This window comes from Oreochromis aureus, linkage group 9 (genome assembly GCF_013358895.1).
Source record: "Oreochromis aureus strain Israel breed Guangdong linkage group 9, ZZ_aureus, whole genome shotgun sequence".
Classification (NCBI taxonomy): domain Eukaryota; kingdom Metazoa; phylum Chordata; class Actinopteri; order Cichliformes; family Cichlidae; genus Oreochromis; species Oreochromis aureus.
The window spans coordinates 21340449-21412537 of record NC_052950.1 but is presented as its reverse complement, the minus strand read 5'-3'; the positions used below and the strand labels follow the sequence as shown (position 1 = coordinate 21412537).

The 72089-nt window shown below is 39.5% G+C and overlaps 2 protein-coding genes across 2 annotated transcripts in view; one reads left to right on the top strand and one right to left on the bottom strand.

Annotated features, from left to right (window-relative positions):
* Nucleotides 1–36799: 36799 nt before the first annotated feature.
* adcyap1a (adenylate cyclase activating polypeptide 1a) lies at nt 36800–42304 on the bottom strand. The gene is made up of 7 exons (XM_031751267.2): nt 42013–42304; nt 41688–41792; nt 40997–41131; nt 40173–40277; nt 39219–39353; nt 38530–38650; nt 36800–37112 (listed from the first exon to the last, which is right to left on the bottom strand). Exons 2-7 carry the CDS (start codon nt 41783–41785, stop codon nt 37104–37106), a joined length of 603 nt encoding a protein of 200 aa, XP_031607127.1. The 5' UTR covers nt 41786–41792; nt 42013–42304; the 3' UTR covers nt 36800–37103.
* A 6748-nt stretch (nt 42305–49052) lies between these two features.
* LOC116329239 (tyrosine-protein kinase yes-like) overlaps nt 49053–72089 on the top strand; it is a 23513-nt gene continuing 476 nt past the window's right edge. The window contains exons 1-12 of the mRNA XM_031751234.2: nt 49053–50076; nt 59862–60165; nt 61905–62004; nt 62550–62648; nt 62902–63005; nt 64863–65012; nt 65531–65686; nt 66107–66286; nt 66864–66940; nt 67249–67402; nt 68868–68999; nt 71266–72089. The exon at nt 71266–72089 is cut by the window's right edge and continues 476 nt beyond it. Coding sequence (XP_031607094.2) covers nt 59871–60165; nt 61905–62004; nt 62550–62648; nt 62902–63005; nt 64863–65012; nt 65531–65686; nt 66107–66286; nt 66864–66940; nt 67249–67402; nt 68868–68999; nt 71266–71474 — 1656 coding nt within the window. The 5' untranslated portion in view covers nt 49053–50076; nt 59862–59870 and the 3' untranslated portion in view covers nt 71475–72089. The remainder of the gene's footprint in view (nt 50077–59861; nt 60166–61904; nt 62005–62549; nt 62649–62901; nt 63006–64862; nt 65013–65530; nt 65687–66106; nt 66287–66863; nt 66941–67248; nt 67403–68867; nt 69000–71265) is intronic.

Here is a 72089-nt window from a genome sequence, read left to right as displayed (position 1 = left end):
TCATATCATCACTGCATAATAATACCATAGATAATTCACAAAGAAACAACACAGATATTTGTTTTTTGTATGGTTTTCCAACCCCACCCAAGTGAGCTGTGAAACTGCAGTCACTTTTGATATGGAAATTGAACAGCTAATTTGGTCGTATATTTTAGTCCTGCGAGATTTTACCCCACTATTCAGTGGTCACGTCGAAAAGATGAAATATTTAGTAAACACTGACATTTCTGCCATGCAGCTCTTTGATCTGCGCTGAAATGCCAGAGGCAACATTGATAGGGTACTCTTTATTATTACTGAGTACTTGTATAAACTATATTTGGATGTGAATGACGGATGCAGAGTTTTGGACTCATCTTGCACTTGGAAAGTGTCTGATTTCACAAAGAGTAGATGTGATGACGAGTTTTTTGTCGAACAGAGACATCCGACAAAGCCCGACCATCAAGAGAAAAAAAAAACTCTCCAACCCTGACAATTTTATACACAAACCTTCAACAGCCTCATTGTGACACTAATAGCAGCAATTAAATTTATATTACTGGAGTTAGCCACATTATGTTTGCTATTCAGGCCAACGGAAAATAAAGGGATTATGGGGACACTTTCAAATTTCCTGTTGTGCTTTGTGTGGTTTATTTGAGCCACTGAAAACTCAATAAACTTTGGTGATATGATTGCTTATTTGATCCCCAGGATTAGCACACATCTTTATCAGTGATGGAAAGTAAATACATTTACTCCTGTGCTGTGGATGAGGTCATTATGAGGAACACTGAATTTCCAGTTCCCCTCAGCTCTGAAGAGCTTTTTAGTACCTCCCAGCTAATACTGTGGCTATATCCAAGTGTCTGAAAAATGAAGCCAATGTAGAAATTATAAAAGCTACAATTCTTTGAATGGCCACCACATAAGACTGAGCTCTGTGAGGGCCAGAGACAAAGTAAATTGCACAACTTTACGGTAGAAATAAGCATGCCTACAATTACTTAAACATAGTTTGGTATCTATAGCTGATTTTTTTTTCAAATATATTTATATAATATTTTTCTGATAACAAAACAATTTAAATGTTATTTAGGTCAAAAGTTAGAAGTATGTAAGCTTTGACTGAAGGTTGATGCAGGTACAGGTGGTGCAGCTACCTGCTACCTGTAGATTGCCAGAGTGGATGCAGCTTGCTACACTCAGCTGCTATCCTTGACTAATAACTTAACAGTTTACCCTCATTCCAATATGATCACTTGTGCCTCCATGAAAATAAAACGGTGCCAGCCAAAATGCAGTAAAGTTTCCTCAGTCCAAACACGATTGCCCTTCTTCCCCAGGCCAGGGTACCCATCAGCTCCTCTTTGCGTTGCATTCCCTTTCACACATGTTCGTAATAAGTACCCTTGTAGAGCACAAAAAATTCAGTTTTATCCATTCTGTGGCTTAACTTGGCAAACAGCGACATACTGTCCTCTAAGACAGTGTTTTCCAACCATACTTCACTTTAGAAAAATCATACAGCACACCACCAAACAAAAATGTCACAAAAAGCATACTGATCATTTTTCCCCACGCACCAGAATTGGTTCAGTTTGTCCCTAGTATACCTTTTTTGCTTTCTTCTGATCACTACTCATGCTAGGGCCTTCATCTGGTTCAGAATTTTCTCCAGGACCCAGGTCAGGTTGACTACTTTTTTCCCCCAAATATTTGTTGTCTCACTCACAGTATGACCTTTATGTAATTTCCTTCTTCGTCTTCTTCTGTTTTACTCGCAGTTGGCAACCCATTTAATTAGAGCAGGTAGTTGTACTGCCCTCTAGTGGAAGAGAATGTAATTGTTCTGCCCGTTACTCACGCCAGTCGCTTAGAGTACTAATCAGGTGGAACCAGATAATCTTCCATGGCACACCTGATCATGTGCCATCACAGTGGTTGGGAAACACTGCTCTAAGATATTTATTCATTTTTAGAAATCATACTCAAACTAACTGAATGTTGGTGGCCCAGTGCACTTGGGTAGAATGTGGATTGCTATAGCGTAACATTTCAAATTTCATAGACAGTTCGCATAAAGATTAAGAAAAAAAGATATGATAATCTTACATCTCATGATATGTAAGATTACAACAGTAACCCAATCAGCATGAATGTACCAGTAAATGTGACAAATATACTACTTCATATCACTATATCATAGCACTTCTCCTTGTCAAAAATAACATGAATAATATGCTGTTGTGTTTGGAACTTCACTTGTATTGATCATTTTGGGGTGAAAATGGGCAATTTATTTTCTTCTGTGCAGTTTTTTTCTAATAACATCTGTGGTCTGACAGTGACCACTGCATCAAGCTGCTGATGGACTTGTGAATGTCATTAGCTGAGTGAGTGCTCCCTCGCTGCACAGAGAGTGCCTCAGTGGCGAGGGAGTTCTTAACCTTTGGGGTCATTATGGGCAAATAAAAGCTCATTTTGATCCTATAAGTAATGTCTCATATGAAATATTCAAGGATCCAAGCCTTTGCTAATTAGTCAGACTGTAGGTGGTCGATAATGCTGGTATGACTGCATTCATTGTGGATAAATGTGACCATCATCCTGTCAAGTACAAGGCTGCTGTCTGTGTTTGTGACAGGGTAGGAGGGAGCCTTTAGTGTAAAAAGTACATCTTGCAAATGGGCCAATGAGTCAGTCACTGATGCAAAAGTACCATTTCATTCTGTGCAATTTAAGGTTTTTAGAGTCACATATGAACATATTTAATAGTTTTGAATTTTCATTTCAAAGTGACACATTGCTAAAAAAAACAACAAAACTAAACAAATAAAAGAGCAGCTGAAAAACATTCCTGAACTTTGTAGCAATTACCGGACTAAAGTGTTAAGTCAAATGTCCCATGTTGATGGATTGGATATTAAGTCTTTAACTTCCCAGGTCTCTAGTACAAAGTCCAGTTGATGTGCTACTGTGAACACAGAAAAGGTTAATTGTTGGGTAGTTGCACTGCTAATGAGTGCTTGTCCTGGGTTTTCAGGGAGCTCCTCATCTATAACAAGTGGCTTATTCCCAGTAGTGAGAACTCCACTGCTCTGCTGGAAAACTTTTAACAATGTCCTCCCAACATTTTCTGGAGTTTGTGTCTGAAAAAGGCTTCAGTTATCATCCATTTGGAATCTTTTCTGTCCATTTCACACCCTTTCACGTTCCACTCACACAGGCTCAGTAACTTATTGGCAACCACTGGTTGCCTAAAACCTCCTTGCAATTGCTTTGGTTGCTAGCAGATTGCCACCGTAATTTGTGTGGAAGACACTGGCCCTCATGCAAACACTGGCCAGCTACTTCCAAGTGGTAGTAAAACTGTAACCATAAACTGACTGTTTTCCTTTAAGGTAAAAGGTGCTCTTTTGAAAACATATTGGCTGTAGCAGTAAGGGAACTTTTACTTTAAAGGCAGATGTTCTTCAGTCCCAGTATGCAATGCGCTTTATTGACTTTCGCTACTGCTTGGGGAGTAGTTAGCCAGTGTTTAACAACACAACAACATTTAGAAAAATCTGCATCAACTGGTTGGGGAATACAAATTTTTCTCAGTAGAAGTTTTCAGTAGTTACCAGCAGTGTTTGGCTGCTGCTTCACAGATCATGCATTAAAATGTACATCTTCAACAGTGCCTGGTGCACCTAAAACCCTCAGAGATGTGCAGTTACCTAAAAACTCTTAAAAATACCATAAAGTCAAAAGGAGCTGTAAATGATGGTTTAAAACATGATTTATAGCTTTTTGTTAAATGAACAGTTTAGAATTATAGTATTTGTATGATAACGTTATAACAATTTAGATATTAAAGGTTAGTGGGATCAGTGTAAGTGGCTTCTAACACCAGGTATACAACTGCACAGTTTTGCACGTTTTCCTAGAAATGTAATGCTTTTGCATGCTTTATTCTACATTACACTAAGTCAAACTTTTCTCTCCCCTCCCAAAACTGTTGGTGCTTATTACTTCATAAACTGAAATAGAAGTAATACATTAAATTTTTTTTTAGATTAGTTTAAAGCACACTGATCAAGTAACAATGCCCTTCACAGACTAATCCTGTAATACACTTTGCTCAAGTTCTTCCGGCTGTGAAAGTCGCACTTGCTATTGTTAAGTGTCTAATCTTCCCACCGTATCCCTGAAGTCACCTCAGTTGGTGCAGGGTGGAGCAGGTAATACTGTGTGACAGCTGAAGCCGAGGGATTGGTGACGGTGACTTTGACGTGGGAAAATATCGTGCCACTGCTGAGATTAAACAGCAGCTGAATCAATGGGGAGTTTGCCTTATGAATATTGCATGAGGGGCGTGCTCCCGACAACTCTCTTCAAAGCCCTCAAAGAGGAAGCACAAACAAGGTATATTCAGCTGGAGGTCAGCTTGTTGGCCTTTGGACATGAGCATAAAGAAGGAATCAGACGAGGGATGGATGCAAGGACACAAGGAGTTACAAACTTGCGATCAACGTGACGTGGGTATGCATTATAAAAGTTGAAATAAATCATTTACTTCCCTTTTCTCTATTGAAGACAACATTTCAAAACTCTCATTTTCAACACTTGTAATATCTAAACTGAATTCAGCATCTGTGGACCTTTCGAGGTGATGGTTAAATAAAAGAAACAAAAGGAAAAACCTCAAAAGTGACAAAGAAAACTTTTGTTCAGATAGAGGCAGTTTTCATGACAGATTTATGGCACTACCGGTCTAATAATCAATTATCTATCCACAGTGTGGTCTCTGCAAAAAGTTTTCATCTCTGCCCACAACTATCCATTATAATCACAGTGTACCAACACAGACTGAAGTTTATGAAATACATCACAGCAGGAATGTGAGAAGGCAAACCAGTCAAGGTCAGCAAAAACAAGATTCTCCCATGCAGTTTATTTTCGTTTAAACCACAAAACATGCAACAAATATTTGATAAAAATTAACTTTGATAAGTTATTCAAACTGTAACGGGACCACGTGGTAAGTTGTGAATGGTAAATTGTGACTGAACAGGCAATAAAACTTTTGCATGCTAGAGATGGATATCTGCAGTGTGGGCATCAAACAAAATCTCTGTCAGAGCCGGGCTTTCATCACAATCCATAATATACGTCATGGATAGTATTTTTTCTGGTCGAATGAGGACAGATTTTTGGACATTTTTCACCTTTAAAAAAAAAAGTCACTGTAAATGTAAATGTCACTGTCTGATGTATGAGTTAGGCTGCCTACAATATGCTTTAAGCAGAGTCCCCCAGAACAAAGAAACAAATGTAAAAAAATATGGGTTATGCTGTTGCCTCTGGGGAAAGTGATTTTTGGGCTGAGCCCAGACCTGCCTTGTGCCTCGACACACTCGTCATGGCGAGGAACAGAGAGGTAACTGACCCTAGGCTTGTGGCTTTGAGTTTTTTGTATTAATTTTGGGGTTTGGGACAATTTTAATTGTTTTGCTTTATATTTAGCAGATATTTTCTGGATGGTTTCTTTGTTTATGATTAGAGACTCAGTTTGGTCTTTAGCAGTGTTGGGACTAACGCGTTATTAAGTAACGCGTTACAGTAACTACGTTATTATTGTGGTAACGAGCACGGTAACTAGTTATTATGCCAAAACCAGGAACGCGTTACTCGTTACTGGGATTTAGATAGGCTCGTTACTCGTTACTTCGTGTGGTGGATATCGCGGAGCTTCCACAGATTCAATAACATTAGCAAGTGGTGGAGGCCAGCAGGTGGATGGAGGAAAAGGGAGGCAAGAGGAGAGACCAGAAGCGGCCGCCGGTCCGCGTGTCAGGTGAACTGAACTTCAGGTAAGAAGTTATGACCTGCAGTCTATCGGAGTCAGATATAAACCAAGTTTAGGTGGAGTTTATTTTCGGTATGCTGACTTTTTCGTACTGCGTGCTAGCTAGCATGACGGAGTTTCTATACAGCTGTGTGGGTGCTATGTTACTGATGTTGAACTTTATTTTGTTCATACGGTTAATTATTAGAGTTGCCAACCGTCCCGTAAAAACAGAATCGCCTGGTATTCAGAGAAAATATTACGCGTTTCGTACTGAGGTGAAAAGGAACACAGTTTGTCCCGGACTTCAGCTACAATGAAAAGACACAAAGCTGAAGCTGCACAGCTGCCTCTTCTTCTCTCATTCTCTCCCGTTTCTACTTCAATCACGAAACTGATCAATGATCAGCTGATCGGCTTTTCTCTCTTGTTTATTTATCGCCCACTTTGCGCCAGAAAGAGGAAACCAGCGGATGTCGCGCTAAACAACAGCAGCACGTTTAAGCTTGATCAGCTGTTGTTAGAATTTATTTAATATTACTTTCTAGTATCAGCTGATGTTTGCTGGAGCCACAGCTGTAAAGCTGCTGGTCATGATATCGGTTTGGTTATCTGGTGAGAGGGAAACATGCAGATGAAACCAGGAGATGTCCTTACTGAATCATCAGAGCTGAACAGGTGATGGAGAAACAGGTTTACCTTTTAGGTGACATGAATGAGTTGAAGGGAAGTTATGAACTGTTTCTGAGAGACAAATAACACCAGGATCCTTTTCTAAGTAGCTGACAGCTGGTAACTGTGCAGGGGCGGGTCTAGGAAATTTTTGCCAGGGGGGCAGGTAGGGCATTAACAGGGAAAGGGGGGCACAAAGAAATACTTTATTATTCTCATTTAAAATGTCTCGCTTTAAAAAAAAAAAATTATCTGAGTCTTACAACAAACAATTGATAGATTGATACATATATACCATCAGAACAGTGTACACCACTGTCACAACAGTGTTTATTTTCATTCAAAGGCTTTATGATTTTTCCTATAATGGTGGGCCGGTCTCTAGTCAAAATGCCCGGGATGATTTTTTTTGTCCCAGTCCAGCCCTGTATGTAGCTCATCTGCAGTCTGGTGTTACCTACATCTTCCTATTCAGAAGGCAGAATTTCCAAGTTCTGAGTACAATCAAAAGCACCACGACTGCAGTTTTTGTGTTGGATGTAAAAAGCAGGCTAGAATCATGGCGGCGGTCAACGACGGTCCAGGCGTGGGATTTCTCTCGTGGAAATGTGCACATTATTTTTTCCTTTCTATTGGTAGGTGGCACAGTGCACTTGTGGCAAGTAAGCAAGCTAGAAGACTGGCACTCTGGCTGGGTATCCAGTTACGGAAGCAACACATTAACAAGAGAAGTCTGAGTAAAACCAAAGTTACTTTCCCTAGTAACTAGTTACTCTGAAAGTAACGAGTAACTTGAAGTAACTGAGTTACTTTTTTAGAGAAGTAACTAGTAATGTAACTAAGTTACTAATTTAAAGTAACTTACCCAACACTGGTCTTTAGGTTTCATATTTTTTGTTTTTGCTACCTTTCACAGTCTAGTTTCCATTTGTGGTAGTTGTAGTTTATATTTAATTTTTTGATTTTCAGTTTATCCTGACTTCCCTGTGTTTTTCTGCATCTTGTATTTAAGTCCCTGTCTCTGTTTTAGTCTTTATGTCTCTGTTATGTTACTTCCTGTTTTATTTCAGTTTTTGTCTAAGTGTTATCATGTTATCATCTAAGTTCATATCCAAATATCCTTGGACAAAATATTGATACCCAAGTTGCTCTCCAATGCATCTGTTGCAGTGTGAATGTAAGATATGATGCACACAACACAGTGTTTGTATGAATAGGTGTGAATGGATGAATGAGGCATGTTATATAAAATATTTTGAGTTCTCAGGCAGTGTAGAAAAGCTCTATAGAAGAACCAGTCCATTTACCATTTTTATGCTTGATTAGTTTCAGCTGTGTCTAGTTAACCTTATGTTTCCAATCTTCTTGATTGCCTCTAGAGAGTTGGATTCGGTGGCTTTGCTTTTTCATAAAGACTTGGATTTGGATTTTATAACTCTCTGGACAATCGGCATTAAATGTTTACTTTGTATTTGACTTCTTATCTCTTAGGTCTGCAAAAGTAATCACCAGTCTACATTTTTGAAGCGTGACAATCTGCTGGCAGTGCAGTACGGCAAAAGTCTGTGGCTCAGAATCCCTGATTATTATTTTGTGTGTGTGTTTAAACATTTGCTTTCACATATTGGTTAAGTTTGGACACCAAAACCTACAAGTTAAATAAAAGACTGTGGTTTATGTTAAAATATACTGTTACAGCTACAGTTATAATTTATCCTTTTGGCACCACCTGAAATGACTAGTGGTATCATTCTTCTTAAAAACACAGAATAAAACTCAAATTAAGGTTAAAATGAGAAGGCCAATATTCTAATATAGTCATTAATTAAAAAATAGTTAATCAATGCAGTCTTCTGAGCAACTGGCCAACACTGCAAACTTAACCCATTCAATTTTTCCACACTCACCTTTTGAGTAGATTTTTTTTCCTCCTAGGATAACACTGCAAATCAACGGCTGATTTACTGTTTTACGTTTTACTAGAGCAGGTAGAGCCTGTCACCCCTGGGTGGCCGTTTTCATGGTCAGAGGTTGCTAGCAGTTTTCTGGCATGATTGTTCAAAAGCTACAGTACTGATGGGACGGATCTTAAAAAAAAATTCCAGCATGCACCCCATTATTCTTTTCTTTTAACTATTGGCTTCACCAAGTTCAGCTTAATAGATTTTGTCTAATTCTGTCAATAGACTAACATCATTTGATAATGTGTTAACCTTAAACAGCTTCAGTTAAAACACAAGTACGCAAAGAATTTAATGAGAGAAGAAAAAGAAGAGTCCCTAAACTTGAACCCTGTATAACATCCTTAAGGATTTATTAATGTTATGTGTTTTTCCTCAGAAATGTTTTTATCTTAGCTGAAAGTAGTTTCTATGGCAACGTGTAAATACTTCCAATGAAAGCTGAGGGAGGTTGTGTGTTTCTTGGAGACATCCCTCTCAGCACATAACAACAGGCTCACTATGTCATTGTGAAAACCACTAACAAGCAGCCTGTTCATTAACACCTAATTCCAGTTTAAGAGCTCTGATACCAAATGCAAATGCCTCCTATTTAATAAGAGGACAAATATTTATGAGGCCAGAGTTACTGAGTAGGTATAAAATAAAACACGTCACTGGTGTAACATGTTGACCTATGTTTGCATCAGCCAAAGATAATACAACTGGTTCTTTTCCAGGATCCAGAAATCTTTGGTTTTTCCAAAGTAAATCTGGCATTAATTTTATTGATTCAGCTGAGCAAAGTGCATTTAATGAGGCTACATGTCTTTCTCTTTTTTTAACTGATGTGTTTTGGGGTTTTTTTTCCTGGATAAAGCTACACATTAGCATACTTTGTTTTCAAACTTCAAGCCCCTCGAGGTCCATTAAGTAATAATAGTTTCTTGCAATTGGTTTCAAATTCAGAAGAAGTCTCTGATGTGGGAAACTTTAGTCATAGGTAAGTGGCAATGATAGCAAGTGCTGAGGAAAAAAGCCACCACAATTTATGAATTAAAAAGTGGGAAAGCACTGAATCTCTACCTTCCCTTAGCTCTACAGACGTTTTAAGGCCTTTACACAAGAGCAGCTTTTTCCTGAAGCGGGCGAGTGTTACAGTATTTGAGTTCTCAACACTGGAGTTATATTATTTTGGTGAAGCACCACAGATACTGAGAAAACACACACACACACACACACACACACACACACACACACACACACACACACACACACACACACACACACACTCTGTGGGATTGTTTTATACAGGCACAGTTTCACAATTACATGCATGATAGAGGAGCTCATTGAATGTAAATACTCATTGACAGGAGCAACTTGCTCTAAGGTAGTCCAGCACTTAATGGGTGTTCTGATTTCCTCCTTTTTTTAAAATTTAAAGGGTTAAAAGTTTAGTCCTTAGTTGACAAACAGACTAACCACAAAACCCAGTGAAAGCTTTCAGTGGCAGTTCCAGTTCCACGGCATGCAATTAAAATGTCTCAGACTGCTTAGTCATATTTATTATTTAGGCTCATCTTCTCCCACAAGTGCTCAATTCATACATGTAGTTTTTGCCATCATAAAATGCTAAAGTGTCCGTGATGTTCACAAACCACATCGTGTTTATGCTGCATTACAGCACAGCCTTTGTTCTCACGCACATTTTTGTAACTGAAGCCAGGCGTGTTACAGGACACATCAAAAGACCCTCGGTGCAGCAGTAGTTTAGCAAGTTTACCGTCTGGCTAAGGTTGTTTCCTGTCCACGTAGAGCTGGAACACCTGCTTAGTTGGACCTGGTGATATAATTCCGTCCTCCAGTCAAATCTGTTGGGAGCTTGATTTCTGAATACCATGGCATATGCACACAGTTATTTTTCATTCAGGACACCAACAAAGGGCTGACCCTGAGCTTCTATTGATTTCAGCTGAATCATGTTCAGCCAGTTTTATATAATTTCTATTCAGCTTTGTTTGGTGCTTTCTTTCAATGTTGACTGCTGGTATTTAAACCCACTGTTTCACAATCAATGTTTTATTATCAGGAGGATGAATATTTCTGGCCACAAAAACCTGAAGTTGAGACCTTTATAAATAAGCCTAGTTTGTCCTATTGACAGCCCTGTGTGATTTTTACATGCGTGTGTTTCTTTCCCCCCATTTAATCATTAATAACCCTCCCTTGGATGTTCTCATTTGGTAGGCAGATCCATTCTCTGCTGATTAGATTCCACTTGCCTTCAACTTAAAAGAACAGGGAAGCATGGGAATTTATTGCAGCTCTGGCCTCGATCAGGGAGCTCAGCTGTTGCTTGTTAATAATCACTGAGCACACCTGAGCTCCATCTCAGTGATCACCCAACTTAATTTAAAGACTCTAAATGCGACCAGTTTGTTTTTAATTATGTCCCTTCTGCTCAAATTAATTAAATCTTCATGTGCCTCCACAATATTTTCTCAGACTGAATGTTTGCCTGCGTGGTTCTGCAAGTGTATAATCAACTGAAGATGAAGGGAGTATTAAACACAACCCCACCCACACACACACACACACACACACACACACACACACACACACACACACACACACACACACACACACACCATTTTATTGAGCTTGTTCCCATTTGTTCTGTTAATTTATGAGGCAGTATTATGATGTAGGAACAAAGCTAACATGGTGATACAGTATCATACCCAAATACAGCCATTCCAACTAATCTGTGCCCCTTAACTAGCAAACATGTTAACATGGTCAATACTGTTATACAGTTGGCCAGCTTGGGTGGAACTGTGGTGCCATGCCCTCTGGCTTCCTCTTGTAGTCCAAAGACATAAATATCAGGTTAACTGGTGATTCTAAATTGGCTGTAGGAGTGAAGTGGAACCAGACTTGTCCGGGGTGTATCCCAGCTTTCGCCCTTTGACAGGTCAGGTGGGTCTTCATCCCTCCCATGACCCTGAATTTGATAAGTTCTTAAGAAAATGGATGGATGCAAGGAGTAGATGAGTTTAAATACCTGATTTGAACCATGAAGAAGGATAGCAGCAAGGTTTGCAAGATGGTAGTGAAACCTGCTGCGATGTTTAGTTTGGTACTAGCAAATGCATAGAAGGCTAAGCCTGAGTTCGCAGGGTGGTAGATTTACGTTGGGAGTGATTATGGTCTGGACATGTGCTGAGGAGGCATACTGGATATACTGGAGAATAGATGTTGAAGGTGGAACTGCTGGGCAGGAGGAAAAAGACGACCACAGAAAAGGTTTATGGATGTAGTGAAAGAGGACATGCAGAGGGTTGGCGTGACACTAGAGCGGGGGTAGGCAACTCCAGGCCTCGAGTGCCAGTGTCCTGCTGGTTTTAGATGGGTCCTTGATCCACTACAGCTGATTCAAATTACTAAATGATCTCCTCAACATGTCTTGAAGTTCTCCAGAGGCCTGCTAATGAACTAATCATTTGGTTCAGGTGTGTTGACCAAGGGTGAGATCTAAAATCTGCAGAACACCAGCACTGGAGGCCTGGAGTTCCCAACCGCTGCACTAGAGAATGACAGGGAAAAGGTAAGATAGATGCAGATGATCTGCTGTGGTGACCCCTAAAAGGAGCGCCTGAAAGAACAATGATAAATTTAGCCACCTTACAAAGGTGGCTATAATGATTGGTCAGTTGCGATGTTAGCCTTGAAGCAACAATATGATGTTACTAGAATGTTAAGATCATATGAGATGAACCATGTGGCTAGCTCAGTTATGTCCTCATTTAGCTTTATCTATATACCAAACTGAGGCAATTTTATACACCACACTAAGCAAGTACAGAGTTTGTTTGGACATTTTGGGGTGTGCACCATTGCTGCTTCTTGTAATAGCCACCACCCCGAAGTGATACACCTGCATAGAGACAGCTATACCCGAGCAACACCTCCTACGTGCACCTATTTACGTTATTTCTCCCACAGTGTTTTACTTTTTTTTGTTTGTTTGTTTTTTGCTGTATCACATCCTTTCAGTGACGATGAATAATAGTGAGCTCAGAGCCGTATAACGCACAACATTCTTTACCGGTCTGATCAATACAGAGCGGTACGTCTCGGTTGAATGGATGAGTGTGTGTGGGTTCAGTGGGATGATGCTGTCATTACATCACAGAATGCATGTTAATCGACTGTGCTGCATCTCCTTTTCTTCTCAGGGTTGATGAAAATCGCTGCCATCTACTTCTTTCCTAATTGGTTGTTTCTAATGTCTTCCTTGAGAGGTTGTTGAAACTCAAGACTGAGCCTGACACTGACTAAGAGGTTAGCCAGCCTGGAAAAAGATAGGAATAGCAATGATAGGTATTAAATATGTATGCAAGTAGGGCTTACTCATGAACTTGAGTACTTTGACGCATTAATTTGTCTTTATCTTTTTTAAAGATACTTGAGATTTTGAATAGCTCTATTGTGGTTCATTAAGATGCTCCTACATATGTGCTATTTTGTATTCATCCATAAGCAACAATGTCTACTTTGCAGGGGCCGACTGGTCGCCTGTTCTCCCATGAGGCCACAGTGCTATGCTTATTGCAAGCTAAGTAGCAAGTCGAAATAACAAGCTGCTAATGAGCCAGAAAATGTAGCAGGTGGACACAGATTAATAAGACAAAATACTTGGACAAGGAAAGCACTGAAGATTGTTCTGGATACCTTTTTGAATTTAATAGCTGATGATTAGAACGGCGCAGTTTTAGTTTTAGTTTCTAAATCTAACTCATATTAAAAAATAATGTATATTATTGAAAGGAAACATATATAATTACTAACAATGCTTGCAGCACTTTGCAAACTTTAATTTGAAAAATGCCCTTTAATACTGCATGTATTACTTGTTTATATGACTCAGGACGCCTTATAGTTTGCCCGTATTAAGTTATCCAACAGGTTTAATGGTGGTGTGATGTGCATTAATCTCCAGGTCTTAGTGCCACCATCCGAATAACTTGATCCTTTAATTAAAGATGTTGGTATTTGAACTTTAGAAAGAACAGGCTGACATCCAGCTTAGCTCATCTATTCCTCTTCACCCATAATGAGGCATAATGTATATTCTGCTACAGCCTTTATAAATCGCTGCCATGAGATAGTTTTATCTAAAACCAAATAAAACTATCGGTGTTTTATCAACATATGTATGTGAGCATCATACAATAAATATTTTGGTATGAGCAAAGCATCATGATGGTCTATAAATCTTGGAGGTCAGTTGATTTTTATGAGGGGAAAAAAAGAAAAATAGTTGCGGTGGAAAAGAGACTGAAACAAAATGCAGCATGAAAATACTTCGGGGTGTCCAGCTTGTCATCTCGATGAATTTTGACTTCAGTCTAAACTAGCAAGCCTGTCTGTTAGTGTTTAAATATTTGATGAGCCCTGGAGTAAATGATGAAACGATCCAAAAGAGATTTTATGAGAGAAACAGCCCTAACGAATTTATTGACAATCACTGTGATGAAATAAGGCAACCTCAGATGAAATAGTGCATGATGGGTGATGAGGAGTGAATTAAAGTGAGGATTTAAGATTCAAGAATGAATATTTCTTTTTGCTCCGACTCGTTTATCAAAGGTTTAAATAGCAAAAGTGAGCATACCCCCAACTCTCTCTGTACCAAGAGTCTATTCAACATGTAAGACTTGTCCTTGGTCTGCAGTTGTGCACATATGGTGTGGCGTGCTTTGCGCTGCATTAGCAGAATACATAATACTTTTAAAAATAATTGCATTTAGCTTTAGGGACTATATTCACAGTGTGTTATTGCACACAGTCACGAAATGTAGGAGCTTACATCCAAGAGAGGATTTCTTAAAGCATTGCAATTAATATTACCATGTACTTAAAGAATACACTCAGTGTTGATGTCACTATGGGTTCTTTGCTACCTTTCTGTTAGCATGCTGTCTGTGCATATGTTTGCAAAGATGCAGTTGTTTCAATCCTGGATGCAGTCTGCCCTTTTCAATCATGCTGATGTCATTTTATGCAATAAAAATAAAAGTAATGTCCACATTTCCACTGCTAAAAAGCTGTAGACCTTTCTGTCATTTTCCTCCTCCCTGCACACAAATTTATATCAGCTGACTGTTGTGCAAGTGGTCAGGAAAAGAAAAAGGTATGCTTGATGTTTTTTCTATCTGCTCATTATACAGATAAATGAACTGCTGCAATGCAATTAACAACATAACTGTAACTGTAACGTGATTGTTGTAGAGTACTACATTACTAAACTCACCCAACATATATCGCTTGAAAAACAACTCCAAACAACTGTTTTTATCATCTAAGAAACATTTCTAAACTCAGGCTAGTGGTGTCAAAAGTAGAACTTGAGATGATTATTCATGCTTTTTATATCCTCATTTGGATTATTGTAATGGTCTTTTTACTTGTTTCAACAAATCAGCTTTGGATCGCCTTCAGACTGTACAGAATGCTGCGGCAAGACTTTTAACCGGCACTAACAAGAGGTCACATATTACTCCAGTTTTGGCTTCTCGTCATTGGTTGCCTGTAAATTTTAGGTTTCATTTTAAAATCTTAGTTTTAACTTTTAGAGCTCTACATTGTGAAACTCCCCAGTATATCTCTGAGCTATTGAAACCTCATGCTTCTTCCCGAGCACTTAGGTCTTCAGGTCAGAAATTACTGTTGGTCCCATGTACTAGGTTCAAAACACATGGGGATCAGGCTTTTCAGGCATCAAGGCTGTCTTCCATTTTCTTTAGGCTGTGTAGACTCCATTGACTCTTAAAAAGCAGCTGAAGACATTTCTATACAAACAAGCTTTTAATTAATTTTTTCATTGTTTTATAATATTATTTTATTTATATTTCTGGCTTTATTGTGAAGCACTTTGCGATTTTTTTCTATGAAAAGTGCTATATAAATACATTTTACTTACTTACCCTTTTTAAAAATACATTAAAAAGTTTGTAGTGCGGTAAAAATAACATGTTTTGGGATAAAATTCAAGGTGCAAAATATAAATCAGAGATCAAATGTGACGTGATATTTGAATGCAAACTATAATGTGACATTTAAATTCCCCCTATACCAATATCATATACAGCCAAAGACAGTAGAAGTGAAGAGACATTTTGTAAAAGTTTGACTTTATCTTTTGGACCTTTAAGGTCCAAAACATGATAGAATCCCCACTTATCATTCCCTATATACCTATATGCTGTCAAAATATAACATTATTATCATTATGACCTTCAGATCATTATATTGACCTTGATGGAGAGGTCAGAGGTCAAATGTGACTCGACATTTTAAATCCTTATAGCCATACTCTCTATATGTTGACAGTACACACGACACCAAGCACCAAGGTTTTTTGTCAATATTTGACTGATATATCATGAAGTTGACCTTGAAGACCTTGGTGGATGTAAGCCAAATTTTAATGGCTTGTTAGCGTGACCCTACTCTACACCTCTACAAAGTTTTATCAGAATTCATTCAAAACTTTTCAAGCTGACGTGTTTACAGACAGAATGGCCAAAAGACATGGAAATGCTACCAAAACCATAACCTCGCTGGTGGAGGTAAAAATGTAACAGGATTGTATCAGCGTGTTACACCCAACACTTTAGTTCTTCAGAGGCCAGAAGTCTTTTATGTCACTTGTGTTCACCAGTTTGTTTTTTGCAGAACAATCTAAGAGTTACCAAACAGCAGACTGATAAACCAGCTGCCAGGCAGCTATTATAGAAATGTGTTACACAGTGATGTAGATACGTATCATTAGAGAGCTCTAGGAACAGTGGCTCTAGTGAGAAAATGCTTCCTTTGGTGTGGACTTTGGATATTATGAATTTGCAGGCCTTTAAATGCTAAAACAAACAAACAACAACCCTAAACTATTAAACGCACACACAAAAAATATCGAAAACTATGATTTGGGCTCGTTAATGATCCCAGTCCCACTGAGCTGATAAAAGATGGCAGACTCTGTGGAAAGTGGTGACACTGAGGGAAACTACAGTCCAGACACACATGACTCAGTGAGATCCCTGTTGCCCAGCATGGGAGGCTGCAGAGAACTGAGCTCTTCTGCTCTGCCTCCATAAATACCAGCAGGTCAAGGCCGAACGGCACTGAAATCTTGTGTGATATGTGCACTTTGAAAGAATAAAGGTAGTCATCATACAAGCTGTGTGTTGTTGCTTTAGTTTGAGATGAGTGTCCACCGATTGGTCTTCTGCCATTATCTCTTTTTGGCTTTGTTAAGAAAAAACATATCTTGACTGTTTGGGATTAAAATTTTAAAATGCTTTTCGTGACACTTTCTAGCTTCATGCATCGACAGTTTCTAATAGTTTTAATAGTAGTAAATAAACACTTTAGGAGCTTATGACGTGTTCTTTATCCAAATCAATCTTTCACTTCTTTCAACATAAAAAAAACACAGTTACTTCTGCAATGCATAACATCGAATGGTTAATAAGATCACGTATATGTGTATAGGTCCGGTGTCCTCTAATTGCCCTGGTTGGGATGTATAAATTACACTCTTTTCATGCTGTTCTCTGCTCTTTTATGCAAACCTGCAAGTCAAAGCACACGGGGCAATGTGTCTGTTCACTTCAACCGACAATGTGCTAAATGCCAAAGACCAATTAGCCTCCTGTGGCCGTCACCGCTGGGTCTTCCAGCAGAGCCTTAATTCCAATCAAGCTCTCCGCCTGACATCCAGCTCAGTATCAAGGCCATCGGACACAAAAGTGCTACTGTGCTGTGTGTTGGGTGAGTTTGTGCAATGTGTTGTAAGTGTTTGTATTTCTGTTCTTCACAGTATTGTGCTGACATGGAAGAAGAATTTAATGGAAGAAGTATTACTCAACAGGGCACACGGCATTCATCAGAAACTGTGTGCTCATACACTATGAGTGTTTTCTACAGAAAGATCACTGGGGTTGCAGTGTTATGCTAAAAGGATCTGGCTGCTGATAGACACTTGGGAAAAGTGAGATGTCTTTCATACAAAAATATCCATTAAATAGAACAAGGACAAAAAGACGAGGCAGTGCCTTTAAAAAAAAAAAATCGTAGCTCATCTTCTAACACAGCGCTGTTGAATCAACAATTAAAACACTGAAATATGTCAGGCAGAAGAAGTCAAAGCAGACCCAAAGTTTATGGGATACCCTGTTGCATAAATGAGTCAGTGATCTAGACGCTGATTGGAGGAGGGACTGTCCGATCATTACCATGATTGACAGAATAAATCAGACAGCCAGCATGTGCCTGCCCCTTAAACTTTTATGAAGGTAATGAATGGACGCGAGCAAATTACCCTGCCCCTCTCATGTCGTTGCCCTCTTTGCTCAATCACCCCTTTCCCTCCTTCATCTCCATCAGGGAAATTCACTATAACATGTGAACCTCTGCAAGCACCTGATCCATAAGTTACATCAGTCATCGCCCGGGGGACTTTGTGAACATGCAGAACGTGAACAGCTATGCTGCCCATAAAAGTTTCAAGTAGTTTTTACACTCTATATTTGGATTTTTGATATGCAGTTCACATAATCATTGCATTTCACTCTGGAAGGTGTGATTTGTATAAAAAATTGACAAAGGTCATTTAACTGCCTTAGGTTATAATACATTTTTTAACTAAGTTTTAAGTAAGGAGAAAAATGTTTAAGCCAGGGCAAGAAAACAACATGATGCTATATCATTGCCCAGTTAGCCGTTTCTGTAATTAATCTCTGAGAAAGACTTCTATTAACATGATTTAAGATAATGACCCCTGCGAACAACGCTGATGCATAATTTCAGAAAATTAGCAAGTCTCCCAATTGCTAAATTCTTTAACACAGATTCAAAGATTTCAAGACCACCAGCCAAGGAGCTAGATTTTAAAAATAAGAGCATGGTGAATGATATACAGGATGAGTCTGTTCTCTTGATAGCGAGTGGCCTGTTCCTGTGGTTAGCATTGCATAAATAACAGCCAAAACTGTCGTTCACGGTCCAGAAATAAACTCTCATCGTTTAACTGGTTTGTGTCTTCATGTTTCACGTTATATTTGCCAACGTCCACCTATAGTAGCCTCTAAAATAGAATTGAAATTACCAGAGCAGCAGAAGTCAGCACTTATATTCTTCTCTTTTTATTACAAGTTCATGTTTTACAAACCGCAACCTAATTAAAACAGTTTCTAAACATTATATTTCCAAGCTCTCTGGATGAAGCTGTTCCTGAAATGCTGCAAGGTCATGGCATAAGTAAACCTCATTGTTAGATGCCTGCCAAATTATTTCACACGGTGAAGGATGAATGTCATGAGGACAGGAACATTTTTATCGCTAAATCATTTGTGACATTTTTATTTAAATTCTATCCCTAAGCTAAAAATTTGTGAGGCATGTATAACCAGGACACTGCTAGCAGACAGTGAAGGACTCTGATGTGAGCCAACGCTATCAATATACCATGAGGGCCTGTTTCCTTTGTGGCCCGCTGCCAGGTGAGCTACAATTTTCTGTGCTGCCTATATAGAATGTAGTTTAACAAGTTGGAGGCACAAGGCAAAATACCTTATAGAGAATTAACCTTTTAAGCAGTGGCAACAAGCAACCCTAAAAATACCAGTTTTACAGCTTTTTTATTAAGCTACTCACTAATGATTGGTAAAAATGATAAGTGAGCTGGCACAACTCCTAGAAATTATTTTTATTTGATAAGAGGGGACTTTTAAGGACACCCCAACAGCATCAGCGGTAAAGAACAGAATAGAAGTCAGTGAAGTGAGCATAAATGTAACACGGCACACAACGGTTGAGCTAAGTTAGCTAATATTAGCCACCATAAGCTGCATGTAACAGCCTAGCAGGGTATTCTTAAGAGCTAAGTAATTTAGCTGCAAGGTGAAGATTTGATTTTTCACTCTTTCCAAAGAAACTGTTGAATCTTCCAAGTTCAACTTCAGTCCAGAGACCAGTTGGCAACTCCTGGCACTGATAAAAGGATAGTAGGTGGAGCTGGAGCTGGCAGTGTAGATGTTTGGATTTTTATTGGGTTAAAAATGAGCACACTGGGAAACAAAGTTTGAGAGATAAGCCTGTGATGGTTTGGACACATGCAGATATACTGGACAAAGACCCACATAGCAAAATTGGTATGGATCGGATCTGGCCCAAACAATGTGCTTACACATGCCCCACATGCTGCAAAGAAGGACGGCCCTTTGGTGGCCCACATCTGGTTTGCCAGATGTGGCCCACACATGGGCCAGCACAAAGCCAGTTGCAGACACACTGGTGGCCCTGTGCTGGCCCAGAACAGTTTCAGCTCTGGCCCCAGTTGTCAGCCTAATGTGTACCTTAATCAAGCTATGTAATAACAACATGTGCATAATAGTGCAAAAGTAACATGACAAAACTCTGTTCAGACAGTGAACAGACTGATTCTTATATAATGCTTTTCACTATCCCGGATTACTGTAAGTGCTCTATACAGCATGCCATATTCACCCAATCACACACTTTCTCTAAACTGAGTGTTTCCTAACTACATTCATACACATTCACACTGTTGACATGCAGACTGGAAGAGCCAGGGATTGAACCACTAACCTTCCGATTAGTAGGTGATCTGCTCTACCTCCTGAGCTACAGCCACCCAGCCGCCCATATCTGGATGACATACGTCTTATCATGCCAGAAGTCAACCAGCAGTGCCGGCTTGATACCAGATCCAGGCCAGACCTGCTTGCTATGTGGGGAATATTGAAGATGGAGCTGCCAGGCAGGAGGAAAACAGGGAAAACCACAGAGGAGATTCATGGATGTGGTGAAGGAGAGCAGGCAGAGGCTGGTGTGACACAGGAGGATGCTAGGGACTGGGTGAGATGGAGGCAGATGATCCCCTGTGACGACCCCGAAAAAGGTAGCACCTAACAGAAGAAGAGTTTCACTGAAAACTTGGGGTTATTTATTGAGTTATGTGCTTCTGTGCTGTCCACTGTGTCCCACTAATCAAATTCAGCATTGAATTCTTGGTCAAAATGAGATGCTTTCCGGCTCAACATTAAATCAGTAGCAACAGATTAGTTATTTTAATGTGCTACCTTTTCAGCACATGAAAAAATAGTCTGTATGAACTGAAAAAATTATATATATTTATAGGATTGTGGGTCCTCTAATCCTTTTCTTTCTTTAATTTTGGGTTCAAATATTATAAGTTTGTGATTTACTCTAACAACCCACATGGTGATAAATGATGATCTCCAGACGAGAAGAAACCGCATAAATATATTTTCCATTTTAATATGGCTCACATCACCTCATCAGTATACAGTGATGTTATTCAAGCGGGCTCTATGGGGGGGGGGGGAACCACTGTGGCTCTATATTATTAAAATGTCTGTGCGCCTGTATTACCCATAGTGCTGTGAGGTTGTCTTATGAAAACATTATGGCCATTAAATGAGATTGTGGAATCATTCCCCTTCATTGTTTATCACCAAGAGGCTGCGCTGTGGTTTGGGAGTTGCCTTCATGAACACAAACTCGCCAGAAGTGAAGTTTGATTTCAGATAATATCCTGGCAGAGCGCATTCAAAACCAGCATCAATCCTTATTACCGCATCAAATATTTACTAGTTTGTGACGTTTGCTTTTATACCTGCAAGCATTCCTACCGACAAATAAACAAAGTTTGTAAAAAACAACGACAAAAACAATTCTAAAGAGATTCGGGCGCAAACAAGACATCACCACATATCAAACAGATGAGAATTTGAGCGCTGTGGTTTGAGGATGGCTGTCCCTTCGGCTGCAGGGGTCCGTGCTCATGTTGCCTGTAACAGTTGTGAGCCAGACAGGAGCAATTATTCACCATAAAGCAAAGTAGCGCTGGCTGGGAGTAAATTACTGAGAGAGCCTCGGCCAATTACTTCTTGTAATGGTGAGAGACAAATCTCATTTGACACTAAAACAGCCTTGCATTGAAAAGACCAATAATGAGCAAAGCCCTTGTATTCCTCTAAAACAGGAGGAGGAAACACTCATCCTTGTGATGCAGCCTCTCAATTAATAATCGCTTCAAGAAAGAGTTTTGATATAATTTATCTCAGTGAGATTTTTTTTTCTCCAAAAGCCTTTTAATGGCATTTTCCCATGGTCCTTTTTGAACCATTATAATGCAGAGCAATTTATACCACAGGTCAACACGACAGCTGGTGGTTAAATGCTCTTTTCCTGGGAGGTAGATTTTTGTTTGACTGGATACCCTCGGGGTGTATGAGACGATGAAATTCGGGGTGGGTTCAGCCGCCGTGCCCTGACTGTCATTAGAGAAGCGTCAGCGCGCTCAAATGAAAATGTGTCCCCAAGAACACACAGACCCTGATGAGCGCTATTATTAACACGTCCACCTTTCTGATCATGGCACATCACCTGTGGGGGGGCTTTACTCTGATATGAACATTACCTTTATGTGATGATAATTAATAAATTAATTGTTAAAGCTCAAAAATTACAACAGAGCTGCAGTTAAAGGAAGACTATTTATAACCGATCACTTAACCTTCATCGTACTTTAAAGAGAGTGGCTTTTTCATGCTTTCTTGTTGCCAGAGGGTAATTGTTTAACACCTCAGCCTTGATTAAAATGTTACATCTGCATTCCACTGTATTTTAATTATCATGTTTTGATATATAAATATATTTAGGAAAATGTGTGTCTTTTTAAAATAATTGTGTACAGATATTGACATACTTGCATATTTATGATCTCAAATTCAACTTCTAGTAATAGTAACTAAGTATATAATAATGATATTAATGATTAGTATCACCTATTTATATTTACATGTTATGTATTATAAATGCGTTGCCCACGCATCCCAGCCCTGGATAAGAAGATGGATAAGTTTTTCCTTTTCAGTCACCTTTCTCACTCACTATGTGTTAATAAACCTCTCTGCACTGAATCATACTTGTTATTAATCTCTGACTCTTTTACAAAGCATGTCTTCTATCTTGTCTTCCTTCTCTCACCCCAACCGGTCGCAGCAGATGGCCCCGCCCCTCCCTGAGCCTGGTTCTGCTGGAGGTTTCTTCCTGTTAAAAGGCAGTTTTCCTTCCCACTGTCGCCAAAGTGCTTGCTCATAGGGGGTCATTTGATTGTTGGGTTTTTTCTCTGTATGTATTATTGTACGATCTACCTTACAAAGCGCCTTGAGGCGACTGTTGTTGTGATTTGGCACTATGTACATAAAATTGAATTGAATTGAATGGATGCAGCTCTAGTGAAGCAGGATTGATTCCTTCTTCCTAGTATACAATTTAATACTATATGATTATTTATTGGTTTTTGCTTCCTTCCCAATATCTCCCTGTCCTAATGTTTTGACCACCTTGTCTTGTTTCTGTATGTATTATCTCTGTCTTGTACCATTCTTAGTTTTCTTATGAGCTACTGTTTTGTACTCGCAAGTGTAGCTAAAGGGCATGAAACACAGAGCCACTGGTTCCTGAAAAGGAAACATGGGACTTGTAGGTATTATCCAAAAACCCCTTTAATCAGTATCTATGGCTAAGCTTTAATTCATTTTGGTTTGTCCATTAGTTTTGGGGAAAAAAAGCTTGAATTGGTAACAAATACTTTTAAGCACTTCAGATAGTTGCTTTTTAAAATAATTTTACTTTGGGGATCTGCACAAGCTTTTTCCTTTGACATTTTATAAAAGAACCATATATCTGTTGAGAACTTGCTAACCTCTTGGACAGATAACTAACTTGTGAAAGTTTCACACCAGCACAAGCAGTAGAAGATCACTCACTCTGGGAACCTATTAGCTAGTCTGCTGACTTACCTGTAGGGCTTTTCATGGAGTCAGCAGATATCAGCGCAAATTTTCTTGATACCAAAAATATGTTCCTTGCATACAGCTTCTGCATATTCATGTGCAGAATGTGTTTAAGGACGTTCATAGTTAACATCGAAGTGCTGCAGTAGTCATACAGAGGGCAGAGGTTTCAATATTAAATGAAAAAAATACATATATTTGGCAGAAATGTTAGAAAATGATGAAATTCTTTAACCTCAGGGGCCACAAGGGGCTATAGCGTGCCCTCCTGCATTCGCTGATATTAATTCAGTGTGAATACATAAGTAAAAGGTGGACTGCAGGCTCCATATTAGCATGTGTTGAGCAACTGTGAAACTTTCACGCTTAGAGATACATTTAGTGCACCTTTTACAAAAAAGGAGAAAAAAACATGTCACAGTTTGTGGACTATAGATTTCAGTTTCAAGTTCATTTTAGTAATATTCCTAAAACAGTGTAAGCCCAACAAACCAGAGCTCCTCCAGAGACCCATTAATGTCCACTATAATGGAACCATTAGCAATTGTTGTACACTCTGTCCTGATATATGAACTGCAGGAACAGGCTCATAATTACTGACACTCTGTTTCATCCTCTGCAACATTTTGAAAATCAGCTCAGACATGTCATATAATCCGTTATTTATCCATCCATTTTCTTAACTATGTATCCAGCTGAGGGTCATGCTGGGAATTGAGATTACCCACCTGTTTTAGGGCAAGAGGCAGGTTGTCTGTCCACCACAGGGTTATAATCTGTTACATTATTGTTGAGAAATATGACTGATCGGCTATTAATGTGACTTTTAAGTGTGAAATAATTATTTGGAAGTTGGATTGAGGCTTGTTCGGAACTCTGTTTGTGTAGTGAAACACACACAGACATAAACAGTGATAAAGACAGAGGAAAGAAACTAGTGAGGCCTCTCACATCCACTGAGTGTGTTTACATGATTTATGTGAAGCTGTTTTACCTGATATAACAAATACAGTACAGTAAGTCCTGAGCCCTTTGTCATTTCTTTTTATTTAAATTCCAGGAGTCAGACTTTCTTGTCAGCTTTTTAAAAATAAATGTTCTTGTGCAATAGTTCTCCAGTTTTTCTGAAGGTCTTTCAGAGGTTTTTTTCACAGCAGTGATTTCAAATTTTGTTTTGAGGACTTTTGTTACTTGCAGCCTGTCACAAAACATATGGTTTGTTCCCATTTCTTTAGTTGAATGTCAAAAATCACAAAAATAACATAGTTTGACTGGGAAAATAGTATTTTAGCAAAGAAATATTAGCTGAAAACCTGGCATATTTTGGTCCTTGAAGAAGCCTGGAGAACTATTCCTAAAGACTACTTAAAGAATGACAAGAAAGAACTGAACGAGGAGAGTTCAGTATGTGTTGAGCAAAAACGGTGATCGTACTGTGCCAATAATTGACTTCCAAGCTTGTTAGAATTTGTGTTTCTATGCATTTTTGAACCTATTCCCATTTTCCTTGCAAAATATAAAGAAATGAGGCTTGGCTCAAGACTTTTGCACAGTTTTTAAACTGGGGTTTTTAAAGCTGATACATATACATAAAAGCAACGTGAAACAAGCATGTAGCATGTGACGTTCACACTTTTTGTCCTAGTTAAGAATAATTTGTTGAATTTCCTAATGCTCAGTGTGGTTGATGATGTTATTGGATAAAATACAACATATTTCAATTCCTTCAAAGAGGACACCAACAAAGACATAAGGACCAATGAAAGACCAGAATGTACACTGGATGACACCCAGGCGCACAGCCCCTTCATGTGTTCCTAAAGACTAAGAAAAATGAAGGATTCTGGGCTGTCTGAAGATACGGTGTGCTCAGTCTTTTTTAATAAGCTCTGAGCTTAACACTACAGTTCACTGTTAGACAGTAATGGTGCTGATTCTGACAGAGGAGGCTGTTTGTTGCTCAGCGGAGATTTTTCAGCATGTGCAAGGGACAAATAAATGAGTATCATGCATTTTTCAAGACACGAGGAAGACCGTAGACCGTAACTTTTTCCATCCTTGCACATTTTAAAGTTTCCAGCAGCTGTGTTGCTGTGTTTTTTTTGCATTTTCTTCCTTTTCTATTTTCTTACTCTGGAATTATTAAACAGCTACAAAACGATGATGTCATTGTTTTTCAGTTCCTGAAAGTCTTCTGGTTTTTCTAAGGAGACTAACAGGGATGAGAGAGAGATCACATTTCTCCCAGGCTTCATTGGCTCCCTGTTAAATCCAGAATCAAATTTAAAGTCCTTCTCCTCAGATACAAATATTGAATAATCCCCATCTTATCTTAAAGACCTCATAGTACCGTATTATCTTAATAGAGCTCTTCGCTCTCAGACTGCAGTCTTAGCTGTGGTTCCTAGAGTTTCTCAAATTAAAATGGGATTTTTTTCTTTTCAATTTTCTCTTTCCCTTCAGGTTTCTTCCTGTTACAAGGGAGTTTTTCCTTCCCACTTTTCAGTGTTGGGATTTTCTCTATATTATTTCGAGGCTCTTTACCTTACAGAAAGCACCTTGAGTCGACTGCTGTTGTGATTTGATGTTATATAAATAAACCTGAATTGAATTGAATTTCTGTGATTCGCTCCCTGCTGCTTCATCAACACTTCCACCCGGCAGCGTTATCTCGGGAGGAGTCTGACTAGACAGGACGCTTTATTTCAGGAGCAGTCACTGTCTGCTAAGATGAACTGTGAACAGCTAAAGATAGAGGCTCTATTTTAGTAACTGAAGATATTAAAGATACATATGAAACGGGGAGCAGAGAAGACAAGAATGATCATGAGCTCATTCTTGTGGTAGCTAACTCTAATGAACCACCCAAAGCTTATCTTCAGTCAGTGACCACCAGCATAATTAAGGTATTTAACTTACAGTGGTTACTAAGTTGCAGATTAGGGGTCAGGTGAAAATTAGGTCAACCTCTGTTTTAGGTCATTAACCTACTTACTCTTTATGTAAACAATTTGGCATGTTGTGAATAAGACTTCTAAAACCTGCACGGCCCAAGAAATGTACTCCAAAGGACTGTAAAATATATTAAAACAAATGTTTGGCAACATTGTAAAAAGAATGTTGATGATCTATAAAATCCAAACGCGATGAATGAATCATTTACTCAAGCGTAAACAGGATAACATCCAAAGCAAGCTGTCTAATCGCATATGACAGAAAATTAATTTCTTCCGCAAACCAGATTGAAATGGTCATGCAGCAATTGCTCAGCTAATTTACAAACATGTTTCAGCTGGAGTCGCATCTAATTACCTTTCCTATTCATCACCTGTTTATCTATGTGTCATAAAGAAGGTGGTCACTAAAGGGTTTAAAGGAATCCATGAAATCTTATTAGGCTGCCCCACAACCAGGAAGACCGATGAGGGAAATTTCCAGTAAAGATGAATAAGAGGAAGTTGATTTTTTTTAATATATATATGACAGCCCTGAGCATCTGCTGCTGTGGAGCAAAATGAATGAATGGATTCGTCAAAATAAAACATCGCACAAATTCAATTTTGATGATCAAAACTGCATTCTAACATTAAAGCTCTAATCAATATTTTTATATTTACAGTAGTGATTCTACTACTACATATTTTGAGTCCAGCAGCAATAGACAGATATTTTCTGATAAAGAGCATACAGCCAAAGAATATAACAAATCTCTCAAATAATTTATATAGAACTTCTTCAGTTCAGTAGTTCTTTCTTTTATGTTTTGGGTATCGAGGACATGTTTATCTATATTTCAAGACAACTTAGCTCAGCAAATATGTTGTGATAAATGTGAGCGTAGCACCAAGAGCAGAGTTATAGTTTCTGTGTCGGTGAGTTTGTGAGGTTCTACTTGGATTTGAATGATGTAAAAGTTAGTAAATACGAGGCTCTGTGCAGTCAACACTATGACCTGCAAGATTTTGCAAATTAGTAAGTTCTTCCTGATTGGTTCTCTTTTTCCCTTGGACACCTCAGCTCTGCAAATCAGATCAATGCGTACTGATGTTAGAACCTATTATATTTCAAAAGATATCTAGCTAATAGTGTAGGTTTGACATGAATGTCAGGAACAAAATTCTCGTTATAGTCTAGTTGCTGTCTGCATAAACTCTTATAACTTTCTTACATAGTTTCATTGGTCCTGTAGGACAGAGCTTAAAGTGTTTCACTTGAAATTCCTCATGAATGATATATCATTGAAGACTCTTCTTCACTCCTTTTACCTTTGTTCTTTTGTGTGGTGCATCACCAAGAAAGCCAAAGTAAAGCAAACAAGAAGCCCCAAATATTCACAAAGTGTTGCAAGCTTTAACCTTCTATTTGCTATTTTAAGTTGATACATACGTAGATTTTTTTTTTTGTATTTCTATTCATTATACATGTTAAGAAACAAACTGACTCAAAGTTGCATCTACAAAGCAAAACTTTATTTTGTCTTGCACCCTTTTCTCTGATTATTTATTTCTTTGAGTAAAAATGTGTTTTCATTGAGCTGCAGGAGTAAAAGAAAAGAGCAAGGCTAAAATAGCTTGTGTACGTAAGTATTTGATGTTGCTTTTCTAAGAGATGACTGGATGTACTATTCTGGTAGTGAATGATTTATATATGCTCACCAGGTACATTTTTTTTGCAACAACAGAATACGGGTACATCCACGTCAGCACAAGTGAGATAAATTAACTCTCCCTCTATCTTTAGCAGGATTTAGAGAAACTGATTTATTACCACCATCTTTCTGGTGGTGGATGAGTGATGAGCATCCAGATATGAAAACTACTACAAAAAGGACTTTTATCGCTTTTATCGTTGTCAATGACCTCCCAACACAAGGTTGAATCACCATAGTAGGATGGAATTGTTAATTGTGTACACATTTGCCCAGTGTCTGCAACCTCCTTCACCCTGTCTGCTTGCAAAGTTACAACCACTGTCCTGCCCACGGATGATTTCATGAGGTTATACTGTCTGCTAATACATAGATCGATAGCGTGACGGCAGTAGATAATGGCGCTGTGACGTGAGTGTGGATAAGTCCGGTTTAGCTCTGAGATCTGCAGCATCTCTAATGATGTGAGGAAAATGACATCAGAGGTCAGCTGACAAGTCCAGTAATGAGTACAGCGTTCAGTCCAAATCCAGGGAACATGCTCTCCAACCTCCAGCCTCTGAACCCAGACTGCCATGACGTCCGAGGCAGAAGAACGCTAATTGGGCTGTGATGTACTGTAAGGGTCTGTGGAGAGTTAGTGAGATGGAGGGTAGGGGAGAAACGTGGGAAATGGGCTGGGTGCGTGCTCCAGATGCAGGTTTAAATTAAAAATCTGGACATAAAATATTGTGAAGTCAAGACTGCGATATGAATCTTTGTTCTGACGGGTTCTTATAGATACAGTGGTTAGTAAAAAAAAAATGACTTGCCTCCAGCACTTAATGCTTCTGCTAGAAAGGTAGGTTGAAAAGCAGAAATTCCAACCGCTTAACAAGGTGAGCTGTGAACTGCTGTCAGCGCTGTCTATTCCTTCGTTACTACACACAGAGCGAAACTAAGATACCACACAGACACCCATATGCATGCACACTGGGACTCAAAGCAAACAAATTCCTACCTTTGCTTCTATCAGAAGTAACATGTTCACAACCCAGTTTCACAGAAGAGAAATTAGTCTTGAGACTGGAAAGTTAATTCAATCTCAAGTTAATCATCATCTGTCTTTTGAAGGGAGGAGAACGAGAAGCTCATAAAGTGAGTAGCACTAGTTTCTGAGGGTGTTCCTATTTATAAACTCACAGAAAAAATATATTTTTGTTGGTGGTACTGTGGTAAGAACACTCTCCCACCGCCTTATATGGTTATATGTGTTCAACTACTCATGGCAGGAACTTTAAAAGAAAGGTGATTTAAGTGACTTTGAATGTGGCATGGTTGTTGGTGCCAGACGGGCTGGTGTGAGTATGTCAGAAACTGCTGATGTGCTGGGAATTTCCCAAGCAACTAAGTCTAGGGTTAACAAAGAATGGTCCGAAAAAGAGAAAATATCCAGTGAGGATTAGTTCTCTGAGAGAAAATACCTTGTTGATGTCAGAGGTCATCGAAGAATGGCCAGACTGTTTGAAGCCAACACTAACTCAAAATAACCACCTGTTACAACCGACGTATGCGGAAGAGCATCTCTGAATGCACAACGTGTTGAACCTTGAAGCAGACGGGCTACAACAGCAGAAGATCACACCTGGAGCCACTTCTGTCAGCAAAAAACAGAAAACTGAGGCTACAATTTTAATGAATTCACCAAAATTAGACAATAAATATCTATATATATATAGATATATATATATAGATATATATATATATATAGATATATATATATATATGTATATATATTTGCCTCTGTCAGTGCGCCCCAGGGTGGCTGTGGCTACAACGTAGCTTGCCATCACCGGTGTGTGAATGTGTGTGTGAATGGGTGGATGACTGGATATGTAAAGCGCTTTGGGGTCCTCAGGGACTAGTAAAGCGCTATATAAATACAGGCCATTTAGCATTTACCATTTAACATATATATAATATATATATATATATATATATATATATACTGACCGAGTGCTCAGTGAATACCTCAGGCAGCAGAAACCCAAGAAAGAGAAGGGAGACGAGGAACCATCATGGAAGGACAGGCCCCTGCACGGTATGTACCACCGGCAGATAGAGGAGGTGGCTGATATCCAGAAATCCTACCAGTGGCTGGACAAAGCTGGACTGAAAGACAGCACAGAGGCACTAATCATGGCAGCACAAGAACAAGCTCTGAGTACAAGATCCATAGAGGCTGGGGTCTATCACACCAGGCAAGACCCCAGGTGCAGGCTGTGTAAAGATGCCCCTGAGATAATCCAGCACATAACAGCGGGGTGCAAGATCCTAGCAGGCAGGGCATACATGGAACACTATAACCAAGTGGCTGGCATAGTGTACAGAAACATCTGTGCCGAGTATGGCCTGGAAGTTCCAAGGTCAAAATGGGAGACGCCCCCAAGGGTGGTGGAGAATGACTGAGCTAAGATCCTGTGGGACTTTCAGATACAGACGGACAAAATGGTGGTGGCTAACCAACCAGACATAGTGGTGGTAGACAAACAGAAGAAGACGGCCGTAGTGATCGATGTAGCGGTTCTGAATGACAGCAACATCAGAAAGAAGGAACACGAGAAGCTGGAGAAATACCAAGGGCTAAGAGAAGAGCTTGAGAAGTTGTGGAGGGTGAAGGTAACGGTGGTCCCCGTGGTAATCGGAGCACTAGGTGCGGTGACTCCCCAGCTAGGCGAGTGGCTCCAGCAGATCCCGGGAACAACATCAGAGATCTCTGTCCAGAAGAGCGCAGTCCTGGGAACAGCTAAGATACTGCGCAGGACCCTCAAGCTCCCAGGCCTCTGGTAGAGGACCCGAGCTTGAAGGATAAACCGCCCGCAGGGGCGTGCTGGGTGTTTTTTTTTTTTTTTTTTATATATATATATATATATATATAGCGAGAGAGAGAGAGAGAGAGAGAGAGAGAGAGGGAGAGAGAGAGAGATTGGCTTACTTTGGGCCTCTTAATACCAACATGACAGCTGAGTATTCTTTCTGACCATATCCATCTTTTTATGAGCACAGTGTACCCATCTTCAGGTGGCTTTTCCAGCTAGATAAAGCACCGTGTCACAAAGTTCAAATCAAATTGGTTTCTTGAACGTGACAATGAGTTCATGGTACTTAAATGATCTCCACGGTCACCAGATCTCTATCCAATAAAGCCCCTTTGGGACGTGGTGGAATGGGGGATTCTCATCGCGGATGTGCAGCCGACAAATCAGCAGGAACTGTGTGATGCTGTCATGTCAGTATGGACCAAAGTCTCTGAGGAATGTTTCCAGCACCTTGTTGAATATGTTCCACAATGGTGTGGGGGATATTTGACACACATTTTCCCCTGTAGAACCAACTGAGGATCATTTAAATGCCGCAGTTTACCTGAGCATAGTTCATGTACAGAAGTATAGACACCACATCAGTATATTTACCAGAAATGCAGCATATTATAATATTAGCCATATTATGACTCTTCTGGAAATTATCTCTTCTGTACATAGGAAACTGTGTGTGTGTGTGTGTGTGTGTGTGTGTGTGTGTGTGTGTGTGTGTGTGTGTGTGTGTGTGTGTGTGTGTGTGGTGCAGACACTGCGTCACAAAACAGGCTTAGTAATGTCAGTTATGCAACACAAAGTTTGCTGCTGATCACATACCTGACTGGCTGCAGCAACCCTGATTGTACTGACTTTACCAAGGTTGTCTTTTGATGCTGTAAATTGAATTTTTCATTTGCAAGAAAGAGGAATGTGTTGGGGGGTTCTATTTCAGAAGTTAAATAGTGTTACATAGAACAGATGGCGAAAGTAGTGTTTGAGAACAGTCTGAAAGCTGTTTCAGGGGCGTTTTCATGCCCAAAACAATCAGATTTTCTAATCTGAAGAAGAAGATTCGAAGAAGTTAATATGAAAATACAACACAACAAAAAATGTCAACAGTACTGGGCAACAAGATTACAAGCTTTGTTAACTAATTTTAACCCACGTAGTGTAGATATTAGAGGCAAAGCCTAACGGTGATATATGAGCCTAAAAATTACTACTGGCAAATACTTCTATTATCTTTGTTTTTTCTGGCAATGTGTCTGAAACATGGTGTAATAGCACAAGTAGACAAGAGTCGTTTGTCAGCAAACTGGCTAAATAATGTCAGTTTCTTGGTTAACTTTAAATTGATAATTTGCAACAGTATTACAAAAAATACAACAAAATGAGATATGAGCTGTAGGAGTCACTAAGAAATGATGCATTTCAACAGCGTAAACTTAGCAATAGCTTTCCCTGATGAATGAACTTTTGCACCGTGCTGCCTCGGGGGGGTGGCACTGATGAAAAGGTTGCATGTGGATTCCCCCTCCAAAGCTGTCACTCACACAGCCTCCCTGAGAAGCAAGGGGGATCCTGGGCTGATGCAATGAGTTTAGGTTGTAGAATATGAGTTGGAGGGAAAAGGAGAATCTTAGTATTTTAGGCAGCGATTTGCCAACAACAAAGCTTATTTTCTCCTAGACAGCGTTGAAAAGTGTTGTGTGTGATCTTTTATCCAATGGCTTAGGATAATGAAAAATCATTTGTGATTTTGTGCGCAGCACTGCTACATATATGTTTATTGTTCTGGATATTTCACCTTGAAGTGTAGAGTATAGCACAGCTTGCAAACACACTTTCCATAACCCTGACAAACAAACACAGTTGCCAAATTGTAAAAATGTGTCTTTCTCCACAGAATCCAAGGTTGTGAATGTTGCATTACTGTAATACAGTCATGTGAAAAAGAATGTTTTCGGGAGACTTGATGCAATACTATGAAAAACTGAGTGGACCCCTTGATTCAGTAGCTTGTAGAGCCACCTTTAGCAGCAATAACCTGAACTAATGGTTTTCTGTATGATTGTCAGTCCTTCATATTATTGTGGAGGAATTTTGCAACACTGCATCAGTTCGTTGACCAAACATCTTTGGTTGGTCTTCTGTCCAAAGAACATTGGTCCAGAAGTCTTGTGATTTACTCAGATGCAACTTTGCAAACCCAAGCTGTGCTGCCATGTTTGTTTCAGAGAGAAGAGAATTTCCCTTGACAGCCCTTCCAGACAAGCCATACTTGTTGAGTCATTTAACATGCTAATTGAGGCCTGTAGAGTCTGAGATATAGCTCTTGGGGTTTTGCAGTTTCTCTGAGTATTGCACATTCTGACCTCGGGGTGAAAAGTTTCTTTTTCACATGACTCTAAGTGTTAATTATATTTATGTCATAAAGACTTTTCAGAAATATTACTCCTATTACTACTGCCCCAGAACACTGCCAACAATGACCCTGAAAACTAACAGCTGATAGATCAGTGTTCCATAGCAAGCTAACTCTCCTTTGCTTTGACAAAATGAAAGCTAGTTTCTAAACTTGATGCGCTAACAAGTCTCTCAGTTTTTTGACAGCTACTAGCATAGCATAGATTGAAGGATAACATGCAAAAACACTTCTTTAAACCCTCATATATACAAGTACACAGTATAAAAATGCATAGACGTGTTTGTTCTTCTGAAACCAAAGACAGTATGAAAGATGGATGTCGTAAGGTTGATGCTACCCATTGCTTTCAGGAATCTCCGTCACCAAAACTTTTTGGATGATCAGTACCACACAACACAAGCATCTAGACTGTGAACAGACTCAGTTCAATGACTTGAAATAGTGGATGAAGCCTAGCAAACTCCAATCAGCTCCACCTGTCTGTGTGGGATGTGTGTCCATTAATGTGTCCACACGCCTAACTCAATTATCCAGGTGGATGACTTCTAAAACAAATATAAAAGTTCTCACAAATGACAAAACTAATCGTAGAAGACAGGCTGTAGATGTCCTTTTTAATGCTGTAAAGTTGGACATTTTAATGCGTGACACAATGGGGATTAACTTGGAGGCAGCCTCAAGTGGTCACTAGAGGAACTGCAGTTTCTGCCACTTATCTTTTGGCTCCCTTTCAGCTCTGGAGGTTGCCTCTTGCTTGAAACAGATGGGAAAGTGGCAGTCGTGTACTGACGTTCTATGTTCAGAATATTTAAATTATGTTTTGCCCTCCAGAGCTTTGCACTGGTGACATGACTGACTGTTAGGAATGCAGTTTATCTCCCTGGTGCTACCACCCTCTCCATTATGCCAACATCTTTTTCAAATATGGTCACTTGTGGTCATAAAAAAAATCAAATGCCAAGAGCAGTAGGAGTCCACTGACCAGTGAGTGACAGTGACTTTCTTACACAGTTAAATACAACCACACAGAGTTTTAGTATGACTGCAAACTTATTCCTGGTGCTTTATTCTTATTTCCTGTCATATGCTTAACTTATTCAGGACTCAAGTTTTTCATATAAGATGCATTTTCACTTTCATTTTCTTATTTGCTCCTACAGTGTTGCTACTTTACCACATATTTACGTGTTTTGCTTTTGTGATTTATTTGTGTGAGTGCCCGTTATGAATCACTACCCATTACTCAATCTCTGCTCGCCTGTATGAGAGCCTGTTTATCAGCCCCTCCCTGCGCCTTGCAATTTCAGCCTGTAGAAGACAACATAGCTGAGACTGGTGCCATTTGAGTGAAATATATCCACTGTGATCTTTTGGTACTCAGGAAAGCCACTGGCACCCCACCCACTTGCAACGCATCCTCCTGGGACTGGTTGCCTGGCAACACTGGCTGATTGGGTTAGCAGGGTTAAGAAAGGGTCTGGCACGGGCCAAAGGAATCAGATCACTCCCATTGATCATCCTCTCTCTGCGCTCCGCTGAGAGCTGAGGCCGCAGCCATGAAAATCAAAGCCCTGCCTTCATGTCTGAGAGGGGGTTATTACGCACACAGGGGAGCCGAGAGAGACACAGCAGGCTTTGTGTGGTCGCACAGTCTAACATCCCATAACGCGTAAGGCGGTGTCCTGCTGCAACTACTCACTGTCGCAAGTGATGTGATTGTAATTGATGCCCTTTAAAGAGATTTCAGGCAATACAGAGGGCCGGTCTGAAGAGCGGGGGACGTGCAGACAAGCCTTCAATCTATAGAAAAGGTCCTTCTCTCTTCTGCCCTATTATCAGATATTATGAAATATGGGGATCTATTTAAGGTCATTAGCTGGAATTGAGACAGACACACAAGTTTTAAAGGGTGTCACTTGTGAGGAAAAGACGAGAGCTGAGGGCTACAGGGTGGGTGGTGGTATTCCAAATGCCATCGGCTGCTCCAACAACGCAGGAGTCTCGGCAGGAGGGAGACACACTGGGCTGATAGAGATTCACATCGTACTATTTTTATAATTCATTCATAGTGATAGTCACCACATAGATCATAAACGTGTGCATTTTGTAGATTTACAGTAGCATCCTGCTGACGCTGTTATTAAAGTTTACCAGAAACAACAGACGTCTTTCGCAGCTGATAATGAAAACTTTAACAACTCAAACTGCAGTTTGAACACCTCAGAATAAGTGTTAGGACCCAAACAAGGTCTACGTTTGGCCAGGAAGGGGCACTGAAGATAAACTGTGAAGTCCACATCTGCTAACATATAGCTACTGGAAAAAGTGAGCAAGTATTGGAAGAGTTGTTAGCAATGTTTAACCAAAAGCACTGGTCCATATACGTTCTAGTGATATACTGTGTGAATATATATGCATATTATGTTGGAGTCTCATTTTGGGGGTTTTTTTGTAGTCTTTTACAGATTGAAAATTGTTGCATCACCCTGGCCTGCAGCTGTTTCGATGATTCCTTCACCTTTATGTTACAAGGAAGAAGATTCTTAGGGATATAAAAGGAAGCACCTCCCATATTGGTTTGGACATTTCATTTTTTAAAAACATGTGGATGTATGCATGTACCCCGTACTTTCTGTTCAAAACCAGCCCACACCAGTTCTTTTTTTCACAGAGTGCCAGTACCAGTGTTCAGACAGCCCAACTGTTCCACCAGTCCTGCAGGCCTTTGGTCGCGACTGCTGAAGTCCCAGAGAGGTGTAAAGTGCAGCGAGGCAGTGTGTGGCGCAGGCTGGGTGATCCCTCCCACGTCTCTTTACTCATGCTCTCCCGAGGGGAGGTAGACACCCGGCCAACTGGTGTCACAGTTCCTCCGCCAAACTGACTGAGTCACGGTGAAAATGGGGCAGAGACTTGGATCCTTTGGTCTCCCTTTCACCAGCTTTTCTTTGTTTCTGCAGTTCAGTGGGTTTTTCTTGCAACAAAATTAAACCCGTGTTGATAAAGAAGCAATGTCTGTTTCCTATTTTGGTTATTCCGACAAAAATTCCACTCCTTGGTTCATTTGCATGATGTCGTTTTGTCTTATCTGGCTATGTGCAGTTTATTTGATATTTCATGCTGCTAATGTTTCACCATTGTTCTTTAACCAGATTTTTTTTTTCTTTTAATTTATATGTCCTTTCTCATGTACTGTAACATCCCTTCAAAACTGTTGAGCGGATGGTCTCTTTCCTTTGAAAGAATGTGGTGATTTAGGTTTCATCACTAGTTAGCGTCCTCTCAAAAGTTATGAGTTCTGTTGATACTGGCTTCAAAGATTAGACGAAATTTTTTGTTGTTTACAAAAATTTATTCATACAAATCTTACAACACGTTTTTTTTTTTTTTTAAACATTTATTGAGTTGACCCTTGCAGACGGCCATTCGAAGATGTAGTCTAATATTCACTTTCCACACAGTAAATATATATATATATATATATATATCTTTGAAGATTATTTCATTTTTGTAAGGCTATTGGCGCTTTGAATTACCATACATATAATGTTTTATGGAGTACGGGAAACTGCTTCTTCTCTTTATTTTCACAAAAAATCCACATCTAGTGCTCTAAACACAAAGTGCAAAAAGAAAGCAGCGCAAGCAACAGTGCTTGACGTCTAAGATGAATGATGCTTAAGACTATATCAAACATCTGTGTAACACAAAAACAACAGCAACAACAACAAAAGGGTGAAATGTAAGCTGATGATGTGCAGCATTGTAGGGCCACTAAATAGCCATCTAGGATTCATGGCGATTTTAAAGTCGATGCAAGGCACCACAGCCGCAAACTGCTTCCTGCGTCACAAACCCTAGAGGGGAATGCAAAATTAAAGAAAGATTGATACAGTAAACACAAATTGGAGACGTTTACCCTGCTGTTATTCCTTCCTAACACATTTGGTAAGAAGTGTGCAGATTGGAGGGGCGGCGGGGGACCACTAAGACTTTGGTTTTGGTCTAACCATGCTGGTTGTATAAACTTGCCCTGATCCCTTTCAAAATCAGCATGTTCTTTGTCATTTGACCCACCCCTGCTTCCCTTACTTCAGTTCTCTTTGTGTGTTTCTAACCCTGCTTACATCATATCCTCATTCTCTTTTTTTTAATATAATCAATCATTGTGGCTTTTGCCGTATAAAGATACTAGAAAATGAATCATCCACAGTTATTTTTTTCTCACACACAAGTCAACAGTAGATTACAAAAATCTCCTTTGCCTAAGTAACAAACCCATAAAGTATGACATTAGATTGGGAAACTCTTGCCAGTACATTCAGAAAGGACATACAGCTTTGTGTAGAAATGTGAGGGAAAAGTGAGGAAAACAGAACACAAAACAACATCCAGAAATGAAAGGCGTGTATGTTTGTAGTAGTCAGAAAGCAAGCAAAACCATCTAGTTGGAGTCGTCTGCACAGATGCGGTGGCTAGTGCAATTACTTTAATCATGCAATCTACTGTAGTTTTTACATCGGTTCACATGACAGAGAATGGAAGCACAATAGACCCAGAAGGTTCAAACACAAAGCTTCAAACTGCCTCGTTATGTCTCTCACAAAGAACTGATGAATAAGTTACCATGTAACAAGTATCATTTCTTTTTTTTTTCCTTTTAAATTTGCCTGATGGTGCTTGAGATGTTAGTGATACTTATTATATGGGCAGAGAGGCGTGAGAAAACCTTTAGCAGAATAAGAGGTTTCCAAAACACAGAATCCAGAAAACACAAGATTGGCACTTTACATGAGTCAAAGGTGTGTGTGTGTGTGTGTGTGTGTGTGTGTGTGTGTGTGTGTGTGTGTGTGTGTGTGTGTGTGTGTGTGTGTGTGTGTGTGTGTGTGTGTGTGTGTGTGTGTGCTCACTTTGTAAACACTGAGGAAGAAAAAGGGCAAGAAAAACCTCAAAAGTACTCTGGTCTTCATCTCAGATTTGGAGGCTTTTATTTTGACAAGCCTCCCAAATTTACTTTAACAAAATTGGCATTTTTTTCCAGCCAACTAAAATTACTTTTTTTTTTCATCTCTCCACACTTTTTTGTGTGGATAGATGCGTTAATTAAAAGTAAAAATCTGTGAGAGTCTAGAGAGACAGGAGCACAGATGAGGTGGAAGAAGAGTTTGAGTTTCGAGTGTTTGAAACGAGAGCTGAAGGTGAGGAGGGAAAAAAAGGAGGGGCGTAAGAAGCCCCTTGCAAGGACACGGCCTCAGGAAAGAGCCTGAAACTCACCGGGATTTCGGGAGAGAACTGTTTCAGCCATTCTCCCAAAAAAGCCTCAAACTCATCCCCGTCCGGGAGGGCATCAAAGTCTATTTCTTGTAGGATATGGTGAAAACCTATGTCTTCAAGGCTGTTGTGAATAAAGACAACTAAACTCTTAATGTCACGTCACAAAAAGCAGCATTCAATACATTGATTGTCTTTTAAACTATTTATTTTCCTCACATTCATGTCTCATTGCTAATTGTTTAAAAGACAGGGCTGTTGGAGCATATCAGTCATGTCAGACAACTGTGTCCCCTCAATAAATTAGCCTAAAATAAGTAAATCAATGAATACAGAAATAGAGGATAAATTTTCTTAAATCAACAACAACAAAACAAACAAACAAACAAAGAAAAATTGGTCCACAAAGTAGATACTGTATGTGCGTTCTCAAGTGCTTTAAGTACAAAATAAAAAGCAATATTATTATCAAAATATTCATTTTAATGGCTTACTTCATACATAAATACATGTTTAAGAACACAAAAGCGATCGACTGATTGGTCAGATTTCAAAATGACTTCATCTGGGGCTGCACACACTTTGTTTTTGTTTTTTTTGTTTTTGTTTTTGTTTTGTTTTTCAGGAGAGGAGGAGGAAGATGCTACAAATATGCCAGCCGCCGTCCTTTGTTTCTAATTCTCTGTCTATACCTTTTCCCAAGGACCGCCGCCAGGTATTTCTTGACTGCCATTTGCTTTCTGTAGCGGCTGTAGCTGTCTGTGAAGATCCCATCTGAGTGTCGCTTGGAGAGGGGCTCTGAGCTGTCATCCAACATTTTCCCCCCGCTGTGGGAGAGACAAGAGGCGGGTCTCACTACCAGCACACTGATACATGATGCATTCACATGACCCCACCCACGCAACCCACCCATATGTACAGCCTGTGGTGCTAAATCTATTTTGTTTGTGTTTTTCCTTAAAAGGAAAATCATTGGATAACCACATTCCTCCTTTTTGATCACCAGCCAGGAGAGCTGTGCATACACTCACTCTGCATCCTCAGTTTAAAACATTTGTTGGAGATTTTCTGACAAAAACAGGCAGCATGGTAGTGAGCACAAGAATGATCTTACAAAGGCTTTTTCCACACTGATTCATGTTCCCTCTGCTTAACTTTTGACCCACCCCTTCACTATTTTTCATGCCTGCACTGAGATGTGATGGGCCTGCTCATAAGGCTATAGAGGAACTGCAACCCCTCCACACACCCCACACACCCCCACCCCTCCTTCCACCGGGAACCATTGGGATTCAGTCCCCATAAATAATTCATTTGGAGATAAATTTAAACTTGTGCGGCTTAATTCTTCCCTTTGCGCCTTTAGATTGCAGCCAGCTCAGAAAATGACACTTCCCAAATCAATCAAGTGCCCATTTGTATTCCCCCTGACGATTTTTTATAGCATTAATAAAGGCTGATTCAGAGGGCGAGGGCGATTTATTTAGCAGCACGCTGGGAGATAATGGGACCACAGACATATACAGTACGTATAACAGCGTGAATTATGAGTTTTTAAAGAAAACCAAAGGGGAACAAAACACACATAGGACAGAACACATTTAATATAAGAAAAGAAGAGGTGACAACCAAGAAGAAGCTCTTACCCTACACGTTTTGCCATCAGAGAATGAAGGTATTTCCTTGCTGATAACTGACCCAGCGCTTTCCTGTAGGCTTTATTAAACATGCCGTCTGCATGTCTTTCCGTTCTGGGATGATAGATAGCCACACAGTAAAATCACCACACAATGTCAAGTCGCTACACTGCAAAAAATATCCATCGTAAATCGATTATTTAGGCCTAAAACTGGCTCTTTTTTTTTTTTTAACCTCCCTCCACCCTTTAAGTAAAAACTCTACGAGTCACTATGAGATCATTTCCTTTGTGATTTACAGTAAATCCGTAAAAAGCACAATTTTCCCCAAGATATTCCTCTTGATTCAAAATTACTATGTTTTTTTTTTTTAGCTTATTTAAAGAAAAACAAGCTTTTGAGTCTTCACGGGAGGTAAATTCAGCGCATCCTGACGCAGAGAGACGTTGCTGATTCCCCACCACCACCACCACCTTTTTTCTTGGAAATTGAAGATATTCATCATCATCTCTATCCTTTCATTAAAGTTTAAGGACTTTAATCAATGAATTTTCCCCGGGAAATCGTTTCAAAGAAGATTGATTTTTGTTGTTGTTGTTTTTGTTAAAGCTTCAAAACAAAAAAAATGATTAAAATAAAACCTTCGTGTTTGAAGTTACAAAATCTCGACAATACATTGATTAACACGTAACATACACATACATGGACATAAATAGGGACTGTACGGCGATGAGATGTTCAACATGGATGTCTGCAACGTTGAGTGAGAAAGAGAGAGAGCGAGAAAGAGAGAAGGGGTGGGGGGAGTTTTTTGTAGCCGATATGAAAGTCACCTTTTTTCCGGAGGGTAGTACAAAGTGTAGACGTCGTCAGCGACAGACGGAGCGCTCCTCGCCTCCAGTTGATCTCTGTCGTAATCCAGGGACGGTAAGGAATTGCCGTCCTCATCATAAACATCGCCGTCAAGTCTGAATAAAAGTAAGAATGGACAGTTTTTCCCAGTTTATCTTCACATCTGCACTTCATGTAGCATATTATTCGCATATTCACATGAAATTCTTACTCAGAAAGAAGATGACACATCAGGAGTTTCAGGAACTCTTTTCACAACATTTTTTAAAAATGTTGGAATTAAAAGGATTAGTCACACAAAATTTTCTTAAATAATTGGGATTTAAACTTGTTTAAACCCAGTAAAGTATTTTCTACCAATCATTCAATCACATAAATCCGGTGGATTAATGGCTGCAGGTCAGGTTGAGACGCCGTAGTTCACTGCCTCAGTAGCCTAAATTTCATTACCGCCGCTCCCTGGTGAATGTTTCTCAGCCCTATGGATTGGCTGTCAGATGATGTTATCCAGTAATCCAATCGGCTATTATACTCCCCGACATAACTAACTCCAAAGCAGATAAGCTCGTTAGCCTGTGCCCTGCGGGTGCTCGGTGCCCACCAGGAGCTGCACATGAACGACAAATCAGCGACTGAAAAGTGAAACTTAAAGACGTATAAGAGCATACATACCTAAGACTGGGAAAGCTAAGCCCCACAGGTGAGCTGTTGACGCTGTAATGCATTATGATTCCATAGATGAATAATGCTAAAGTCGCTTTACTAGACATTGTCCTGCTGCAAAAGAAAAAAAGCGGCATCAAGTCAGTAAACAGGTAAACGAATCTACTCACAGCACAGTTCTACGATCAGGTAGGTTCACTTTAGCTGCTTTCACACCACACCTGAGTTTCAAAGCAAACAGACAACCACACACCAGGACTTTGCTCTAAACTCGCCTCACTTTTACCCAACATAAAAAAGAAGAAAAAAACTCCCCAAAAGTGGCTCATCTTACCAGTTGCGAGACGCTGGACGCGATCCGCTGAAAACCTCAACTGGGAGAGTGAGATAGGATCTCTATCTCAGTCTCTCTCTCTCTCTCACTCTCTCTCCCTTCCTCCTCTCTTCCTCTGTTACTCAGCGAAGAGCTTCTTCGGTGCCCTTGTGCTTGGTCGGAGTGTGCGTAGCCCGCTGTGCACCCGCGGCTCAGTTTTGGGGAGTTTCTAAGCGGACTCGGTCGCGGTGGAGAAGAAAAGCGGCAAACATTTGTCTGCAGAAAACTTTCCTGCGTCCTGCGAACTGTACTCCCTTTGGTTTTTTTATGCATAATTCCGAAAGCATGCCTTTTTCACTTGTCACGTAGGTAAGGGGGGGGGAGTGGTGGGGGGAGGTGGGCGGCTGCGTCATCCCCCCCATCCACCTCACCAGTCCCATTAGAGTACATCCCTCTTTCGCGTCAATGAAAGACCCCCCCCCCCCAAGCCATGCCATAAAAAAAGAACGGAGTTTGAATTCAAACATTATAATTCATTAAACAGTGAATTAATGTCAATATTTGACGTCATGCCATAAATAGGATCACATGACGGGCCTAGTAGAGGTGGTGGGGAGCTGTCCAGTGCTGAAGTTTGCGTTGGGGTGCTGAAATATGACAGTCATGCTTTCTTCTAGAAAAAAATGGATCGTTTCTCCAGAGGCAACAAAGAGATGTTTCAAGGACTTAAAAAGCTGCTACGTGCTAATCGTTTTTCCTTCCTGTTTTTCAAATGTCCGCCTCTGCAGAGGAGATGAGGCTCAGTTACACAACCACATATCTAAGTATTGTTCAGAGCCTGACGTGAACTTGCTGAAGGATCCATACTGGATGGACGTTTTGGTTTGTACTCATAATTTTAGCTTTTTGCCCCACAATCTGACCTCTACAGAATAATAGCACATTTCTATAGATAGATAGATAGATAGATAAATAGATAGATTTTTGTGACAGTGTTTCTTATTTTTACTCATAAACTTTCTAAAAGGGGTTATTTAACACATATTACAGATAATCATTTGGAAGTTTCCTCAACCACAAATAAACCACTGGTGCAAAGACACGGGGTATCTGAAAACTTACAATTCAGTGACCTTTAATGACAATTTGGGGTTTCACTGATCAGCAAAACTGTGTACTATGAGCACTTTTTATACTTGTTACATTAACTATTGTCTTTGGGAGCTATCCGGTGCTGAAATATGGCTTCACGACTATTGAGAAAGCTACCTAACTGCACAGAAAATAATGCTTAACTCTTTACTTATTTCACTTTGCACTCACAATATCAGACATTTTAATAAGCATTTGAGTCAGAGTCACATTGTTGAAGCAGAGCTTTGGCTTTGCTTGATACAGTTACTTGAAATTGTTTAAGTCATAAGTGAAAAACCTGATTGTGGAGAGAGAAAAAACTGCTTATATTCTCCACTTAAAAAATATAATTACAAACCAACAATATGGATGCAACACCATACTGTTGAAGCTTGTCAGCGTGGAGCTACTGTGTGTAAAGGAATTTGGTTGAGTGGTTCTCAGCCCAGAGGAAAAGACACTCCAAAAGGTCAGAAGATAATGAGGCAGGAAAGGAGAAAATACAGAGTTCTGCTCTGCTTTATTCTAACTGTTCCTTTTGTGGTCACACATTTTATCCTTTTATCTATTTAAGGCTTTAAGGGTTATTTTAATGAGATCATCTGACAAACATACATCCTAAAAATGTCTTTCTGATATGCTGTATTCAATGAATGAGAAACGTGTAACATAAAGAGAGCGAATTTACAACAGTATCTGAATTTTGAATACAAAAACATTACTTTTTTAGGTCAAGTCTTGATCTGAAAATTTTAAAGTGGCTACAGCTGTCAGAGAATTAAAAATTTAGAATAATTTTCTGTGAAATGTAAAGTTGCTGAAGTGTTAAAATTCCTTAAATGTGCAACTCTATAAGAGATTTGTGGTTTTCTTCTCATTGAGACTACTTTTACCGTTTGGGCACTATTCATTTAGAGTCAGCTGTGTCCGCTGTCCGCAGAGGAATCAGAAACATGTGTTGAATCTGTATTGGGTGATTCAGACCTGTCGATGCTCTTGACGTCATGTGACGGTGGGCTTAGTGCAAAAATAACACAATGAATACTTAAAATTTATAGCAAAAACCCCCATTTAATCTGAAAATACCTCCTGGAGCCGAGTTTCCTTCTTGTTCTTGGTGAGCACTGCGCCCCAGTGGCTATGAAAAGACAGTGCACTGTATCATATTAGGGGCCCCAGTGATTATAAGCATAAACTGCTGGTAGATTGGCACAAAAAGTCAAAAGCAGAAGAAATCATAACACAAATGCAGACGTGTCATTGTCATTATTTGTAATGTTGTTCAATCATACTTTAAGCAAATGTTTTACTGTATTCCTGTTTGCTTTTGAGGGGTTTAATAGTGGATCACCTGCCTTTCTGACCTTTAACAGTTAAGATTACAATTAAGTTAAGTGAAGAAGATCCTGTGATGTGTTAAGTTATGTTAAAATGAACCACAGTCGTCCCTATAACTTCCCAATTACTCATTAAGCTTTGATTGCCTCTTAATAATATTGAATCAATATTAATATTGATGCTACCAAGATATATCTGCTTTCATAATTACTATCACTCGGATCAGAGCATGGATCAGAACATTTCCCACCATTCACGATGCATGACTGACAAGACCTTTGAAGCTCCTTCCTGTCATAAACACGGTGGAATATTAATAAATTTGCTACCCTGAACAGTCATTTAATTCTTTACTGTCCGTATTTTATGTTCAACTGTAAACTGTTTAAAATTATTGTTTTCTTTTGGTCCAGATTTTATTGTAGCAAACAATCGTTAAATCCAGTTTCCAGTATTCAGTTAGCACATATTATATTTTATATACTGTAAGTAGCGAACGAAGTTACAGTAAAAGAAAATATGCTCTTGTTTGATTAGAAGGGTCAGCAAACAGGAGCTTCCTTGGCTTCACACTGTTTAATATCTCCTGCTTGGAAAGAGAGATCTGAACAATCACAGCGGACCACGATGAGCTTTATCACCCCAAACAAGACAAGAGAGGAACATATGACTCATTCTAATTTTAGCACTGTTAGCTTTTTATAGCGCCTTCTGGTGCTGACATGTTGTGTTGAAAGAGTTTTATTAATGTTACAGTCTCACAGTTCAAGTAGGCAGTACTCAGCTTTTACAATGACAAGTGTTGACAGAATGTGGCAGACGTGGCTTTTGAAAATCTTATTTGCAAGATGTACATGTCTGTATCAACAGTGTTTACACATTGTACACATTCAGCTTCCTTATGTTAACAAAAACTGATCCTAATACTGTAAACCATAAAAATGTAAGGTTCATTACTTAAACATGTCCTTATGCATAGGCTATAGTCCCAACTAAAGGGGTAATGAGTTATCCCTCATTTCTTTATTTTTTGCAAGGAAAATAGGAAATGGGTGCAGGGATGTGCCACTCTACGTGGAAATATAGTATATAATGCAAAAAAAAAGAAAGATATTACACAGTTCTAATGAGCTTGGAAGTCAATGACCACTTTTATTCTTCAGTACAGCCTGAACTCTGACAAAGAAAGCTTTAAATCAGAAGTGCTGACTCCATTAGCAAACCCTAGCTACTAAAATAGAAAAAGTTTTAATCCATCTAGACCAACCCGGTTTCATCAAAACCAGAAAACTTAGTAAGTCTCACCTCTAAACACCATATCAAAAATATCAAAAATAGTATCATCAGATGCAGAAAAGGCATCTAATAAAGTTAACTGGACATTACTGTTCAGCACTCTACACAGACTGGGTTTTGGAGAGTTGTTCATCGACTGGATAAAAATACTTGCACTTCACCCAAAAGAACAATCACCACAAATAGGGTCACATCACAAATTTAACTCTTCACCGGGGAACCAGACAAGGTTGTCTACTCTCTCCATCTTTATTTACCATTTTCATTGATCCATTTATGTGGCAATATGCCAAAATGATATATTTTAAGGAATAGAAGATAAAAACCAGTCTCTATCCAGACAATTTATTACTGTATCTACAAGACCCACATAACTCATTACAGGAAACTTTCAATATAATTATCGACTTCTCAAAAATCTCTAACTACACAATAAACTAGGATAAATCGTCCGTTCTGACGCTTTCTGAGGAGGCCTGGGATTCTGCAGCTCAGCACCCTCCCTCCCACTTCACACTGGCCATATTAAATATTAACGTATAAAATATTTAGGTATTAACATTTCAAATATTTAAAAAAAAATTAAATTTCTTTAAAAAAATCACTACATCTGAACCACTGGATCAATATTCTTACTGAATACATCCCTTTGGAGAGATGATTTAATGACTGGTACCCACTTCTGGCTCATCTCATTTTGACTCCCTGGTATAACTCCCAAACTCCCACCTTAAAGCAGATAACTCATAATTAATTGTAAAAAATGTCTTTATTTAGTCTGGATATAGATCGTTGCTCTTTAGAAAAAAAAAACTGCGTAAAGCTAGAAAATCTTATTTTTCATCAGTGATTAAAATAATAACAGCCCTATGGTTTCTCTTCAGCACTATAGCCAGGCTGACAAAAAGTCCATCTTTATTTTTTGATCATGGACTGTTTGTTGAACCTTTAGACAAAATATATAAAAATATATCAAATTTTAATCTGCATATATGAGTTTTAATTTGTATCCCATTTGCTACATTAGCTATATTTTTGCAATTTAGTCATTAAAAATGTAATGCAATTTATATCATTTTTTGAGGGTAAAAAAAAGTCACAAAGATAATGTAGAAGTCTCAAAAACTCACAAAAACACATGTATCAAATACGATACGCTTGGCTTTAATGGTTTAACAATAACTAGTAATGACATTAATTTCTTCACAAATAAAAACGTAACCATTAGAGAAAAAATTACTCATATCCATCTCATGGATTTATAATTAGATGATTACATGCCTCCCTGAGCCTGGTTCTACCAGTGGTTTCTTCCTGTTAAAGGGGAGTTTTTCCTTTCCACTGTCACCAAATGCTTGCTCATAGGGGGTCACTTGATTGCTAGGGGTTCTCTCGATTATTGTAGGGTCTTGACCTTGTGATGGGTGTTGTTGTGATTAGGTGCTATATTAATAAAATGGAATTAAACAGAATTTTTCTAATCAGGTTTAGGGCAAACTTATGGGCAATTCAGAATCACAAGTTAACCTGACCTCATTAACTGCATATCTTTGGACCGTGGGAGGAAGGCAGAGTACCCACGAGAACATGTAAACTCCACACAGACAGACAGACCCCGGCCTGCTGGAGGAGTTGAACTCGAGACCTTCTTGCTGTGAGACAGCAGCGCTAATCACTGTGTCACTGTGTGGTTTACATACATGAAACAACATTTTGATTTATTTTTATAATTTTCTAAGCCAGAAATGAAATAGAAATCATATCTTTCACAACTTCAGCAGAAGCATCTGTCTCACTTCATATCAAAGAACAGCGATGCTTGTGAGCAGACACGAGTATAATTTATGCACTGTCTATTTCCAGTTGCACTTATCAGGAACATGTTTACTTTTACTTTTTAAGCACTTTATAGAAAACCAGGTATCGAGTTTCTTGTTTTCACTCACAGTAGTAGTGCACTCACATTTTATTGGTAATCATTAATCACATATTAATACCTATTTCTGCATGATCATATTCTTTAACTACTAGACTATCAACAAAGATCTCCACCAATAAACTCATAATTACTGCTTATCAATAATGGATAAAGGATAAATAATGGATAAATAATCAATAAAAGACAAAACGCACCAAAAATACCTCTCAGGTATATGCAGTATGTTTGTTCTTAGCCTTCAAGAAGCTTGAAAAACTCTTTAATAGAAACATGTGATAATCTTGGAAACAGTTAATGAATAATGGCAGTAGTTCTACTACTGCTGAATGGCTCCCTCTACCCCTAAATGGGTTTAAAAACTATCTGCCTCAACTGACTTCCAGTAAAAAAAAAAACAACAACAACAACAACAAAACCCCCACTTAACTGAAGTAGTTGAGTTAAATAATGAATTTACAAAGTGTGACGAGGAAGCAATTTCAGGACTGGGAACCTGTGTGAGGTGTGAATCATCAACCCTCTAATGAATCAGTGATAATAAGACTTAAAATGAGGAACATATAAAGAGTTAGGCTTGATTTGAACACTATCAACACTTGTAATTTTTCTCACCTAAAAAAATATATTTTGGGTTATTAAGATAGAATGACTATGGACTAACCACAGCAGGATGGTTTGTATTCCTCGTATTAACCACCAAAAAGCAGTAATTAGAAGGTTCGACATGAAAAAACTCAAAAAGTAAAGCTGTTATGCAGAAAAAGACATTCATAAGTATCATTAATAATTAAGTATATTAATATTTAATCACCTTATCTTTAGGTTAATTGCAAGGTGCTGTTGCTTTTCTTGCCAAACCTAATTAATATAGGATTTGTGCTACATTATAAAAGTGTTAAAAATAGGAATGTACCACATGTAGGAGGCAAAGATAGAGGAGAGCAAAACTGAAGAGAAAGGACATCCTGTGGTTAATTTAATGTCGTAAAAAAGGAGGCAGAAGTGTTCAATATAATAACAATAGTCCATTAAAGTGGATAGAATTACCACTGCAATACAAGAGCTTCACATTTTACAGACAAACCATGTGAAAATCACAAAAGTACTGTTAAAAGGATGATCTAAAAGATTTAAACAAACAGAAACATTTTACCTTTAAACTTTTTTTTTTAATCAGTAGGAATGGAACAAATAAGATCCTGTTTCCTCACATTAAATTTAGCTAATTTTATTATTTTAATCACAACGAATTCATCAACATCCTCACTTCTGTCTTTGGTATAAACTGAGTTATATTAAGATTTTAAACCAAGATTATATATATATATATGGCAAGGTTGAGTGCAACACTGCACAGAACCACGTAGAATATTTCTATTAGCATATTTGCATTGTAGTTTTGCATTGGCGATTGTCTTTCTGCATCATTAAGAAAAGAATATAGAGGACAAAATACAATTAATTAAAAAAAAAATCAATTCAGTAAAACTTTGTGCGAACTTTAAACGATAAACATTTTCTAGGGTTAAAGCGTGAACAGGGTCGGAAGCAAGTAATACAAATTAGCTTATTGTAACACCATATTATGTGAAATGCATCCCAGTGAAAGTTAAGCGTGATACAACGGGTGCGATAGGCCGAGCAGTTCTCCCCTGAACTGTATTAAGAGATGATCACCCAGCAGGGGGCGTCCCAGACCTGTATTTGTGATTGAAAACACTGCACATTTAGTCCCCTTTGTAAAGGAGGCCCTCCTTCACTTCACGGACCGGTCTGTTCTTATTCGTCTTATTTTGTTTCTTTCTTTTCTTTCTATTCTTATTTCCTCTCTCATCTCTCCCTCAGTCATCATCTCTTGGCTTGGCTGATCTCAGACCAGCTGCAGCAGACGGATCTCTGTCTGTAACTCCAGCTGTGTGGCTCCAGTCCCGCAGGCTGGGTCGGCCATGTTGTTGTGTGGGGGTTGATGGAAGTTTAGTAGTAGGAAGTGGAGGCTACAAAGCGCTGGGATACTTCAGGGTCTCGCTTTTTTTTTTCTTTGCTTTTTTTTTTTTTTTTAATCACTGTCATGCCGATGCAGGACTCATCCTCGCTGACCCGTCCGCTCTCATAACAATGACCGTCTCCTCCATCGCCCCCGCCATCCTCTCCAAGACTGCAACACTTAAGCTGCTTTGATTTAACTTCACTAAAAAAAAAAAAAAAAAGAAAAAAATCTGACCACAGTTGACTCTGCTGGATGCGTAAAGTGAGGATGAAGGCGACTCGGTTCCGTTTGAAATAACTCGGATATTTTTCTTTTGCTTTTGCTGATCTGACTCGAGGGGAACAGAGGGGGGAAAAGAGAAAACACCCACCGAGGACTCGGATTTGAGAAGGTAAATGAAAAGAAAAAAAAGAAAAGTGGTCTTTGTCAGAGCAGCGGGATCAGATAAAGATGGGCCGAAGCGCAGCTGCTCGCCTGTCTGGGCTGTCAACAAAGGAAATGAGATGTCCTATACTAACACAGACATGCGTGTAGATTTTCTATGTAGTGTGTGAATGTTCATTTTTCCTGCAAACCAGCCGCTTTGTGTCATTTTATAGGACATCAGCGAGCAGTCGGCATGCTTTCAGTCCCAGAGGAATACGGTATAAGTATACTGGATTGCAGATGAATAATCAAAGTAACACAAGCTGAGTGTTCTGCAGTTTGATAAAATAGCAGGGGTCTAATTATCATTTCACGGTTCTATTATCATAAACACGAGTCTTAAATTGTCACCGGGGGATTATAGTGGTAAATTAGAGATTAATAGCCAAAAACTCGTGTGAGGAAAAAATGGATTACATGCTTATTTTCTCTCATTTTCTATGTGTTCACTTGTCAGCGTGTTAATTAGATTAAATAACTGAGTAAAAGTTGATTTCACAGTGCTGGATTCGGATAAAGATGGGTTTAAAGAGGAAGAAGAAGAAGAGGAGGAGGAAGAGGTTCGGGTTCTTTTCGTGATGCAAAGTCACTCATTTAACAGCTGAGTCACACTTTGAGGACTTGCTTATTCTTCTCTCATTCCGACCTTTCAGTCTCCACTTTTAGGACACGGGCTTTACTTGCACACATGTTCTTTGAAGTCTGTTAAGACTTCAAGTGACTCGGTGTGGTGTCATATCCTGAACAGCTCTGCACTTTTGCACAACTATGTAAGTGAATCATAGCAGCTCTGAATCCTTATAAGGTCTGGCGAGGTTGGAGAGGAGGCAGTTGTGTTGTTATTGGGGCTTTGGAGTGTGATCTTTCACCCCTGGAAGGTTCCTGTGAAGACATTAAAAAGTTACAGCTTTTAATGTTACCACCGAAGCTGCTAGAAGTACTTAATGAATTCATTTGCTGAAGTTTGCAGCTGTTGTTTTGATGTTTTTAATGCAAAATTCCTACAGTTTCATGGTCTGAGTCATCAGTGGCGATGCAACAACATCAGCGTTCTGGGAACACCTATGATGGCTTGGATGTCAGAGGGTTAAGAAGAGAATCTGCTGCCTGTTTCTGGCCATGTTTTATAGCAAATATAATATTCTGAGGGATTTTGTTGTCACTGACATTTTTGATAGTTTCCAGGCTGATCTGTTGGTAGAATAAATACTCAATGGATCATTTAGTTTATGTGTTTTTAGACTGAAGGCTAAAGGATGCTGGCCGCAACAGCAAAATTATGCTTAGGATACCTGAAATGATGCCATTTCTTGTTTTGACTGACATGAAACTTCCCCTTCTTTAAGGTCTTCACTGAATGAAGATACTAATAGTAGAAGATGTGAAATTTTGGAATTTCATCACATGATTGGTTAATAAGGTCATCTTCTAGCGGATCAAATCAGTTCACCACTCTAAGAATGTTTCTTTTCATAATTTTTTTCTTTTTCAAACTTCTCAGCACTTCACTCGCTTCTTTCTCCAGCATGTGAGGGAGTAAAATCAGAGCAGTGCTCTCTATGCGTGAAAAAAGAAGGCGCATGAACAAATATCTAAGAGTTGCCCTCTTATCAGCAGTCTGTAAGGGAGAGGGAGTTCTGATATTGCGAACAAAGCGCTCCAGTGTTTCCTAAACTCTGACTGCTAATGCCACAGTCCACATGTCAATACAGCTGGATTTTTTTTCTATCTCAGTGGAGAAGACTCTAATCTAGGCTGTATTGTGGGTTTTGGAGTCACCTTTTGTTTTTCTATGTTGACACTTAAAACAATCGGTCCTGTTATGTGCTGGCAAAAGGATGATTCCCAAAAATAGCACGCTCATTCAGGATTTCCCATGAGAGATTTTATTCTGAAAAATGTGTGATGTCTATTCTCTGGCAGCACAGTAACTGACACGAGCACAACCACAAGCTGTTCGGTGAAGTTTCGAGACAGGTTAAATAAAGTCAGTTATGATAATAATGTAAATAACCAAAACTGATTTTTTTCCTTTTTTCTGTTGGACTGAAGTCGAACACTGCTGAGCGAGGAGGCTCTTCAAGCTAAACTTGTTCTCAGATCGATCTCAAAGTGTTGTAAGCCTCAGGATTAGCTTACTGTGAGCACGCTTGCAACAGAACTCGACACCCAGTGCAGAGTAAATCTCATTATGAACCATTTATTGATGTTTCTCTTGATGCTGCGGGGCTTCAGATCTCCACCGTCACATGACATATCTCCAGACCCAGATTTAACTCTTTGGCATCAGAGGAATGTGGCAGGCTGCATCTGTTGAAGATCTGAAGCCCATTAAAGCTCCACAGACCCACCCAGTCTGCATCCGCAGCGTCAGCAGCTAACAGCTGCCCGGCAAGATGCTGGGCAGTGTTTCAGTAAGACCTCTGATGACTGATGGAGGAGGAAAACACCACCACCATACTACCCTTCAGCTAAGCTGCCAAGCTCTCACCCAGCCAACTATCAAGATCTAGTTAATCTAAATCTCAGAAGATTTGAGCCTGCTTAAACTACTGAGAGTCTTACTGTATCTTAGAATATCTTAGAATCAGGCTTCAGTTCATGTATAATGCATGGCATGCAAAAGGAAGATCTAATAATTTATACTTGACTAGCACAACATCATCTTGGGTATCTTATCAGGATAGCAACACTTTCATGTATCGTATCTGCATATGCAAATACTTCAAAAAGTTGAAAATTAAAAAAAACATCTAATGAAAGAGGTAAATCCAGATTTATTTCTATTTATTGCCACCGTAGCAGGCAGACACTCCTTTTGTAGCCATATATTAAAGATGTATGCAGTGGTTTGAGGATTCCTCTTTTGAGTTTTAGCATTTTGACTCCCACCATGTTGTTTGTTTGCTTTTTGGAGTCAGAAATGACCCATTTAGATGGGAATCTTGAGTGTTAGGTTATCAGCAAACATTATCTATTCATACTCAGAGGTACTCGCTGCTAAACTGCTAGTATCACTCAAAAACTACAGCACACACTTCTTGGACGGACTCTTTGTTAAATAAACGCACACAGTCATATTACGGTAAGATAATTGCTTTTAAAATACACCAAAATATGAAATGGCAGCACAGTCGTGAGGTCTGTAGATGTGTATTACAAAGCAAGATTAGTGTGATAGCGAGACAAGTCAGAGTTTTCTGTGTCACTAAAGTGGCTAAATCACCATGATAACCTATGTGTTTATGTGTTTATGTGTTTGGTTTAAAATGGTTTAAAATTCACTAGAAGCGCCGCGTTTTCACTGACTTTTATTTACAGCATGTTTTACGTTCAGTGTGTTTTATATGTGCAAGTTGTTAAGCCGTACCTTATTATCATACCGATTGCTTCAGGAATGTGTATATAACAGTGAATTGAATTAGCATGGGTAAAAACTAGCAACAACTGCAGCTCTCACATTAAATAAAATTTAAAAAACATGTCACAATTTGTCCAATTATAAGTTCTGAATTGGATATTTGATGGTGATGTCTCAGAAAAGTTTGTGCAATGCTGCAGGTTATTCTTTGCAAGCAATCAGTTCTTTTCAAAGCGACTCTTTGGTCTATTTAGCAATACAAAAAGCAAAAGAGATGAGTTAAAATTATATAAAAGCATAAAAAAAGCAGCAAATCCAGGTGATACTATAGCAGTAATAGGTAAAAATCAGATTTTGTCCTGGTTTCTGATCACAGGGACTCCTCCACATTCAGCTTACTCATCTAAACATTGCCTCTGCAGCCTTCTTAAAAACTCTGAACCGTGATCCCTGTAAACCTCTTCAGTATAATCCAAGAGAGTGACAGAAAAATGCTGTCCTCTCTGTCTTATCAGCGTTTTGTGAAGCCTCTGTGGAATTATCACTTTGTGGTCAGAGTCAGGGAAGGAAGCCAAAAGAAGGTCGCTGATAACAAGTGTTCAGGTTTGAATTATCAGTTTTACAAGAGATCATGGAAAAAACAGGAGATGGTTTTAACTGAAACTCAGATCACGTTAGCTTACGTAAATACACAAATGAAACACAAAGCAGGCAAGAGCTCTTCGAGAAAAGAGTGAAAGCTTGAAAACGCTAAATACAAAAGGTTAAGGGTCTGAGTTCCTGTCTGAATCTCAGATGTTTATGGAGGGATGCAGTCCCTCAGGGGAACATCTGGAGCTGCCTCAGATGTCCAAAAATAGTCGTTTTTTTGGTTTATTATGTATTTCCTGTAATACTTGACAGTCGAAGGGAGCGCCGAGAAGCTCTCACATGCAAGCAGGCAGGTTTCAGCAAGTATCAGCTTTGTTGATGTGTCCTTGAGCAACCCACTGAATCCCCTGTCAGCTGTCTGTGCCACAGCAGCTCACTTGGCAATCTGACCTCGCTGGAAGAGAAATATTAAACAGAGATAGTGTCTACTCTTTGGGTCTGTTGAGACTCTGTGGAAACAGAAGGAAGCTCAGCAGTGATGGAAAACATATTTATGTTTCTGTGTTGCAGGTATTTTTCACCTCTCTGTCGTTCACGCTACAGAAAAGGCTTCTGCTGGTGATATAGAAATGATATATAGATAATTTCTCAGTTTGTTGGGCTGAAAAATGAGAATCTTTAATCTGAGCAGAGCATTTCTGTACCAAATGAAAAAGCTTTTATTCCATACCAATACCAATACCAACACTGATACTTTTTACTAATAAAGCCAGGTTAATGTGGCTGTCTCTGAAGCACTTTGGGTCAGCTTCTGTGGTTTAAATGTGTACAGGCTGTAAATAAAATAGATGTGACAGTCAACACAAAAAGGTTCTGACATGTTTTTGAGGTGCATTTTTTTATTTCTCACTTATTTAGCACAATTCAGTGAACTAGATATTGAACTTAGAGGATAAAAACAAAGTATCAGTCCTATCATACTAGTATCAATCCAGTACCAGCATTGGTATCGATACTGTCGATATTTGGATCTATCCACCCACGTCTAGTGATATGTCAAGCTTTCTTTCTTACTGATCTTCTGTCTGTCTGTCAGAACATAGCAGTCCTTAGACAATAGCGCCAAACCTTTCCAATCAGATAGTAAAAGGGGCCTTGGTTTATATGTGCATGTGCTGACATGTAAACTTCCCCATTTTTAAACCCTTCACCTTCCTCTCTCATTGTTCCTTTATGGCTCCGACTGGTGCTACTGGGAGTCTTCTCGTGTTTGCATGCTGTTGTAGGTCATGTTAGCATCCTGGGGGCAGTGGGATGTTGTCCGCAATTAGAGTAAGTTACTATAATTAGCAGCAAGGCAGATTTTCCTTTTGGCTTCATGATTCTGCTACAGATCTTGTGTTGCGCTGAGTGCAAAAGAGAGTGAGGCGTTTTGATGTTAGAGTGTGATTTTTCTTGTGATTGTGGAGGTTTGGGGGGGTTTTCATGACCGCTATGCATGCTCACTGGCCTTAACATTGTTGGTGTTGCATCTTTTATTTTTGTGCCATATTTTCTCCTAAAGCTCTCGATTTTCAGTGTAGACAAAGCCTGTGGTGTCAGTATGTGATGACCGGCAGATTTATCCAGATGACAGAGAGCTAACTGAGCTGATTTAGAGGCTTCAGGCAAAGCCAGTCCTCTTTGTATCATCACAGCAAAGAGCCCTTAAGAGCCTCCTCTTCAGCTGATAGCCCTCATAATTCTGCTCATGTGAGAAGCCCATGAACGCAACGAATATTTAATAGGCCAAAGTGACTGTAGAGTCAGAGGTCTTCAGTGTTTCAGCTACTGCCACCGGTGGTCACTCCTCTTTTTTTGTTTTCTGTTATTATCCTCTTAAGTTAAATCCACCATCCTCATAATCCTCCTAGTAATTCAAGCTGGTAGAGCTGGCTGTGAGCCCGTTTGGCCCCCTCCTCATTCAGCACATGCATTCAGCAAAACTCTCCATATACCCTACATTTCATAACATTTCTGTCTTCACACAACCAGTAACAGGAATCTTATCTGAGTTTTTATCATTGGGGCTTTGGAAGGATATTGTGACACTGAGATAGGAATCTGTCTGTTTAGTATGCTCCACTGCAGTTATAGCCCAGCCTTCAGTTAAACACCATATATCATAGTTATTGCTTCTGTATTAATACAAATAGGATGAGGAAGTGAGTGTGTGCTGACAGATAAACTCCTTTCAGTATCCGGTGGGAATTTCAGTGAATTTCACTTGCTAGCTTAAAACACAGAACCTTAAATGCTCTGTCAACAGGCTGATAGCTTTGTTGTTAAACTTTTAACAGCATAAGTCAAATTTAGGATTATTGTTAACACTTATTTAATAATATTTGATCAGCTTATTGGTCATTGTATCTAAAAGCAAACAGCATGTTAACTTTAACAATTACCTAATGAACTCAGTATCTTTCTTTTTATGAAGACTAACACACTGTGAAGCCATGCTTATGCACCACTGTGACTTAAGCTAAGTGCTAACCAAATAGTCCATGTTGGTATTTTTTAAGCAATATTTTCTATGTTTGGTATCTTAGTTTATTGTTAAAGCATGCTAATATTTCATAATCAACCCTTAGCAAAAAACAAGAAAGTGCATACTTACCAAACTTGGCTGCCACAATGCCAGATTTGAGTCAGTATTTGTGCTATATTAATGAAAAAGAAAAGGAAATGAATATGCTATATTTGAAAACTAATTCTTGACTTTGTTTATTGTGAGTTTTGTCTCATTTTTGACAAATTCATTTCACTCAAAATCCAGGTTCAGGAAGGTGTAGTTTTTTTTCCAATATTGTGCAAAATCCTACAAAAAGAACAATTACATGATATTATCATATGAGAATATCATATCATATCATATATGTGTGTGCAAAAATGTAGTTTAAAATATCCAGTTTATCATCAAAGCCCAAATACAAAAGCTGTGACCACTTTCACGCATGAACTGTGGCGTAAACAGCATCTGTGAGACACCTGATCAGATATCTGATCAGATGTAGTCAGAGAGATCAAAGCATCCGCCCAGCAACTGAAAGACAAATTCAACAGCTGTCAGACCAACACTGAAACCCTTCGTTGCTAAAAATAAGTCTTGTAGCATTGATTAAAAAGACTAAACTTTGAACACACTGATTTTTTTAATCACTTTTAGTAGCTTTATTAGAGGGATGGTGAAAATGTTAAACAAAGATCACATGTGAACTGAAGGCATCGCGTTTATGGCTGATTCTTGGTTCCTCTTTCCTTCTACAAGATTGATTTTTCCAAAGCAGAAAAGAAATCATCTTAACAAATAAGTTATTAATCCATTATCTTACTACATTACTACACTAACCAAAAAAACTATGATGTGTAATTATTTAACAGCATTCTGGTATAGTATAAAAATAAAACATACTTTATCTTTAAATCTCTTAACTTCAGTATTTATTTAATTTTGTGAGACTGACGTCACTTTTATGAAATGACTGATGCCTTATTTTTGGAAGGAAAAACATTTCTCAAGTGCAAATATTCCCGGGATGCCGGCCAGTGTTTTACGGCGTGATAGCTTCACTGCTGACCGGGCGGGCCAGGCAGTCATCTGTCTAAATGTGAAATACAAGGCCACCTGAGTCGACCACTGAGCAAAGCCCTCTGCTTTTCATGACACTGGTTTTGTCTCGAGGTTAAAGGAAAGTTTGGTTCAGAAAAATAAAGTGTTTTTTTTTTCCATGCCAACATTCTCAGCATGTCAGCTGCAGATCTAACATCTGAGATCAGATTTACCGACATATTCATTTGAAGCCGTTTTTAAGAAATCCGTCTTTCTGACACAACTCCACTAACTGACCACCCATAAAAAATGTTTTGTAGAAGACGACCAGTACCCAGCATGACTTGCAACCTGCAATTTGCGCAGTTTTATTTAAGCAAAGTGTTCTGAATCTTTGGAAGGTTTCTGCGGTTTGTCCCCGTTTTGTTGATTTCCTTGGCAGTTCAGCTGAAGAACTCGATGAACTCTTGATTATGAACCTCCCTCTACGATGAGGACAAATCCCTCCCACCTCCCAACATCAAGGCCACTGTTACAAAATCAAAGAGAGATGTATTACTGCACCAGTAGATCCTCTTTCACTGATGATTGTGCGATCACTGCCCTGTAATTCAGTGCGCTGCTGTAACCAACTGTGCCGCCGTATTGCTCAGTAGCACTGTGTTTAGTCTACTTCCACGCTGAACATATCTGCTCTTTATAAAAACCTTTTACCTCTTTTGTTTTACTGTCTTGGAGTGTCAGTAAACCAGCTCCTACTCCGCGTTCAGCCGTTGTTCTTGGCAAATGAAACCGTTCTGATCTCCCAGCGCTCAGACTTCTTTACGAGCGTATCTGATTGTCTCCACATTTTCCAGGCCTTCACTCCACAAAAGAATGCCTCAGTGTGACTCCGTCCAAATTATGTTAGGAAGAGGAATGACAACCACGCCGATAGAGACACATCAATGCTTTAAATCTTCCAGCGTGGTCAGGCTGAGGCATTGATAGATTGTGAAATGGTAGACGTCTTGGCAGAGACATGTAAAAAGCAGAGGACTAAGATACCCGGACAAAGACACAAAATCCAGGAATCTCAGGCTCGGACACAAAAATGACTCACAGTTTTGACCTGCGCTCAATTATTGTGTCGCTCATTTATAATCAAATTTGTAGTAATTTCCTTTTGCTGTCATTTTGTATCACTTTGTAATATCATTGTGTGGCTTTGAGTGTCTCTTAGTGGTTTTGTTGCATTTTGTTTCTGGTCAGTTTATGATGTTTTCTGTGTTGCTGTAAGTATTTGCTGGCTGCTTTATGTCTCTTTGCAGTCATTTTATTCTTTTAACGTCTGTTTTGTGATTATCCTACGATGTCTCTTTATGATTTCTTTCATTTTCTTTATAGTGGCTATTGGGCCTCCAACAAGGCTGCCTTTATCTGTACGTAGCTTTTATGAACAGAATCTGTGACATAGCCAAGTAGCAGAAGATTTCCACTTTCCCTATCTGGCCTCAAGGTCACATCTCAGCTTTTTGCACATGATGCGGTTCTGTTGGCTTCATCAGGTGGTGACCTCCAACTTGCGCTTGAGTAGTTCATAGCCAAGTGTAAGCCCACGGGAATGGAAATCAGCACCTCCAAGTCTAAGGCCATGTTTCTTGGCCAGAAAAGATTGAAGTGCCCACTGCAAGTCAGGGACAAGTTGTTGCCCCAAATATCTTGGGATTTGGTTCAGAAGAGAGGGGTTTGATTAACCCAAAGACTTGTCTGAATTGCAGCAAGGCATAAATGTAGATACTCCAAAGAAATATGCTTTTCCCTATATAATGTGGAGTAGATTTAAATAGCATATAATCTGTTATTTGTTTACAGAGTTTTTGATGGAACAGGAGCGTCAAGTAATAGATGGTAATAGTGAAAATGAAAGAACTGCACAGTTTTATCTACATGGCCTTGTTTGAGTGATTCAAATCGGATTTTACATTTATCCATATGTCCCAGTTACCACATGGCTTAGAGTCTTAGAGGTTTTAACAACAATAAAATGTTTCACATAATCATATCAGCTCAATGCATTTTTATTTCATAATGCTTGTTCCAGTTCCTACAGACCTTATGTTGTAGTCAGTAATCCTATATGCCCCTCAGCCCCTCCATCTATACTGTCTTATCCTCTTCCTCTGTTTACACTGAAATAATATCTTCTTGTTGTGTGTTCTTTCTCAAGGGTGAGAAGATGGGGTGCATAAAGAGCAAAGAGGACAAAGGCCAGACGATGAAGTATCAGCCAGAGAACTCCCAGGCATCTGACACCAATACCGCCACCACGCCTCATGTCGGTCACTACGGACCAGAACCCACCCAGCTGCAGCAGAGTCAAATTCCCTCATCTTCCTCTGGCTCGGGGGCTGTAAATTTCAACCACACCCTCACGCCGTTTGGTGGCTCTTCCTCTGCCATTACTCCCTTTGGAGGAGCGTCATCTTCTTTCTCCGGTCCTGTGTCCAACTCATTCTCTGGTTCTGTCCCCAGTGAGTAGAGTTTTACTGCGTGATGTCATTACTGCACTGATAATGGTGTTCATGCAAAATGAAACCACTGTTTACTTAAATCTTTATTATTTAAAGCTCAATATGTATGTCCTATCGAGAGCTTTGCAGACAGATGTCTACATGTTGCTTCTGTCTAACACCAACTGCAGACGTTCATGTAATGTCATGCGAACATCAAGATTTGTTCACTGTATTAGACCTGGTTGCTAGGGAAATATTTATTGTTTTGGTTAGAAGCAGATTTTGGTGATCGCCTGTAGTTTTTCACATTTCTCTGCAAATGCTCGCTAACTACTAGCCGAGTGTTAGAAAAACTCAAAAAAGTGCAACACAAACCAAAAATGAAGAAAATTAACCTTCAAAATAAAAGTTGTGCCTCAACACTAAAGCTAGCGTATTTCAAAAGGTGCAACCTTTACTTTGAAGCAATATGATCCACGTTTGCAGTTTGCACTTATTCACTTGATCCTGCATTGTCACCATGATTGCTATGTGTCCAAAATGGTAGACAAGTTAATGTCATGTGGTTAGCGGTCACGTGTCTGCAAACCTCAATAGGACTGGAAGTCTTTTTATGGCCTGTCACCATCTAGTGATCTTCAGATAGAGTGCAGTTTTAAGTTATTCCTGCATTGACTCAATTTTTCCAATTCAGAACCCGTTTCCATGTTTTATACTGTCTGTAGTGGTTCTTGCCTGTGTTGATGTTGGTCCTTCTGCTTATTCCCTATATGTATATTCTCATAAATGGAGAACAGATCATTCACTGTTGGCTTTTTGGTAGACGTGTCTCATAATCCTTGACTGTGTAACTGAAGAGTTAAGCAAACAGACACCAACATGGGATCATAAATCTGCCTTAAATCAGGCTTTAGTTTTATTTCATCAACGTTACGTCCTCTTTGCTTTGTACTAATGCAGTCCACTTTTAACTGTCACATCGCTGGACCAAGTTCGATGTCCTGAATATTGATTTGAATGTTACAGTGACATAAACTGAAAGAGCTTTATGAAATAGAAAATTCCCATCACATATGCTGAGATGGTCAGGACCAGAAATGCAAAGTAAACATAATTTGTATTACAGTAAAAGATAAATGGGATAAAACATGCAAACATTATTAATATTAGGCTTAGCCCGGTCAGCATGCTGATCTGGCTTTACGGTGTCACAGCTAATGCCGGCCGTTGTTATTTGAAGTTGTTGGCGATAACACGGGTCCAACTATCTGCTCTGATCACACAGCTTACAGCGATCCTGAGAGCCCTCCTGTTTAGGTGGGATTTAGGTTGTAATCCTCCTCCATGATGGATTATCTGCTCTCAGAGGGGGATAAAGGTGGCACTGCCATGGTATTTGCTTTCTGCAGGTGATAATAGAATTACTGTTGACAGCATTGTTGTCAGTGGTAGGTATATGAATATCATGTCTGGGCATATGGCTACACAGTAGGCAAAATATTGCATGGAAAGATAGAGCGCCTGTGTTCTCAAAAGTGATATACTAATAAACTTTATTATTCCATGGAAAGCTACACTATCAAATAAAACCAGTTTTATACGGTGGCAGTTGTTTAACATGTGTGTAAATTTCACTGTCTGTCTTGACAGCATCTATTCTCAGTCATATTTCCATGCTGGTAAGACACAAACATTGCTGCCATCACTGTGATGTTATGGTATTCTTTTTAATTCTTTGTCTCTTTTTATGTTGTTAGGTGGCGTTACATTCTTTGTGGCCTTGTACGACTATGAAGCCAGAACGTCAGATGACCTCACCTTTAAAAAAGGAGATCGATTCCAGATCATCAACAATACGTAAGAATCGCTCCAGTTTCTCTCTCAGTTTATGAAGCGCCTGTATGAAAATGCTTCCTCGTGAGTACTGCTGCGATTACCAGATGCCTTTCTTTGTCGCAGCAATGCTCAGCTGCACCTGTTCGGTGTGTGTCGGGCTAAATGAATGACTTAGATTGCCGCTTGTTTCCTAATGCCAGCTTTCTACTGGGAACTGTGCACTTCTGCTCTGGTAGAAATGTTGCCCTGGGTTATAGTATTGTAATGTAAAATAGATTAGTCTCATTCAGTCCCATTTTGATGGTAACATTTAGTGTTAAACGCATTTTAAAGATTGATTTTGAATCAAATTATGAGGTTTACAAGTATAAATAAGATTGAAAAGAATTTAGAAGTATTTCGGTGTCATAAATGGTGGTCCACAGGGCTTACCCAAAAATTATAAGCAATCATTAACAGTTTTTTTTCCAGGTATCAGTGACACTGTTATTTGATTATCAGTCTTTGGTTGAGTGTTAACTGAACAAGTCATTTATCTCATCTCCTATGTCGCTGTCACACTGCAGAGAAGGAGACTGGTGGGAGGCTCGCTCCATCAACACAGGAAAGAAAGGCTACATCCCAAGTAATTATGTGGCTCCTGCTGACTCCATCCAGGCTGAAGAGTAAGACCTTGTTGCTGCTTCTTATAACCTCATTACTCCAGCTATGACAGCTGCACCAGGAAGCTATGACCTCATATTGCACAAAGCACGCTATCCAACATTAACAGCCTTTATAAAGCTTTATGATGTGACTGTGACATTCAGAAGAAGGGAATGCATTAAATGCGTTACTGCTTTTTTGTTTTTTTGTGTTTTTACCATGCAAGTCCTTAGACATGTCTGAGCATTTTATTCAAACGCTCTTTCTTTGCAGGTGGTACTTTGGTAAAATGGGACGCAAAGATGCCGAGAGGTTGCTGCTGAATCCAGGGAATCATCGAGGGACTTTCTTGGTGCGAGAAAGTGAAACTACTAAAGGTGATTATCCTTAGCAAAGGGGGAGGAGTCGTTTCCGGGCATGCATGGATTACAATCTAGCATGGTCTTAGTTCAGGCAAGCCACAAAGTCAAGCTCAGCTGCAGATGTATCATTTCAGGTTCAGTGTTATTTCTATTGTCATTGATCTCTGTCATGCTGGGGTTTTGCTTCTTGCTGCTGTTCTCCCCACCTTCAGCTTTCCACATGTAAGTGGGGAAAAGCAGGGAAGACCCAAGACAGACACTTATCGCCAAATATAAACTGCTGCAAATGGAAATAGCAATGTTCTTTTAACTAAAGTGGTCCAGGCTGAAAATCCTGTTGCTGCATGGATCATGCTAGTCTATAGCAACTGAAGCACTTAAAGACCTCGACTGACGCAGAACTTTCATGACTTCATGGCAAATGGCAATGACATAAGTAATAATTTTGCAATGCTAAAATAAATGCTTATATGAAATGGATTCACCACGTTAAATCACTTCACTTTCAGATTCTGGGTGGAAGGTGAGTAGGTCAACTATAATGACATGATAGAATGAGACTGTTATACTTGTTAGTGTTAGTATTAGTGAGTCTTTAAAAAAAGATGGACGTATCTATATCAGTGTTACCTATTGATTTCTAGCATTTTAAAGCTTCAACATTAGCATTTAGGTGGCTACAATGGCCTCTACTGATATTTGATTAAAAGCCCCTTAGTAGTACCTCAGCCAGATGCCTTTGGTATCCTTCCTGTATAAACCTGGTTGGATATTTGACCACTCTTTATTTAAATTGGTTGATTGGCACTGATCCAGCTTTTAAATATAGTCCATAGATTATTGTTTGGGGTGAAATTAGGGTTTTGAGACAGTCTAAGAACACAGCTGACAGTGTTCTTAGATCTGAAAGCCTTACCTTTACCCCTCCAAACATACCTCTAGTTATTGTTGTCAAATAGCTCATTCTTTGTCTCGTTTGACCGTAAGATTTTTCTTCCAAAGGCATTTGGCTTGTCGCTGTGGGCAGGTGTACATTTCAGTCATGCACGAAGGTGCTGATTCTGGTCAGGGGCAATGTAAAACTGGCTTCACTGTGGACAGTGATGCAGGTGTTATAGCAGTTTTCAGTTCATGGCATGCTCGAGAATTGCAACAGAGGTCACCCAATGGTTGGACCTCGTTATTTACTGATGACTTTGATTACAGTACATTTGAATTCATGCTGTCACATTAATGGATGCACAAGCTTAACACTGCTTGTGTCACAGCTAAATCTTTACAAAATTCTTCTCACCAACTCTGTTTCTAATTTGCAATAAGATTAAAGTATGATTCATATTTGCTGTTCCTCATCTAGAAGAGTGAGCTTTCTCTTAGCCTGTGTGTGAGAAGGGTGGGGGCAGCAATCATTTTCTGCAGCACCCTGTAGCGCATACGGATGCATAGATCCTGGTACTGTTAAAATAGTAAAGAGAACAAAACCTACAACAGTTGCACAATTTGATCTGCATAAAGCCATGAGGAAGACTAATAACAGCATGCACCTGCTTTAAAAGAATGAAGCAGCCAGCAATGGTAAGTACTGTAAAAAATAATTGCCCTTTGTTTGACTTCGGCTTTCAGGCTGTTGTGGTATTGAAGTATTTAGCATCAGAAACTGATGGAAGAAACATATGTCTCCAAAGCAGTGGAGGATACTTTTTTTATGCTAAGAATAACATCTTTGTAGGAAAAACATAAATTCACAGCTGTAAAAAAGGAAAAAAAAAGTCTGAGGAAACCAGAGCTTTACCCTAGTTTGGAAGCCATGTTTTTAACCACAACAAAGCCAAATCACTCACAAATGAAAACCACTTCCTGTATGTCCTTCAGGTGCTTATTCTCTTTCCATACGGGACTGGGACGAATCCAAAGGAGATAATGTGAAACACTACAAGATCCGCAAGCTTGATAATGGGGGGTACTACATCACTACCAGAGCACAATTTGACACATTACAGAAGCTCGTGAAACATTATACAGGTATGTATACAGGCAGCGCTCCCTGCTCACTCGCTTTTTCTGTGTCATCTCATTCATTATTCATCACAGTCGTTCTTCATACCTCGAGGAATTATCCTGAAAATTACTCTTACTCACAGCTGCTGCTCTGTGCCACGCAGTTTGCCGTGCTTCCTTTAGGGTTACCACGGGAGATGAATGGCCTTTAATTTTAATAACAATTGATGGTGCTGTTATAATTTTGAAACTCACACCTCCTCCTTAGCCCGAAGAGAGCTGAGGTTAAGTCTCTGTGATCCCACTCCATTTCAGCTTGGCTCTCGAGAGCGCTCTGGTGTGTTAAAAAGCCACTTCATCTCATTTATATTTCATCGCAGCTGGGATGAGTGCATCTAAAGTCATCCACATCAAATGGAACAAACTGATGGATGAAACTTTGCGACACTGAATCCTGCTGGTTAAAAGACTTGTGTGTATTGGTGTGTAGCACTGCTGGGTATAATGTGTCATTTTGATCTCTCTCGCTGTCTCTGTCACAGAGCATGCTGACGGGCTCTGCCACAAGCTGACCACAGTTTGCCCCACAGTCAAGCCTCAGACCCAGGGCCTTGCTAAAGATGCCTGGGAGATTCCCCGGGAGTCACTGCAGCTGGAGCTCAAACTGGGCCAGGGCTGCTTTGGAGAGGTTTGGATGGGTAAGGCCAAAGCAGCCACATGTTGTTTAGTAATTATCTATATTCATGTACACTGGGAAATACAGAATAAGCCCCAGTTTATATAGAAAATGTAGTCATTGTCCATCTATGTTTATTGTCTCTCCCTCTGTCAGAACTGGGGACTTATCCACTTCCTTCAGTTGCTTCCTCTTTTTGTTATATCATCTTTATCTCTAGAGATCGTATCTCTCAGGAGGAGAGAGTGAGCCGGATTTGTTTGCCGTGAGCCCGTATCCGCTCATCCCAGGGATATTTTGCGAGAATCGCATGCATGACAGCACATGTCTGAGCAATTACAAGACCTAATTAATGATATTGTCTCGCTCCCAGCCCATTAACAACACTGATTACCCCTGTTGCCTGTGGGCTTTTCTCTCCCTCGCATCTCCATCTCCGCAGGCACGTGGAATGGTACAACTAAGGTAGCCATAAAGACGCTGAAGCCGGGGACCATGTCGCCTGAGGCCTTCCTCCAAGAGGCTCAGATTATGAAGAAGCTCAGGCATGACAAACTGGTGCCTCTGTATGCTGTGGTGTCTGAGGAACCCATCTATATTGTCACAGAGTACATGTCCAAAGGTACCGCTCATCCCTGGAGAATAACAGTACTCAGCTGTTTTCCTGTTACACGACACTCCTGAGGTCTATTTTTAGAGAGAAGCAAAACAACATCAGGTCTGAGGATGTAGATTTTTCAGGTGGATCACATGCGCTTGCTTTTTTTTCTCCTTGATTTCCTTGAAGGAAAAATGTAAATTTTATAGGCATTTTAATTAATATGCTTTAAAAATTGAAAGTCCCTCAGGGTCCCTGGCGGGTCCCAGATGCAGGAAAGTGGAATGGGTAATTGAAAGCTGCAGCAGGTTTTCATAAAAAAAAAAAATTCTGAGGTAACTCGGTGACAGATGCATGCCTACGTGTCTGCAGTCTTTGATGCATTCGGGTACAATGATTTCACAAAGACACTGTTAAAAGATTTTCCATACTTTACCTCCAAATGAGAAACATGGATCAGCTAACACTATGAATCGCAAAATTAATTACCGTCCAACTTAATGCATTATTCACTTTAAGCTATTATTCCGCACTCGGTAGCAGTATGTCGTTATGCAGCTCCCTCACATCCATTCTGACTTTTCACACTTGCTTTTAATAGGAAGCCTGCTGGACTTCCTCAAAGAAGGAGATGGCAAACATTTGAATCTTGTCATGCTGGTGGACATGGCTGCAAAGGTGAGACCAGTACCTGTATTGTTTTTTTTCTCCACTAGTGCAGAAATCACTTCAGTGCACTGCCAAGTATAGAGCTCTATTTTAAGCTTCTGACATTAAAAAAAAAAGAAAAGAAAAGAAGAAGAAGAAGAATCACAGCCTCAGGTAAACAAGTCCTCCTCTCCCAGATTTGGCACACACGCTTTTATTCTTACTCTTTGAAAATCAATCAGACATGAAGAGGTGATAGAAAGTATGAGAAGCTGAAAATTATTAGCTGAAGTGGCGAACGTGAGATGCTGTCTAACCATTTTGGGTTTATTTTAAAGATCGCTGATGGCATGGCTTTCATCGAGAGGATGAACTACATTCACAGGGACCTGCGTGCCGCCAACATCCTCGTGGGCGAGAACCTGGTGTGTAAGATTGCCGACTTTGGTTTGGCCAGGTTGATAGAGGACAACGAGTACACGGCGAGGCAAGGTGGGTGCACGCACACGCACACTTAAACACAGGCTGTGTGAGTCACAGGTGAATGAGGTGTCAGGGCAGAAACAGAGAGAGCAGTGACCTTACAGCTATGACGACTCCCGGTTGTCTCACCTCATGATGAATTAGGCTAACATAAGAAAAACCAGATGCTTCTTTTGATCTCTTATTAGCTTTGCTTTTCACATGTTGGAAGAATTTATCTCTGCTATTTCTGCTTCGCAAGCAGTACCTTGCCCTCATGAGTAAGTGGAGCAAGCTTTAGACACTTCCAGTGAAGGCTGAAGACAGCAGTTTCCTTCTGAAGTTTGTATTAGAAGCACCTGTGAAACTTAGGAAACAGTACTGCTCTACAAATTGAATTACCAAGACCGGTGGCGTAGTAACAAGACACAGGTGCCAGTGATGCTATAAAGAAAGAAAGGCATCCTGCAGACCGAGTTAAATACTAAATATGCTCACATTCTTAGTTTGGGATTTAGTAATTTATCCCTAAAGTAGAGCTGAAGCTGATCGATGTATCATGAAGTGAATGAAAAAATCTTATAAACACACAGTCCTCAAAAATACGCTAAAAGTGTTGCATTAGCAGCATGTTAGCTGAGGGAAGTGGGGCACAGTTGATAGCCTGCTTAGGAGCAGAAAAACTAAATACCTGGGACAGAAGACTAAAAACATACCTGTGAGCATCTGTTTGGTCAAAGATCACTTAATCTCATAGACTGTATATAAAAGATGTAACTCCCATGCCTGGAGAAACTGTGCTGGGTTCTCTATGACCTCAGTAAACACTTTTCAGATGGGTTTATTCTGTTAACAGCTGCTTTTAAGACACTTGAATACAACATTACATTCATTTGGTAAATTATAGTCCTGTTTACAGTGAAATAAACAATAGAGCATGCTATTCTTAATTTGTTTTTGTTTCTCTGTCACATCCATGTACAGTTTTAAAACACCGTGATGGTGACAGGGAAACATCACATTGAGACTTTACTACGCTAGATGATGCTACCGTGTCTGTGTCCATCTTTTATGTACAGTCTATATATAAGTTCATCACTGTGGCAGAGATCAATGAATTTTTGTTTGTGGTGCACATGACACCGTTTCCATAAGGACTATTTCTCAGGTAGAGAGTAGTTCAAATGAAATTGCTATTTGAAATAAGTATTAATGAATACTTTTAATACTTTAGATAGCTTTTTTAATTATTTAAATGCAGCATTCTTTATTATATTGTTTATACTCATTGTTACCCCTTAAACCTGTTTCCTCTGAGGTCTATTTAAAAAATCTGTATGACTGAGTAGGAAAATATAATGTGCTGCAAATTATATAACTATGGTTAACTGACCTTCCTGTGGCTTCCTGGAAATGAAGACAGAAATTAGCCCATACGCCCTCTAGTGGCAGCACTTCACCTAACCCTCTCTCCTGTCTCCTCCATCACACGCAGGAGCCAAATTCCCTATTAAATGGACGGCCCCAGAAGCTGCGCTGTACGGCCGTTTCACCATCAAGTCAGACGTCTGGTCCTTTGGCATCCTGCTCACTGAGCTTGTCACCAAAGGCAGAGTGCCCTATCCAGGTAAGTGACAGGGTCAACACTAGCACACAGATATACACATACCTGGTGTGAAGAAAAGGTGTAGTGCACCAACAGAGCGCAGTGATTAATGGCCAGAGTGATCAGCCTGCAGTCTGTCAGCAGACGTTGAGCTAGTGTGCTTGTTAATATCAGAGGATGAAGTGAAGCTGTCTGACATTGTCTGCGCTGGTTGTTTATGGCTCTGTAGGGGGAGTATTGACATGTACACACATGCACACACAGATACCCTTACACACATACACAGACATTGTGGCACATTAGAGATTAGATGAGACCATCTGGAGGGGGACGATCAGGAGATTGAACACAACTCTTGTTTATAACCATCTGCCAGACTGATTCTGCCCCAGGGAGCAGTGCCCGTAGCCTTCTGTGCTACCTTCACACAGATCAGGTTTATATGTGATGTAGCCTTGAAACTAATATTAGAGGTGTGTGGCTGAAGAGAATTTGATAATTGATTATAGAAGTAAGTTGACATTTTGAGAAATAGACATTAGTTAAGAATATTTATGGTAAACCTGGGGAAACAGCTCACTGGGCTCTGTGAACAAACACCACTGGATTTTATACATTTGCAATTATATGTTTGAAATTGCTCCTTTAATTAATACAAAAACACATAGTTTAATGGGGGAATTTTTTTCTTGAAATCTTGTTAGTTTCTATTTTTGTACTTAACATGTTTGTGCATTTGGGTTTGGCCATAGACTGTATTTAAAAGATGGCCATAGTCACTGTTATTGCGTGTTGGTTGGTAGATTTGTGTTTTTGAAGCATGAAGTTACTCTTGAAAGCACAGTAACGAGTTATGAAAAGAAATTGAGGCATGTTTCATGGTAGCAGCTCAAGGTAGCCATACTCTTACCTCAAAGGAACAATTTTAACAATATATTCTGTTGAGGTTTTTGCAGACATGCCGTCACTAACCATTTAGATGTTTATTTGTCTGCCATTTTGGATGTGTTACAACCTTGGTGAGCATGTAGGATCCAGTAAATAAGGCCCCAGTCATCCAGTGCCCGGCTGTTGTATCACATTTAAAAGGGTGGACAACTCTCAAGCAATCTGTACATGACATGGATTAATAAACAGTTTAGACCATAAAACAATCAGTAACATGTTTGTTGTCATTGAGAAACACTCAAACCCGGCTCGGTATTAGAAAAAAAATATAAAATTAGGATCCTTCCAAGGTGGCTTCACTTTTTAAACCTGGTCAGGCCACATCCATCTTTTATATACAGTTGTTGTTTTATTACCTTTGGACAAAGAAGTCTATAAGCTAAGCTTAACGAACAGGCTGGTGTCTTTAGTAATAAGTCAAACAAAAAGATTGTATTTCATTTCAAAAGAATTATATGAAGCCTTTTAATTTGTGCACATGTGCAGCTTCAGTAATATTGAGACTGAAAAATTAGGGATGGGAATTTGTGACTGATTTTTCTCAGTTTACATGTGCCAACTGATTACATGATCGGCGGGTCTGTCACAATATTCTTTATCCATTCTGTTTTAAATACACTTTTATGATAGGCAAATCAATTCACAAGTCTATAGGTCAAACTCCCATAGAGCCCAACCAATCCCAAATCTTGGCTTTAAATCAAAATATAAAAGAGTGAGTGATATCGTTCCTTCAAATTTTTATTTAAAAACATAAACCACATGGACTGTTGGCTATAAATTGCTAATGCTACCCAGTCATGTGCAAAGTGTTAAGGCCTCCTGTCACTGCTTCAGTGCTTCAATACAAGAGCAGTAAATTTAGGTCAGCGTAAAGAGTAATATCACAAAGTGGTAACAGGAGGTGCTTAGTTTTAATTGACTTTTAACATAAATAAATCAATTAATATTAAAATGCAAGTGAATAATTTCAAGCTGAATTTCTTATATTATGGGGGTCCACCTGCAGTACAGATGTATGATTTGCCTATTACTCCCCTTTTTAGTTATTTATTTTACATGCAGCATGGATATCATCAGCACCATTATATCGTGACACTCAAATTGTTTTTTTTAAATCACGACTTCCTGCTGTAGATTGATATTCAGCAGGGAGGGGATTTGCTAGGCTTTCAATCCTTTCTGTTGATGGTGGCTGTGATTTTAATGATGCACTCTGGATTCTCTGTGGAACATGCAGCCTCCTGAGCTTTCTTATCTCTTCTTTTTCCATTTGGAAAAAAAGGCTTGAACAAAAGCTCTTACAGCCCTCTCTGTCTCCACTTCATCTCCACCTCAGGTATGGTGAACCGGGAGGTGCTGGAGCAGGTGGAGAGAGGCTACCGCATGCCCTGCCCGCAGGGTTGTCCCGAGTCCCTTCATGAGATGATGAAGCTGTGCTGGAAGAAGGAGCCCGACGAGAGGCCAACCTTCGAGTACCTGCAGTCCTTCCTGGAGGACTATTTCACCGCCACAGAGCCACAGTATCAACCTGGAGAAAACCTATAGCCAGACTGGGCTCTTCTGCGTATCCCTACACCCAGAGGAAGCTTGTTTAATGACAAGTCCAGAAAAAGTTGACCGGAAACTGCCAGTCACACAAACCACTACTTGCTCTACATTTTCTCTCTCTCCCTTTTTTTTCTGTTTCCAGTGTCCACACAAGATTTTGTTGCATTTCATAATTTTGTGTTAACCTACGGTACTACACAAGTCTTAGATGTGTGAATTTCTGAATATGACTGTGGTTTCCGATTTCAGAGATGTGTTTCAGATACACTCCATGTGGGATTCTTACTCCTGTGAAATAAGCTGTGACGAAGCCTCGCGGAAGAAAAACCCACTGAGAAAAGCCGGCCGTTGCACTCATTTGCCTCCAAATTTGTGCTGTAACAATAAATTATGCAACATAATGATTAATTGTTGATAAGAAATAATATATTTTCCTAACAGGGAGACATTCTCAGGGTGAGGTTGATGGTCCAAATTCCACACGGCTTATCTTTACTCACGTCATCAGTTGCAGTAGACATGATTAAGATTGTGATAAACTCTGTCTTTTTTAAAAAAAAAAATATGTTCCTAGAATTTATAATCTCACTGACATTGATTTAAAGCTTCATT

Coding starts and splice junctions, on each gene's coding strand:
- adcyap1a (XM_031751267.2), bottom strand. CDS start 41,785: ATGTCTAGTAAAGCGACTTTAGCATTATTCATCTATGGAATCATAATG. Junction 40,278..40,996: donor TACTACCCTCCGGAAAAAAG/GTGACTTTCATA, acceptor CTATCATCCCAG/AACGGAAAGACATGCAGACG. Junction 38,651..39,218: donor GCGGCGGTCCTTGGGAAAAG/GTATAGACAGAG, acceptor TATTCACAACAG/CCTTGAAGACATAGGTTTTC.